Source organism: Vitis vinifera, chromosome 5 (assembly GCF_030704535.1).
Source record: "Vitis vinifera cultivar Pinot Noir 40024 chromosome 5, ASM3070453v1".
In the NCBI taxonomy this organism is placed as follows: domain Eukaryota; kingdom Viridiplantae; phylum Streptophyta; class Magnoliopsida; order Vitales; family Vitaceae; genus Vitis; species Vitis vinifera.
This window is the reverse complement of record NC_081809.1, coordinates 26,177,116-26,247,571: the sequence shown is the minus strand read 5'-3', so window position 1 is coordinate 26,247,571 and position 70,456 is coordinate 26,177,116. Positions and strand designations below refer to the sequence as shown.

At 33.0% G+C, this 70,456-nt stretch overlaps 7 protein-coding genes and 2 long non-coding RNA genes across 11 annotated transcripts; 5 read left to right on the top strand and 4 right to left on the bottom strand.

Annotated features, from left to right (window-relative positions):
• Nucleotides 1-1,224: 1,224 nt before the first annotated feature.
• On the bottom strand, nt 1,225-3,120 carry LOC109122547 (UDP-glycosyltransferase 74F2). Its single transcript, XM_019219701.2, has 2 exons — nt 2,396-3,120; nt 1,225-2,096 (listed from the first exon to the last, which is right to left on the bottom strand). Exons 1-2 carry the CDS (start codon nt 3,041-3,043, stop codon nt 1,368-1,370), a joined length of 1,377 nt encoding a protein of 458 aa, XP_019075246.1. The 5' UTR covers nt 3,044-3,120; the 3' UTR covers nt 1,225-1,367.
• Nucleotides 3,121-20,735: 17,615 nt separating this feature from the next.
• LOC104879495 (protein REDUCED CHLOROPLAST COVERAGE 1) lies at nt 20,736-21,927 on the top strand. The gene is made up of 3 exons (XM_019219705.2): nt 20,736-20,955; nt 21,090-21,247; nt 21,365-21,927. Exons 1-3 carry the CDS (start codon nt 20,863-20,865, stop codon nt 21,366-21,368), a joined length of 255 nt encoding a protein of 84 aa, XP_019075250.1. The 5' UTR covers nt 20,736-20,862; the 3' UTR covers nt 21,369-21,927.
• A 1,928-nt stretch (nt 21,928-23,855) lies between these two features.
• Nucleotides 23,856-25,215, top strand: LOC109122549 (uncharacterized). The gene is made up of 3 exons (XR_002030006.1): nt 23,856-24,294; nt 24,396-24,819; nt 24,940-25,215. It is a non-coding gene; the product is annotated as an uncharacterized LOC109122549 (long non-coding RNA).
• A 274-nt stretch (nt 25,216-25,489) lies between these two features.
• LOC104879494 (uncharacterized) lies at nt 25,490-26,368 on the top strand. Its single transcript, XR_785906.2, has 4 exons — nt 25,490-25,550; nt 25,648-25,695; nt 26,137-26,208; nt 26,308-26,368. It is a non-coding gene; the product is annotated as an uncharacterized LOC104879494 (long non-coding RNA).
• A 1,234-nt stretch (nt 26,369-27,602) lies between these two features.
• On the bottom strand, nt 27,603-29,617 carry LOC100249215 (UDP-glycosyltransferase 74F2). Its single transcript, XM_002278419.4, has 2 exons — nt 28,929-29,617; nt 27,603-28,426 (listed from the first exon to the last, which is right to left on the bottom strand). Exons 1-2 carry the CDS (start codon nt 29,571-29,573, stop codon nt 27,698-27,700), a joined length of 1,374 nt encoding a protein of 457 aa, XP_002278455.1. The 5' UTR covers nt 29,574-29,617; the 3' UTR covers nt 27,603-27,697.
• A 16,097-nt stretch (nt 29,618-45,714) lies between these two features.
• LOC100254312 (BTB/POZ and TAZ domain-containing protein 3) lies at nt 45,715-50,835 on the top strand. 3 transcript variants are annotated; one of them, XM_019220221.2, is made up of 7 exons: nt 45,715-45,833; nt 46,582-46,677; nt 47,957-48,337; nt 48,654-48,784; nt 49,620-49,926; nt 50,014-50,327; nt 50,585-50,835. In XM_019220221.2, the coding sequence occupies exons 3-7, from the start codon at nt 47,996-47,998 to the stop codon at nt 50,712-50,714; spliced, it is 1,224 nt and encodes a 407-aa protein (XP_019075766.1). In that variant the 5' UTR covers nt 45,715-45,833; nt 46,582-46,677; nt 47,957-47,995; the 3' UTR covers nt 50,715-50,835. The 3 variants fall into 3 exon arrangements, with proteins under 3 accessions (XP_019075766.1, XP_010650726.1, XP_010650727.1); XM_010652424.3 differs by having other exon boundaries at nt 47,952-48,337; XM_010652425.3 differs by having other exon boundaries at nt 45,745-45,982; nt 47,952-48,337.
• Nucleotides 50,836-51,133: 298 nt separating this feature from the next.
• Nucleotides 51,134-57,799, bottom strand: LOC100259432 (sm-like protein LSM36B). Its single transcript, XM_002278376.5, has 4 exons — nt 57,694-57,799; nt 56,581-56,726; nt 51,470-51,583; nt 51,134-51,374 (listed from the first exon to the last, which is right to left on the bottom strand). The coding sequence occupies exons 2-4, from the start codon at nt 56,693-56,695 to the stop codon at nt 51,328-51,330; spliced, it is 276 nt and encodes a 91-aa protein (XP_002278412.1). The 5' UTR covers nt 56,696-56,726; nt 57,694-57,799; the 3' UTR covers nt 51,134-51,327.
• Nucleotides 57,800-58,334: 535 nt separating this feature from the next.
• Nucleotides 58,335-61,494, top strand: LOC100267947 (acyl-coenzyme A thioesterase 2, chloroplastic). The gene is made up of 5 exons (XM_002274997.4): nt 58,335-59,039; nt 59,474-59,651; nt 60,053-60,522; nt 60,666-60,794; nt 61,143-61,494. The coding sequence occupies exons 1-5, from the start codon at nt 58,413-58,415 to the stop codon at nt 61,299-61,301; spliced, it is 1,563 nt and encodes a 520-aa protein (XP_002275033.1). The 5' UTR covers nt 58,335-58,412; the 3' UTR covers nt 61,302-61,494.
• Nucleotides 61,495-61,608: 114 nt separating this feature from the next.
• LOC100245626 (formin-like protein 1) lies at nt 61,609-66,793 on the bottom strand. The gene is made up of 4 exons (XM_002274965.5): nt 64,659-66,793; nt 64,324-64,523; nt 63,129-63,373; nt 61,609-62,721 (listed from the first exon to the last, which is right to left on the bottom strand). The coding sequence occupies exons 1-4, from the start codon at nt 66,185-66,187 to the stop codon at nt 61,897-61,899; spliced, it is 2,799 nt and encodes a 932-aa protein (XP_002275001.1). The 5' UTR covers nt 66,188-66,793; the 3' UTR covers nt 61,609-61,896.
• Nucleotides 66,794-70,456: the final 3,663 nt, after the last annotated feature.

The following is a 70,456-nucleotide window of genomic DNA, read 5'->3' as shown; positions in this document are numbered from 1 at the left end:
ACATGTTGAATAAGGTGAAAAAACATAGAATAATTAAAAAATTTATCATATATATATATATATATATCTCATATATCATATATAAAAAAAATTCTAACGTTATATAAATATAAACTTTTTTTAATCATATAAAAATGTTTTAAAACCATAAGAACTCCTTAAGCTAAAAGAGGACAACATCTACACATTTGAATATGGATTGCTATAAATGATATTAAAATCAATCTCTAACTCTGGTGTAGGGGTTTATTTTACACCGTGAGGGGTATTTATTTATTTAGTCTCATATTCTTATGGGTCTGTATGGAGGGTGATTGTGATGTCTCACACATTAGAAATAGGGAAAAGTTTTTAACACTATATAAGCATGAGTTCTTCAAAATCATATAAATACATTTTAAAGTCTTAAAAACTTATTGAGCTCAAAACAGACAATATCTACATGATTGATTTTTCACCATGTAAATACAATTTAAAGCCATGAAAATCTCTTGAACTCAAAACAGATAATATATATAATATTGGGTGTAAATCATCTCATTTGTCAAAAATAATTGGATTTTCAAGAGAACTATTGACATCACAGCATACGTAAGCAATGAAAACAATTGGTGGGGAAAAGGATAAGCAACATAACATCGTGATGATGGGCCTTACATACAAGCCAAATAACTTTATTTTCCATATCTTTACAATAATTAATTTCATAAATTCAACTTAATTTTTTTATAATTAAATTATATATATAACTAAACTTGAATGAATATTTCATTTTGAAACCCAAAATTCCATCCTTAAGAAAATATTCAAATTTTACTCTTCTATATTTTGATTCATCTTTTTTGCTCATCAATCCTCCTCATTCTCATTTTTATTTTGGAGTAATAAAATAGCTTAAAATATTAAAGTCATGTTTAGTTTTCGAAAAATACTGAGAAAAGAAAAAAAAAATATTAAGAAAAATAATTTTCTCATATTTAATTGTACCATGAAAAATACAAAAGAAAATCAAATATAATTAAAATAAAAACTTAAATATTTTCAATTCATTTAATCTTTATATTGAAAAATTAAAATAAATTAAATAAGTTTGAGGTAGTGTATGAAAATAATTTATTAATTTTATATTTATTTTTTTATTTTTCTTCATTTTTATTTTCTTTTACTTTTACTTGCTATTTTCTTTTCTTCGAATTTTCCTTCAAATTTCTTGAAAACCAAACATAGCCAATATATCAACTTTATTGAATGAGGAATAACATTACAAATTTAATGGGGTACATCATCAACTAAATCCCATTGAAATTGAGCTATAAAATAGAAACCCTAATTGGATGATGATTTAATTGAAGACATGAATGATCAACCTAGGAGCTAATTATGAGTTTAGCTACAAATTCATCAATGTTCTTATCAGAAGTCCCACCTTCACTGACTGCCTCCACAGCCGACTTCCTCCATTTCTTTGCATTCTCCTTCATTGCTTTCCCCCTCTCCCCCTCCATTACTTCTCTTATACAATCCTCCACCTCTTTTCTTCCCACAATCCCATTCTCATCGACCCTAACCCTAATTCCCACCTTCCAAACATCCTCCACAAACTTTGCATCCGTGGTTTGATCCGTCCACTGCGGCATCCCCACCATTGGCACCCCTAAACTCAAGGCCTCAACGGTCGAATTCCAACCACAGTGTGTGAAAAAACAACCGACGGCTTCGTTGGCCAACACTTCCAGCTGAGGGCTCCACTTCACAAACCAACCTTTTCCTGACGTTTCATGGATGAAATGTTTTGGGAGCTTTGCCTCCTCAGAATCCCTAACCACCCACAAGAAGTAGTGGCCACTTCCCTTTAAGCCCCAGGCAAGTTCCTCCATTTGAGCTTCACTCAAACAGGCCATGCTACCAAACGACACATAAATTACAGACCGTGTTGGCTTATTGTCTAGCCAATTGATTGTGTGTGCAGATGGCTCTGAGGAGAAGAGATCGAATCCATATTCTGCTTCATTTTCGAGTCGATTGTCTAAGTACTTGGATGGGATTGTTGGTCCAATTGTAATCAAGGGAGAGAGCTTTGCCATTGCATCCACCACCTATTATTAAAAGCCCAAAATAGAATTAGACCATATTCGAACAATAGAACAAGAAAGTAAGAAAATGTATTTAGTAATAAAAAAAAAACTATTTTTATTCTTAAAAATAGAAAATATAATGCTTTCAAAATATATTTTTTTTAGTTATTTTCAAAATGAAAAAGAGATTTTTTTTTTCTTTATAACATATCTTGTGACGTAGCCTAAAGCAGCTGAGCATCAAAACTTGCCTATTTTTAAAGTGTTTTCATCAGAGATATTATAAATAGAAAATTGCAAGATCAAGACAATTAACCTACCTCTTCCTCCAATTTGTAGAAGGTGTTGACAAGAACCCAATCAGCTTTATGGACATTGCAGAACTGATTCAATACCAGCTGAAAGTAGGCAGGATAAGACCCTGCAACATAGATGAAAGAAGGCATGTCCCTGAGCTCAAGCAAAGGCAACCCAGGAATCGATACAGGCGTGGACTTAACTGGAAGTGGTAGCAGCCCATGATATGCATGATAGTATATGTAATTAACAGCACAAGTTTGAGTGAAGAAAGCAGCTCCAACCAGGCCAAACTGCTTAGCAACATCCAAAACCCAAGGCAAGAAGGCATCATAAACTATACAATCAAAAGGGTGTCCCAAGTCTCTATGTTTCTGGATGAGTTGAGCTAGGGTTCTTGAGCCTGCAGCTTCTAATTGGGTGAGATACTCATGGATGCTCTCGGCCTGCATGAACCCGCCTTCATCGAAGCCATCTGAGATTGTGTCTAGCTGAACTGAGCCTGCTTGTGGCTTGAAGGTTTTGGAGATGAAGATGGGGGTTGCAAGAGTGGCCTTGACGCCTTTGGAGACCAAGCGCCTGGAGAATTGGAGCATAGGATTTATGTGGCCTTGGCTTGGATAAGGAAGGACAAGGATATGGACTCCATAGCTTTTCTTCTCCTTCTCCATTGTCTGCAGAACTTTGTGGTCACTTTCTCTCCCCAATTTACCAGGAGATTGGTAGCTCAGATGTCATTTTTCCTGTAAGCCAAGATATTTTTATATACGACAAGGAGGGATTTTTGTGAAAAAATATGTTACTCGAAAAGAATATTTATTAAAATATGACATGTTAAAATCTATTTTTGGTATTTTTGGTATTTTTTTACATCAATTAAAAGTTGTCGAAAAGATAATTTTTAAAAATTATATTTTAAAAAATAATTTTAAAATTCAACTGAAGTACAAAAAATGGGAACATGGAAGAAAATTGGAACACCTTTCCACTAAACACTCCACCTATGGGGACACGTGACTAGAAAATTGAGGGTACTTTGAAGAAGGCTCTAATATTATATCAGGCAATCAACTTTTCTAAATATTTAAGTGTTGTGTTGGGCTCCTTGGATGTGAGGGAGTGGTCCCCATATGCTTGGGACCAAGTTGGTTGCATTGGAAAAGAAAAAAGGGGAATATATATATAGGGAAAAATACAAAGAAGAGAAAAAAAAAAACGCATCTTACTGTTCAGATTTCATCAACGAGTCGATCTCACTGCATCTATGGTCCAATCAAGTTGAAATTTGGAGGATATGTTTGAAACTCAAGTAGCTACAATCTGAACGATGGAAATCAGATTTTGAGCTCAGGAACTTATGTTACTACCCGTGAACAGTAATGACACTTTTGGTATACTTTCTCCATTTTTCTTTGTTTTTGCCAAGAAAGATTGTAAAATTTAAGGCTATATGTGTTCTTGATGTATTTGTGTGGAAATCCGGTATAATTTGAGGGATGATTTGTAGGTTATTGTGATTGAGGCCCCAATTGTAGCAGATATTGTGGTGATTTGTGTGATTTTATTATTTTCCATTTTTTTTTCCATATTTTGATCTCTGTGTATTGGTTAAATAAGGACCCGATTATGTAAAAAACATACGATTGAATATACAATTTAATGATTCTTAGTTTTTTCATGGTATCAGAGCTCGAATTGCTTTAAAACCCTAATCAATCCATGGCTACCTAAAAATGAGACAACCATGAGTCCAATCAATCGGCAACCCATGAAAGAGAGTTAGAGATAAACTCCTCAATGGGCTCGACCGGTGCATTCGACAACTCCCCACTCCATTTTACCGTTGAAAAATTGAACAGAAAGAATTATAGAGAGTGGGCATAGGCAATCAAACTTGTTATTGACGAAAAGGGAAATCTAAGGTTTCTTACCGGTGAGACTCGGCAACCACCTCCGACCGATGCAGCAACATCCCAGAAATGGCGGTCTGAAAACTCCTTCATCACCTCATGCTTGATTAACTCTATGAAGTCAGCCATTGGCAAAACGTATATGTTTCTCTCGATGGCAAAGGATGTGTGGGATGCGATATGGGAAACATACTCTGATGCCGAGAATGCTTCCCAAATCTTTGAACTCAAGATGCGGCTCTGGCAGATAAAGCAAGAAAATCGGGAAGTCACATAATACTACACCGACATGTTGAGTTTGTGGCAAGATCTCAATTTCAACTGCGAAAAGGAATGGGAGTGCATGGGCGACAGTGTGCGCTTCAAGAAGAAGATGGAGAACGAGAGAGTCTTCGAGTTTCTAGCGGGGTTGAACTGCAAGCTTGACGACGTCAAGAGCAGAGTTATTAGTCGTCGGCTGCTACCCTCCATCAGAGAGGTCTTCTCTGAAGTGCGACTAGAGGAAAGCATAAGGAGAGTGATGTTGAGGGAATATCTCATGACTGGGCCCGAGGCTTCAGCTCTTGTAACCCGTGGGCCTCACGTTGGATCTGGTGGGTCTCATGCTAGATCAAGCCCAAGACAATCTAAAAGGGCTTATTGTGAGCATTGTAAGAAAATGGGCCACACTAAAGACACTTGCTGGACGTTACATGGCAAACCCGCTTATTGGAAGCCCAATAAAGTCCATAGTCATCAGGCCTCCACCGAAACCCAGGCAGACAAAACACCCACAGAAATTCATCAGTCAACTTCTAGTGTGAGGTTTAATTTTGACCAGCTTGCGAAATTATATGAGTTTTTTTTCTAATTTTCAAGCCTCTGGTCAGTCTTTTACTACTTTGTCATTTAGTTCTTTAGCCCACAAAAGTACATTTTTTACAGCACTTAGCACAATGTCTCATATTATTCCTTAGATTATGAACTCTGGTGCATCTGATCATATGACTGATGCTCATTATTTATTTTCTACATACCCTCCCTGTGCCAGTAATTTAAAAGTAAAAATTATAGATGGTACTTCCTAGTTGCTGGTAAAGAGAGTATTCGTATTTCTGAGTCTATTACTCTCAACCCTGTCCTACATGTTCCTAATTTATCTTGTAATTTGTTGTCTATTAGCCAGTTAACCAAACAGTCTAATTGCTCAACTAAATCTCTACCCTTTCATTGTGTTTTTCAGGATCTATCATTGGGGAAGACAATTGGCAGTTCTAAGGAACGTGAGAGTCTATATTACTTCGATGAAACTGATATGTGTGGACAATGTTCTCCTACTGTTTGTAATTCTGCATCTCGTCCTAGGGAAAATGAACTTTTGTTATGGCACAAAATGATGGGTCATCCTAGTTTTCAATACTTGCAACATTTATTTCCTTCACTATGTTCAAATAAAACTTCATGGGATTTTCAGTGTGAAGTGTATGAACTTGTCAAACACCATCGTGCGTCTTTTCCTAAATCTAAGTATAAACCATCCATACCATTTACTCTAATTCATAGTGATCTATGGGGACCCTCACGTACCCCTAATAAGACCCATAAAAAATGGTTTATTACTTTTATTGATGATCACACTCGTCTGTGTTGGGTATATTTGTTGACTGATAAAACTGAGGTTCAATCAGTCTTCGTGAATTTTCACTCTATGATACAAACTCGATTTCACACCAAAATTCAAATTTTTCGTATTGATAATGGTATTGAGTATTACAATCACTCATTGAGCACTTATCTACAAGAAAATGGTATTATCCATCAAAGTTCTTGCGTTGACACCTCTCAGCAAAATGGGGTTGTAGAATGGAAAAATAAACATATTCTTAAGTTGTTTGTGCCTTGTTGTTTACCTCTCACATGCCCTCATAATTTTGGGGTGACTCCATTTTGACAACCACATACCTTATTAATCGAATGCCTAGTCGGGTCCTATATTTTGTCACATCCCTCCAGAAATTCCAAGATTTTTTTCCCCATTCTAGACTCGGTGCATATTTTCCACTTCGTGTCTTTGGGTCTACTATGTTTGTCCACACTCACGCTCTTAAGCAGAATAAATTGGATCCTAGATCACTTAAATGGGTCTTCTTGGCTACTCTTCCACACAAAAGGGCTACAAATGCTATGACCCAATTTCACAAAAGTTATATGTTAGCCTAGATGTCACATTCTTTGAGCATACTCCCTACTACTCACTTCAGGGGGAGTCCATGAGTGAAGCTAGACCACTCTTAACCATAGACTACCTCAATGTTGCTATGTTCGAATCCACTTCGTACCTTATATCTACCATTTCACCTAATATAGAAGGACACTTGAACTCAAGGAGGGATACGAAAATATAGACAAATAGAGAAACATATGTCTATTCAAGGAGGCCAAAATCGAAATCCAATGAGATACTCACCTCTGAAACACTAAAAGAGTCAGAATTGGGGATAGTTCCAACCCCTCGGGAGTCTGGCTCCAATCCTAATCAGGTAACAGATGACTTACCTATTGCTCTTAGGAAGCAACCTCGTTCATGTACTCTGCATCCTATCTCGAAATTTGTGTCTTATAATGCTCTTTCTACAAAGTGTCGTGCTTTTACGACTAACCTTGATAGAATCTAGATTCCTAAAAACATTCAAGAAGCCTTGGAGGTTCTAGAATGTAAATAGGCAGTGATAAAAGAAATAAGGGCATTGGAAAAAAAATGGGGACTTGGAAAGTGATAACTTTGCCAAGATGGAAGAAACCAGTGGGCTGTAAATGGGTATTCACAGTGAAATATAAGGTGGATGGTACAGTAGAATGATACAAAACCCGCTTGGTTGCAAAGGGGTTCACTCAGACCTACGACATCGACTATACCGAGACATTTGCACCAGTGGCAAAGTTGAACACTATACGAGTTCTCTTATCCTTTGTAGAAAACCTAGACTGGCCACTCCATCAATTTGATATCAAGAATGTCTTTCTAAATGGTGAGCTGGAAGAAGTGTTTATGACGCTATCACCAGGGTTTTGTAAGGAAGAAGAAAAATTCAGGGTATGAAAATTGAAGAAATCTCTGTATGGTCTCAAGCAATCACCAAGAGCATGATTCGATAGATTTGCAAAGGTGATTAAGAACCAAGGATACCAATAGGGATAGTCGGATCATACTATGTTCTTCAAACAGTCCAACGATGGAAGGATGACCATCCTAATCGTGTATGTTGATGACATCATTCTCACTGGAGATAACATAAGAGAAGTGGAAACGTTGAAGAAGGTCTTAACCACAGAGTTTGAGGTAAAAGATCTGTGTCAAATGGGGTATTTCCTAGGAATGGAGGTCGCTAGATCAATAAGGGGAATTAGTATTTCTCAGAGAAAGTATGTACTTGACTTATTGACTAAGACTGGCATGCTTGGTTGCAAGCCAAGCGATACCCCTATCAAGGCAAGAAAAATGACAGAAAGTGACAGAAAACCCGTGGATAGAGATATATATCAATGACTAGTAGGTAGACTGATCTACCTTTCCCACACTAGACCATACATTGTTTTCTTTGTAAGCGTGGTTAGCCAATACATGCATTCACCAAAGGAAAGTCACCTGGAAGCAGTGTATAAGATCATCAAATATCTAAAGGGTTCTTCAAGGATAAGACTATTCTTTAAGAAGGGTGACAGTAAGAAGGTAAAGATCTATACAAATGAAGATTGGGCAGTATCAGCAGAAGACAGAAAGTCTACTACCGGCTACTATACCTATGTTTGGGGGAATCTAGTAACATGGAGAAGTAAGAAGCAGAGTGTAATAGTCAGAAGTGGTGCTAAGGCTAAATTCAAAGCAGTTGCACAAGGTATGTGTGAAGGATTATGGTTGCAGAAATTGTTGGAAGAACTACACATTACAGTAGAGCTCTCCATCAAACTCTATTGCGACAATAAAGCTGCCATTATTATTTCTCATAATCCTGTTCAACACGACAAGACCAAACATATAGAAGTGGATAGACACTTTATAAATGAGAAAATTGAGAAGTGGACTATTTGCATGACTTTTATCCCTACAAGGGAACAATTGACAGATATATTCACCAAGGGGTTATAGAAATCAAGCTTTGAAGATTTTATTTGCAAGTTGGACATGATTAATATCTATTATCCAACTTGAGGAGAAGTGGGGAAATCCGATATAATTTGAGGGGTGATTTGTAGGTTATTATGATTGAGGCCCCAATTGTGGTAGATATTGTGGTGATTTGTGTGATTTTATTTTTTTCTATATTTTTTATTTTTTTCCATATTTTGTTATTTGTGTATTTGTTAAATAAGGACCCGATTATGTAAAAAACATACGAATGAATATACAATTTAATGATTCTCAATTTCTTCAATTTGGCATCATCTAGAGATTATTCTAGAAAAGACAGGTGTAACTCATTATTGTTGATAGTGGAAGTTTGAATTGAACTAGGTACCGTGGTTTTTCCTTTTGCATTGGGAGTTTTCCACATAAAAATTCTATTGTCTGATTTATTTTTCTATTGCATGAGTTTATTTATTTATTGCTGCTAGTTGATATTGCCTATTTAGTTTTGCACAAAAAAATGGTAGAAAAATTATGGTGTTTGTTGGAATATTGTGAATTCACCCTAACAAGTGGTATCAAAGCCAGGTTGATTATCAATGGGATCTCTTGTATGAATTAATAGAGGAGACTGATAGTGGAATGATTAAACTCACAGCTTCCAATTATTCAATTTGGAATACTAGAATGGAGGATATTCTATATTGCAAAGAGTTGTTTAAGCTCATTGAACGTAGGGGTTATAAGACAACATGTTTAATAAAAAGGCAATAAGAAAAGAGTTAGGTATTTCCTCTAATACAAAAGCACTTGTTACAAAGAGACAGAGGAGAAGTAAAAATAGAAAACCTTCTAGTGATTATAACCGTGACAAGTCAAGAGGAAAGTCAAAGTCCAGAAAAGAGATGAAGTGTTTTATTATGGCAAGTCAAGGCACATTAAAAGAAAGTGTGGAAAATTCAAAAAAAGAACAGTTTAAAGGAAAAGATGAAGAACAAAAACAGGACAAAGACATCACAGTAGTTGCATCTAATGGTGATACGATCATTGTTTGTGATGATGTGTGCGTAAACCTTGCATGTCAAGATTCCACTTAGGTGGCTGATACTACAGTGTTGTCTCATATCACTGCACGTAGAGATTTCTTCTCTTCTTACACCAGTGGCACTTTTGGTTGGGTTAAGATGAGAAATAAAGCAAAATGTGAAATTGTTGACATGAGAGATGTAGAGCTAGAAACTAGCATTGGGTGCAAATTGGTTCTGAAATATGTCAAACATGTTCTTGAAATGCATTTTAGTTTGATCTCTATTAGGAAACTTGATGATAAGGGTTACCATAGTCACCTTGGAGAGGGTAAGTGGAAGCTTACTAAGGGTTCTTTTGTTTTAGCTAAGAGGAAGAAAAACAATACTCTCTACAAGACAGAAGCGAGACTAGTCAAATGAGGGGTGAACATTGTTGAGAATGAAGTCTCTATTGAGCTATGGCATAAGCGTCTTGGTCACATAAGTGAAAAGAGACTTCAGGTTCATGCCAGAAAAAAGCTTCTACCAGTTAAAGGTATGTCACTATTACCTTGTACACTTGTATGTCTGGAAAGCAAAGTAGAGTTGCATTTCGTAGATTTCCTTCACGTAGAAAACCGAGTATTCTTGATTTAGTTCACACTGATGTTTGTACTATGCAAAGTAATACTCTTGGTGGTGCACTGTATTATGTGACTTTTATTGATGACCATTCAAGAAAGGTATGGTCATATACTTTGAAATCCAAAGACTAGGTACTTGATGTATTCAAAGATTTTCATGTGAAGATTGAGAGACAAATTGGCAAGTAGTTAAAATCTGTTAGAGCATACAATGGTGGTGAATTTAGGGGGCCATTTGAGCAATACTGCAGAAATCATGGCATTAAGCTTGAGAAGATGGTTCCTAAGACCCCACAACAAAATGGTATAGTTGAGAGAATGAATAGAACCATCTGTGATAGAATTAGGTGTATGCTCTCTCATGCAAAATTGCCTAAGTCTTTTTGGGGTGAGGCCATGAGAACAACTGTTGATTTGATTAATCTGTCTCCATCATATCCTTTAGAAGGTGACATTACAGAGAGGGTTTGGACAGGAAAATTTGTTTCCTTTAAGCACTTTAGAGTGTTTTGTTGCAAGACATTTGTTCATGTTCTTAGAGACGAGTGGTCCAAGCTTGACAACAAGACTAAACAGTGTATCTTCTTGGGTTATTCAAATGAAGAATTTGGGTATAGGTTATGAGTTTCAGCTACCAAAAAAATTATAAAAAACAGAAATGTTGTCTTCTTTGATGATCAAACCATTGAAGATTTGGATCAGGTTAAGAAGCCAAAGCCTTTTAGTGAAGAATAAGTTGATTTGGGTCCAGTCTCTCCTAACTTTGTGGGACATAATGAACATAGGGAAATTGTGCAAGAAGAACAAGTTGATACAGTTAACAAAAATGATGAGTCTGTAGTTGATGATATAGAAGAAAATCCTATAATTGAGAATGATGGCCTAGAACAACAACAAGAACAAACTACTTCAAAGTTGTCTACTGAAACATAATTAAGAAAATCTACTAGAGAACGTCAACCTTCCATAAGGTATACTAGTGATGAGTATTTGTTGTTTTCTAATGGGAGAGAGCCAGAAAATTATCAAGAGGTTATGCTGCATGATAAGAAAAAAAAGGGTTGAGATATATGCATGAAGAGATGAAATCTTTGGATAAGAACAACACTTATGAATTGATAGAGTTGCCTAAGGGTAAGAGAGCATTGAAGAATAAAGGGTACTGAAAAGGAAACCTGAACCAAACAGATCCCAGCCAAGGTATAAGGCAAGATTGGTTGTGAAGGGTTTTAGTCAGAAGAAATACATTGACTTTGAAGAGATTTTCTTGCCCATGGTTAAGATGTCTTCTATCCGAGTTGTGTTAAGCTTGGCTGCCAGTATGAATCTAAAGATTGAACAGCTTGATGTGAAAATTGTTTTCCTCCATGGTGACTTAGAAAATGAATATATATGGAGTAACTAGAAGGGTTTACAATCAAATGCAAGAAACACTTAGTGTGTTGATTGAAGAAGAGCTTGTATGTTCTCAAGATGGCACCGAGACAGTGGTACAAGAAGTTTGATTCCTTCATGGTTGAGCATGGGTATGATAGAACTGCTTCTGACCATTGTGTGTTTGTGAATAAATTCTCTGATGGGGAATTTATTATTCTCTTACTATATGTGGATGACATGCTGATTGTTGGTTGTGATACTAGTAAAATTGATAAGCTGAAAAATGAGTTAAGCAAGTCCTTTGAGATGAAGGACTTGGGGTCTGCAAGTCAAATTCTTAGTATAAAGATTTCTCAAGATAGAACTTATAGAAAATTGTGGCTATCTCAAGAAAGCTATATTGAGAAGGTTTTAGACAAATTCAACATGGGCAAGGCAAAACTAGTGAGTTCTCCACTTGGAAGTCATCTAAAGCTAAGTTCTAAACAAAGTCTTTCAAGTGAGAAAGAAAAGGAAGAAATGAGAAAAGTGCCCTATGCATCAGTTACGGGTATCTTAATGTATACCATATGCACGGGGCCTGATATTGCTAATGTTGTTGGAGTTGTCAGTAGGTTCATTTCTAATCCTGGCAAAGAACACTGGGTTATAGTGAAATGGATTCTCAGGTATCTGAGGAATACTTCTAAGACATGTTTATGTTTTGGGACTGACAAACTTGTGCTTGTAGGATGCACAGATGCAAATATGGTTGGGGACATTGATTCCAGAAAGTCTACTTTTGGTTATTTGATCACTTTTTCAAGGAGAATAGTGTCATGGCAATCAAGGTTACAGAAATATGTTGCTTTGTCGACCATAAAAGTTGAATATATTGTTATCACTGAAGCTAGCAATGAGTTACTGTGGATGAAGATGTTCTTACAAGAATTGGGTCTACAGCAAAAAAAAAGTATCTATTCTACTGTGATAGTCAAAGTGTTATTCATCTCAGTAAGAATCCAACTTTTCACTCTAAATCCAAGCATATTGATGTGAGATATCATTGGATTCGTGATATACTAGAGATGAAATTGTTTTGCCTTGAGAAAATCCATACTGATGAGAATGAATCAGATATGATGACAAAACCAATACCTATAGAGAAGCTACAATTCTGTAAAAAGCAAGAAACTTGGTAGAGTCCCTCACATAGTCGAGAATGAGAGATTTGTTGGGTTTCCTCGTATGTGAAGGAGTGGTCCTCATATGTTTGGGGACCAAGTTGGTTGCATTGGAAAAAACAAAAATGAACAAATATATATATAGATATATAAACAAAGAAAAGATAAGAGAGAAAAAAAAAACGCATCTCACTACCTAGATTTCATCAACGAGTTGATCCTACTTCATCTATGGTCCGATCGAGTTGAAATTTGGAGAAGATATTTGAAATTCAAGTAGCTGCAATTTGAATAGTGGAAATCAGATTTTAAGCTCGGGAACTGAAGTTACTACACATGAACCGTAACGACACTTTTGGTATACTTTATCCAATTTTCTTTGTTTTTGCCAAGAGAGATTGTATAATCCAAGGTTATATGTGTTCCTAATGTATTTGACAGCCTCTAGAGATTATTCTATAAAAGACAGGTGCAACCCATTATTGTTGATAGTGGAAGTTTGAATTGGACTAGGTCCCATGGTTTTTTCCTTTGCATTGGGAGTTTTTCACGTAAAAATTTTGGTGTCTAATTTATTTTTATGTTGCATGAGTTTATTTATTTATTGCTTCTAATTGATATTGCCTATTTAGTTTTGCACAAAGAAATGGTAGAAAAATTATGGTGTTTGTTGGAATATTGTGAATTCACCCTAACATTAAGTTATTAGGATTGAGGACCACAATATAATATATGCTCTCTAGGAATAACAATTTTGATGACATATCAAACTTGTCATGAAAGAAGCGGTTGCCAAAAGCTAAATTGGTCAAATTAGGCAATGGACCTAGCTAAAATGGTCCACCCCCAATAGTTGAGATCATTCTATTTGCCATATTTACATTGCATCCTCCATGTAGAGCTGCTAGTTCTACCTCAACCATTGATTAGTTCACATATCACTTACAAGTTCAAATGATCCCACGAAAATTATTTGGGTGAATTGTCAGTAATTTTTACTCAAATTATTATTATTATTTTGAAAAGTTAATATTAATTATAGAGTTAAGATTTTGGTAATTGATTAGGATTTAAAAAATTGCTTATTGCTTATTGTAATCTAGAAAACTTTATAAATATATGATTTTACATGAAATTTTAATGGAAATAAAAAATAAAAAAAAAAAAAACGAATCATAAGAAGAAAAGAGAAAAGTTTGATTGTTCAGCTAAATTGGTAATTTCAGACAAAATTTCTAAGTATCTCCTAATTTGATTGTTCAAATCTTACTCCAACTACTTGTCTAATAAAAATCAAGATGTTAAAATAGTATAAAAGTCAAGACATTTAATTAAAGTTGTAGATGGATGAAATTGAATCAATCAAGTTTTTCAAATTACTATTTCTTTTGAATTATTTCTTAAAAGTGTAGAGGATGTTAGAGTAGCAGTTTTTTTAACTAAATATTTTGTGCCTTATTTTGGGATTAATCTAGATTTTAGTAAGATTGATCCAATTTTTGTTGGATTTTTACCAAGTCATTGGATAAGGGTTTCATTTCCTTTTAAATATTTCATGTTTATGGTAGAGAGACACTAATAACCATTTTCTTGTCAAGAAAATCTCCTTTCACCCCTTGATTTCCAAATCATTTTTCATAGGATTTTCTTAAAAATAGGTTGATTCTTGTACTTCATTCATTTGTCATTTTCTCATCTATTTGGGTTGGGGTGAAAATTCATTTTCTTCTTGATTAAGCTTTAAAAAGAGGTTGAGATCAAGCTTAGTGTGGACTTCAAATATATTCTGAAAGATGAAGACATACAGTTAAAATGAGAAGACGTTAGTCAAGTAATCCATGAAAGATTAATGGACTGAAGTTAGGTAAACCTTTATATATATTGTTATTCTTCATAATGAAATTTTTTATCGTTAATAGGCCTATGTTTTTTACCTCTTAAGAGATTTTCCACGTAAAATCTAATGTAATTGTCTCTCTTTCTTTGATTCTACTTTTTGATTTATTTTTTATTATTGATATCATTTGTTACTTAAGCATGTATATTAAATGAATAAAATATGAGCTAAAATTGCTATGATTATCTTTTGCATCTTCTTAAATGAGTTTTCATTCAATGTACCACTCATTATTTTTAATATGATCCAAAATAATAACAAATTTATTATTATTTTCTTCTTAGAATAAAAAGGATTACCATTTGGTAATTTTGTAATTAATTAGTTGAGTGCTTAGAAGAGTAGGGCCTTTTTCTTTTCCTTTTTCTTTTTTTTATTGAGAAGAATTATGATTTAATTAGTGGAGCTACTTGCATACATGTTAGGTTAACTTAAGAATTAAAAGAGAGAAATGATCTTGAGAAGATTTGTCTCATTTACTCATAGGCACTCTCTTTTCCGAATCCACTTAAAAATTCTCTTGAAGTTTGATTTGACTTATTACAAAGCTTTTTAAAACCTAAATCCCACCATTTTGGTGATTTGATCTTCATATGCTTTTACAACCCCATTAAAGGCTGTCAAGCACACAAAAAGCAGAAAGACAACTTTGAGGCCCACATGGGGATTTTGCATACAAAAAGACCAGGCTCTCAAGTTTAATTGATGACCAACTCATGGATTTTTATATGGCATCATGATACACTATGAGATTCGTATCTCTTCCTTTTTTTTTTATAAAAAATAAATTTAAAATTAATAAATTATTTTTATATATAATTTAAAATTTATTTCATTTATTTTAACTAATCAATATAAAAATTAAATAATTTAAAAATATACAAGTTTCTTAGTAAATTCAATTATATTTAATTTTTTTAATATTTTTTATAAGATAATCAAATATAAAGAAAATAATTTTTTTAGATTCTTTAATACTTTCCAAAAACCAAATAAAAGTAGTGTTTATTTTTTTACTTAATTTTAAATAGAACTTTAATGTTTAATAGCATTAAATATTAGATTGTGTGTTTTTATAATATTTTATTTCTATTAAGTATTAAAAAGCAAAAAAAAATCAATATAGAAAAAATTATATATTTTGATTTTTTTTACTTAATAAAAATTTAATAATATATAATAAAAAAATAAATAACCTAAATTTTAAAAATAAATTACTTTCAATAAAAAGTCAAAAAAATAAACATCACCACGATATCAGTGTTGAGTGTTATATAAATTACAGTACTAACATCCCTCCAAAACTAAAGAGAAGATAGAGAGGTGAATACCTTTAATTTTGGTTACGGGGAGCTTGAAAATCCAAAGTGAGAGGTCAATTATTGTTGTTGTAAAAAATCTATGGCCTTTTATAGCCTTTTGGTTATGGCCTTTCATCTCTTAGTAGTTAGGACCAAAAAAGGAAGGGAAAAGGACAGAGAAAAATTGGCCACACTATTGCCACAAAGTACCAGCAGACACGAAGCTTTTTCATTCAATGCAAATTTGTAGATAAGGACACGAGCCTTTCAGCACCTACAAGTAGGAATGGCAAATTCGCGGGTTTCCCGGGTCACCCGCCCCGACCCGCCCCTATTGGGACGGGTATAGGAACATGCCAATCGGGGATGGGCCGGGTTTGGGGTTTTTTAAAAAACCCGAATCGGGTTCGGGGCGGGGTCGGGTGTAGTTATAATGTGACCCGCCCCGCCCCGCCCCGAATAGGAAATTACCACTTTACCCCCCACTTATAAATATTAGTTTCCTATCCTCATTTTAGGTCTTCTTCTCTCCGTCTCAGTTCTCGTTCCTGTCGACGCTAGGGTTTTTCCTCCATCAGTCTCGATTCATCCTTGTTTATCCCATATTCACAAGAAATCAAGAATCACACCTGTTATCTTCACGTATCTACAAACCGGTAAGATTTTTTGTTGATTTTTTGGTTGAATGATACCTTGATTTGGTGTTGTATTCCGGTTCTAATTCGGGAATGAGATACGAGATTTAGGATTTTTCCATTTCCAGTTTCAGATTATTGAAGGATTTTTTTTTTCTATTAGTTTTCGAGTTGCTATTTAGGGTTTTGAATCCATTTCTTTGGTCTTGTGGGTTGGATTATTGTAAGGCAAATTGGGGCTGTGTTTGCACTTTTAGATTTAAGATCAGTGTTTGTAGAGGGGGAAGAGAGAGTATGTGTAGTTTCGGATTGGTGATGTAGGGAGGAGCATTTTAAAATTTTCCTCTATTTAGTTCCCAATTCTGCTTATAAAATGCTCTTTTCCTCCAATATTTCACCGGTTTTCTAGTTTATAGTCTTAAACCTGTTGCTTTAGTAGGGGTGTGATTAATTGGGAAATAATTGTGGGTTGATTTACTTTAGGTTCTCCATGGATTCCATGTGTGAGTTGCTGTCATCAGTCATCCACATGTAAGAGTGTTTCTATGCTAAACCTTTTTTTAGTTCAGTACCATTGGTAAATCAGTGTTTCCGAAACAAGTCTGAAACCATTTTTGTCCTAAAATTTCCTTAGTGTTAAGGTATTAATTAGGGGAGGTAGTTTTTTCTCTCTCTCCCTTCATTTTACTTAGGGATGGTGCCCTTTGTATACGATTTACCTACTTTGGTGTGCTTTTTGTTAGGCATTGTTAATAATATTTTTGTATTCCCATTAAAAAAAAAAAATCCTTAATATATATGCTTTTTCAAGATAGATTCCTCATAGAAGTTTAGTAAAAATGAAGTTGCTCAACCTTTTTGTTTAAAAAAAATATATTGTTCTTGGTAAGCCTCAGATTGGAGACAGCGGTTCTTTTCTCATTTGTTGCTCCTTGTTGTTGGGTGGTATGATCCTCATTATGTGCTTGATATGAAGTTCGGTATTTTGTTTGGTTTTCCCTTGACAACCTTTTGGTAGGATGAAATCTTAAGGCTTTCAATCCTCCAATTTCACTTTCCAAGAAGCTAACCCTTTCTCTCATCTGTTGAATCTTGATACTTTTTGAAGCACTTTCATCCTCAAGATTCTCACACACTCCAGTAAGCTCATGCACCTTATTTTCAAACAGAACTTCATGGACAGAGGAAGCCTGAAGATCAAAGTAGAATGTTGTAGCTTCAGCCTCCCATAGTTCAAAGTCATTGCTTCTTTCATGAAGCTCTGAATTCAACTTCTCTCCTCTGATTCTATATTCTTCAATTTCTTCATGTAACATATCCAATTCAGACTCCAAGTTCCGATTCATCTTGCGAAGACATTCAATTTCCCTGTTCTGACTTGTGTTTTCTTCAGATAGTTCAAGAATCTACTTCTCTGAATTTTCTCTTAGAACTTCTGATTTTTCACATTCCCTCTTCAATTCCTCAACAGTGCCAAATAATTCTGCAGTCAAGTCCTGTGCAGCTTTGAGCTTTTGTTTTGCCAAGGAAGAAATAATCCTGAAAAATTAGAATTTATTTGCATAGCCTCATGATAATTTGTATAATGATTCTTGGAATGTTTTGTTTTGTTTTCTGGTTATTACTTTTTAGAATATTCTTTGTTTGCTTTTGTTTGTTTTGTTTTCTGTTTTTTTTTATTTTCTTCTTATTTTCTTCTCACTTGCTGTGGGCTGTCCATATAAACTGCATGTGTCTTTCGGTTGCACTGCCCTCGATGCTTTTCTATTACATTTATTTTCCTATTAATGGAAACTATGTGAAAACTATGTTCACATCTTGCAATTCTTGGAGGTTAACCTAAATACCCTTGCTTCAAGCCTTATCCAAGCTTTAGGTTATTAATTTAGGTTTGAATGTTTTACTTATAGACTTTATTTTATATTAAGAAAAATGACATCAGAAGAAGGGGAAAACTTTTCCATGCCAAGTGCGGGTTCAACTCCAATTACAGGCAGTACTTCAACTACTGATGGAACCTTGATATCTAAAAGAAGAAAGTTGACTTCGGTTGTTTGGAATGATTTTGATAAAATCATAGAAGATGGACAAGATTATGCTATTTGTAAGCACTGTAAGGGAAAGCTTAAGGCCGATAGCAAGAATGGGACAAAACACTTACATGTACACATAGATAGGTGCATGAAACGAAGAAATGTTGATATTAGGCAACAATTATTGGCAGTAGAGAGAAAAGGTCATGGAAAAGTTCAAATTGGTGGTTTTACCTTTGATCAAGAAATCTCAAGAGAGAAGCTTGCACGTGCAATTATATTGCATGAGTACCCACTTTCAATCGTTGACCATCTGGGGTTTAGAGAATTTGCTACTAGTCTCCAACCCTTGTTTAAGATGGTTTCCCGCAATACGATTAAGGGTGATATAATGAAGATTTATGAGGTTGAGAAAGATAAGATGATTAGCTACTTAGAGAAACTTCAAAGTAGAGTTGCTATCACAACTGATATGTGGACATCAAATCAAAAGAAAGGCTACATGGCTATCACTGTACATTACATTGATGAGTCTTGGTTACTACACCATCATATTGTAAGGTTAGTTATGTTTTTTTTTTTTTTTAACTTGCAAAGTGTTTTGTTATTTGATCCTTTAATGATATTGTTTGTGTTAATGATATTTTTTATTCTTAATTTAGGTTTGTTTATGTGCCTCCTCCACACACAAAAGAAGTTCTTTCAGATGTATTAATGGATTTTTTGTTGGATTGGAATATGGATAGAAAAGTTTCTACAGTCACTGTGGATAATTGCTCAAGTAATGACGGAATGATCAATATCTTGGTGGAGAAATTATCTTTGAGCGATTCACTCTTATTGAATGGAAAAATTTTCCACATGCGATGTGCGGCACATGTGTTGAACTTAATTGTTAAGGAAGGTTTGGATGTCATTGAAGTAGAAATTGAAAAAATTCGTGAGAGTGTTGCATATTGGTCAGCAACCCCATCAAGAATGGAAAAGTTTGAAGATGCAGCTCGCCAATTGCGTATTCCATGCACTAAGAAGTTAAGTTTTGATTGTAAGACACGATGGAATTCCACATACTTGATGTTATCAATTGCTATAACATATAAAGATGTGTTCCCACGTTTGAAGCAACGTGAAAAATACTACATGGTTGTGCCATCAGAGGAAGAATGGAATATGGCAAAGGAAATATGTGGAAGATTGAAATTGTTTTACAACATAACAGAGTTGTTCTCAGGACGAAATTATCCCACTGCAAATACTTTCTTCATCAAAGTGTGTGAAATCAAAGAGGCATTGTATGATTGGTTGATATGCTCAAATGATGTTGTGAAAACGATGGCAGCAAGTATGTTGCAAAAGTTTGACAAGTATTGGAGTGGGTGTCATATTGTGATGGCAATAGCAGCTATATTTGACCCAAGATACAAGATAAAGATTTTAGAGTTTTACTTTCCACTAATGTATGGGTCTGAAGCTTCAAATGAGATAGAAAAAATCCGTGGAATGTGTTATGAGTTGCTGTCTGAGTATCAAGCAAAGTCTAATTTGGGGCAAAAAACTTCATCCTATGGTACTTCATCAGGTTCAACTCTTTTGGAGTTAAACTATGATGAACAAGATCCTCTTTCAAAGTTTGACTTATTTGTTCATAGTACCACTGGAGAAAGTCATACGAAGTCGGAGTTAGATTATTACTTAGAGGAGTCTATTCTGCCAAGGAATTCAAATTTTGATGTTTTAAGTTGGTGGAAGACAAATGGTATAAAGTATCCGACTTTGCAGATGATTGTTCGTGATATCTATGCTATTCCGGTATCTACAGTTGCATCTGAGTCAGCCTTTAGCACGGGTGGTAGGGTGGTATCAAAACATCGCAGTAGGCTTCATCCAGATACTTTGGAGGCCTTAATGTGTGCTCAAAGTTGGTTATGGAAGGAAAAAGAAGGTAACCGATTTACATAATTATCAATTTTATGAATTGTTTTTTATTAAAATATTTAGTAAAGTTTTCTAATATTTTTTTTGGTGTTTTTTTTTTTTATTAGGTGATTCATCAATTCATGACTCACAACCCCAACTGACAATGATGGATGAAAATGATGATTTACTTATGCTTTAGATTTTTTACTTAAGATGATGTTAGAGACATTTTTTCTTTCTTTTTTGCTAACAATTTCTTTGTAATGTCTTTTTTTTTTTTTTTTTTCAATGTTGTTAAGCTTATGGATATATTTTAATTTTGGATATTATATTTTGGCATGTCTTCTATGATGTTAATTACCATGGTTGTAACTAAGAACCACATTCTTTACAATCAAGTTCAAGACTTGCAAGGTAGAGTCCTTGTAAGGAAATGTGGGTGCAGGAACATATGCTAATTGAAGCCAACAATGCGTTGAAAAGGAAGGTACAAATTCTCAAATGAACCTGGTCTTTTATTTTAGATTGACATCCTGTGTTATAGAAAGAAACCTATTGAAAGGGATCATTGCTGATGAAAATACTGCTGCACATGTAAGATAATTTCTGAAAAAAAGGATCAATCAGTAGGACTGTTCCTTGAATCCGGAATATTTTCTTTTTGAATTAGTATATATGAAGTGGTTTCCGCTAAAATGGTTGAAGAAAATTTTGCATTTTGAGTGTAGGATTTTGCCACTCTTGGTGTTGTCAATGTCAGATACTGTGGGTATATAGCTGTGGTTAAACTTGAAGGGAAAGAAAGTAGCAAAATGGATACTCATTTTCAAAGCATTGAACTTCTTGATCAGCCTGAAGGTGGTGCCAATGCCCTTAATATTAACAGGTTTTTGTCAAACCCTACAACATGTCACTGAAGTATCTTGTGTAAGCTATGCTGTTCTCATGTTTTTACACTAGAAGTGGAGATATTCATTATGAACTTGTGAATATACTGTTACAGTTGAGGAAATCTTACCATTGGGTGGATTATTGGATTGCGTTGACAATTGAGAATTGCTTGGCGCCTTAGGAACTCATTATTCATGGATCTAGCCAAGGTTTTATTTTGTTTATTTATTTATTTTGTAGAGAATGAGGAAATTATGTTAGTCCAAAAAGAATTTGTAATATTTCTTTTTCTTTTGTTTGAAATTTTTGTGAGATGGGAACTTGGAGCGTGCTGGATACAGCATTTGCAGGATCAAAACAACACAGAGAAAGATAAGAAACCATCTACTGCAAAGACAAAAAATGAGATGAAGGTCGAGGGACTTGGTACTCCTCTTAGATCTCTTAAGAACAATAAGAAAAATTTAGATGGCAACAATCTGAAAATGCAGTCTGAGAAATCAAAAACCCCTGCAGAGTCTGTTATTGGGGAAGCTGAAAATTCTACACTGTCCTCAACAAAACCTCAGCTTGAAGCTAATGCAAATGAAAATGAACTTGCACTGAAGAGGATGTTGTCTGATGCAGCTTTTGCCCGGCTTAAACAATCTGAAACTGGACTCCACCGCAAGGTAATATTTTGTCAATACAATTGGAGGTATAAACTCCTTCTTTGTTCAGTTTCCTGTACTTATCCTCCCATGTCTTTGACAGTCTTTGCAGGAACTAGTTGATTTACGCCCGGCTTGATTGGATTACCAGATTGAAAATTGCAATAGGAGCTGCAGAAGGTCTATCTTATCTCCATCATGAGTGTTCCCCACCCCTTGTCCACAGGTATTGCAAAGCTTTCTTTCAACTATTTTTCTTCTGTCTGCTTTCTTATAGGTGGCATTTTGTTAATATCCATTATTTATGGTTAGCTAAAGTTGTTATGTTATGCTTTTAGCTGTTTGTTTTTCAGAATGCATATCCTTGTGTACAACAAGGCTGTGTTACATTATGCTCTTTCTTTTTTCTTTTTTTTAAAAGGATTGCATTTCCTTGTGTTGAACAAGAACTTTTTGGCTCATTAAGTATGTATGATCTGAGATGCCACCCCTACAAACCTTTTATATTTTCCAATCAAATAGAAGCTTCTTGCTGTTTTGAATTTCATGTGAGAATCCATAGAACCTTTTGGTGGTTGTAGACAGTTGAACTTAATACTGCATTGTCCTGCAGTGCTGAAATTGGGGGGTAAAGGATCCTTTATGGACGGTGGCCCCGATTTTTGTCCCACTGTTCTCAGTATTAAGTGACATGAAGATCCTATAAACTGGTAGCTAAGACAAAGTGATAAGTAGTCTTAGTGTGGGAAGTGTGTACTTGGAACATTTGATTTTAGGTTCTTTTTCCCTATATAATTACCACCTATACCTACTATGCACATGCATTGTATAATTATCAAAAATTTGGAAAGATCAGGAAATAAATGTGAGAACACTCTAGTCATGGTGAATGTGAAAATATAATGAGTCCTGCATTCTCTTTGAATCAGGAATTGAATTAAGTTTACTTTTATAATATGATTTTACATTTTAATGGAGATTTTATATGGTATCAATGCCCGATTAGTGTGTTTCCTTACATTTTTATTTGCTATTATCCTGTTCCATGGAGAATTGGCATTTCTTTTAGAATATCTCTATAACTTGAATATCTTACTTGCAGCATCAATATTGTTATCTTATATGCTGCATTCAGATATCAATAGTATTTGGGCAAATTAATAATGCTTTCTGGCATGCTGGGCCCTTTCAGTTCTCAGGAACATGCTGATTGTTTGGAGACTGTTTCTCCATCATGTGGGTGCATTGTTATGACTTGGGCAGTTCTATCCGGTTATCTGCAAGGCACTGAGTTAGGTGGTGCATCATACTGCTTTAGAATTGGTGTTTCTATTACACGGTCAGGTTTTTTTTGAAGTGATTACTCATCCAAACAAATATGTATAAATGTGCCACTTTAACATGTGGCAGCTGGGGTGGCAGCCAATTAGGCTATTAACCTTTCGACTCTGGAACATGTGGTCTTGTAGCTAAAAAGGGCATGTTTCCTGCATATGAGAGAAGTTAGATCTCTAGCTTTTAAATGGAAAGAGATGTGGGCATGCCTTGTTTTCCCATATGGCAGAGACTGGCATGTTTGAATTACCACATGGAGAGAGGTTGGGTGGTGAAAACATGGGCCTGTTTTGGTTCCTGGCTGCTGCATGTGACAAAGCTGGGAGGGGCTGATCCTGCTTGTAAGATCAAGGAGGTCCCTATAACAAACAACCTCAATAGGACCATGCAAACAAAATCCCTACAAAAGAGCCATTTCTGTTACTAAGGCTTCCTCCTGAATTCTCTCTTGACTGTGATCTATTATCTCTCATGTGCTAAACACTTTTTAGGCAGCTTGGAAGTACAAAGTTAGATATGTTGTTATTTGAAGAAATATTGTCTGAGGAATAACACAACTGTGATACTAATAAAAACAACACTAAAATTAATGTAATGCCATAGATTTAACTCATTTAAGTTCCCATTGAAAATAAAAAATAAAAAATAAACAACAAAAAAAATGACTGAAGTGCCAAGGATACAAATTTGAAAACCTAATGCTGATCCTGAATTTCACCAATATCAGAATTGAAAGAACCTTTGAAGCATTCTTGAATTTTGGATTTATTTGGGCTCAGATGTTATAGGTGGCATTGATCAGCTGTGCTGCATCATTGCAGTATCGTTTGCTTTACTATCTCACACAAAACCTTTCCTTAAGTTTTTCCCACCTTTATTATCAATTTCTTAGTTTCTGTGTAGTTGGGAAGATGCTGTCAAATTTTCTCTGGTATCAACTTTGATTCATTATTTTCTGTTTTGGTTGCAGGTTGTATGCAGAGATTACCCTCACTCACGGGACCAATGTGCTAAATTTCCTTTTAATTCTACCACACATGATAGGCACTGTGACCAGGTAAGATTACTCTCTTAGACTTTGGCCTCCATAAATATTAGCATTCTCTATGTTACTCCTATGGGAGAATTTTGCTGATCTCTGCTGGTGCTACAATGCAGTGCCATTGTTATGTCTGCGATTCGCTTGCCCCTTGTGGCCATTGGGGGACTGGTATGAACATTGTTGACCATTGTCATGCCACTAATAAAGATCAGTTTTGGGTAAATCAGATGAAAAGTTTCAGGCTAGGGAAAAGTCAGCAAGTACCTATTCAAAAACACGCCACAGCATTGCCCCAAGTTAGCCAAAATTCATCATTTGAACGTTGGTTTTGGATGATCATGAAAATCTGCGATTTCTGGTGCTTTGAAGCATCTGGGTTTCTTACTTTCAAGGAATCCCGATTGAATTATGATAACTGACCTTGGTTTTTTTGTTTTTTTTTTTATATTACGTGGTGCCTTTGATCAGTAGTTCGTGCACTTTTTGAAGAGAGCCATTACTTTTTGTACATGATAATTGGACTTTTCTTCCATCAATCAGGTAGCTTGCAAACCATTTCTGATTCAGTCTCAGGACTTGTCTAATCTGATCTCACCCATTTATCAATTCTTGTTCTTCTCAAACTGAATTATTGCCCTTTTTGGTTGATTTTGGGGTCAGGTACAGCGAGTGGGATGTACAAAGCTTCAGTGTGTCTTTTGGTATTGAATTGGGTGGTTTAAGTCTGTAATCATCAAGCCCTGCTTTGGATCCATTACCCTGGTTTTACAAACGGTACAAGGATCTGGCCTTTTCCAAGGTTTGAATAGTTTGTGGTGGTGTTCTTGACTGGTATCATGGCTAGCTTGTCGCATCCTATTTCTAGACGCAAGTATTCTTGGTGGTGGGACAGCCACATAAGTCCCAAAAATTCCAAATGGCTTCAGGAAAATCTTACAGGTAGATATATTTTTCTTCCACACAGGGCTGGTTTGCTTCTTTGTTTGAGTCACAATTATGAGGATTATTTCATCCCTTTAACCAATTAATTCTTTATTCAATATGAACAACTCAGTCTACATGTAGAAGTTTGCCAAATGAAAACAATTCTTTTAGGCCATTTCTGATTAAGCGTGCTTCAATTGTTTGTGTTGTATTCATGTGATTGCTTCATTGGTTTGGGGTTTCCTTAGGTGAATTCTTCTCTTTCCTAACCATGCTTTTTTTTTTATTTTCTAATCCAGGATGATTCATATCTCGAGAGTTACATAAGCACCATTGGGGTTGACTTTGTAAGAAATCATTTTCCCCCCCTTTGGTTTTGACTTCAATTTTTTATTTTTTGGTAATTGTATAGAACTGATCTTATGCTTATTTTCTGTGATATAGAAAATTCGCACTGTGGAACAGGATGGAAAGACCATCAAACTGCAAATTGTAAGTTTTTGAATTGCCTATAATTTGCTTTGTCTATTGAGGTTATAGATTGCATTTCCAGTGTTAATGTTGCTTTCAATCATAAGCAAACTGAAATATCAAGATATGTATGTAATTCTCTTGCTATTTCTTGGGCATTTTGAAAGTTTTCTATGAAAAAAGGTTGAAATTGGTAGGAGTCTTTATTCTTCTTCCTCTTTTATACATACTACATGCACACATACATAGCTATTTATTTATTTATGTAATTTTTTTGGTCAGTTGCATCTTTTAGCAATGTCACGTCTCTTTTTTTGTTTAATTTTTTTTTTCTAGAATATTGTAATTTACACGTTGTGGACATTGAAAATGTTAGGCAGTTCTGGAATCAGTGTCAACTGCTTTAAACCATTGTTCTGTTAACAAATTTGATAAGCCTTCTGCTTTTCTCTGGACATACAGTGGGACACTGCTGGGCAAGAACGTTTTAGGACGATCACTAGCAGCTACTATCGTGGAGCACATGGAATTATTGTGAGTTAATCATTTTGAGTTCTTTCTTTGCATTTATTGTTCCATTTCTGAGTTTCCTTTGTGCAAGCAAGTAGTTTCATATGGTTGCTTTTCTGGTAGGTGGTTTATGATGTGACGGATCAAGAAAGCTTGTATGCAGTCAGAGACAAGGAAGCTTGGCATTAAGAATTGCTACAATCAGCCCTGTGTCTTGTATGCAGTCAGGCTCTATTTTGTGAATCAAAAGCCAACGAACTTAGTCCAAGTGGGTTACTTGCTTTGATTGATATGTTATGATTTGTCTATCTTTCTACTCATCAACACTCATTGTGTGTTGAAGACTATGTAAACAAACTTCAACTTTGATGTAATTTTTACTTTCTTAATACATTCCAGCAGCAATGTAAATGAAGATTCAATTGTGGTTAATCTAACTCAAAAGCATTAGTAGTGCTTTCTTTCCAAGGTTCAGCCCAGCCCAACCCAGGCAAGCACAGCCCCGCCCCGCCCCGCCCCGCCCCGACAACACATACCCGGGTCGGGACGGGCCGGGGATGGGAAACATAATTTTAACTCTATCCGGGGATGGGAATGCCCCGCCCCGCCCCGTCCCGGGTTTGGGACGGGTTGGGAAATAACTAAATCTTTTTGGGACGGGAATGGGATAGGGGTGACCCGTCCCAAACCCGCCCGTTGCCATTCCTACCTACAAGCACTTCCTCACGCGATCATTCAATTTTCAGTACGTTAAGCTCCTGTACATAAGGACACGGTCATTTCAGCACCCTCCTCATGTGATGTTTAAAGAAGAAAGAAAAACAGTTGGTATCTTTGAGATTTGAGTGAGTGAAACACTTGATCTTGTCTTCTCCCCAAATTATTCTTAATAATTTAGTGTTTCTAGTTTAGATGGGTGTCCAAGTTACAAAACCATAACCCATAACCACAATTTTGAATTATTTTTAAAATTGTTAAAATCATAGTTATCGAATTTATACTCAAAATTATCGTCACCAAGTATAGTTTTATGTTTAAAAAATAAAATCAAAATTATAGTTATTAACTATAATTTTACAATAAATTTAAAAATTATTTATTAGAATAAGAGGTAGAAATTCATTGATGACATATTCGGATTGATTTTATGTAGAAATTTATATAAAATCTTTGAAAAATGCTTTCCTAAAAAAAAAAAAAGAAACTTAGTATCTTTGGAATTGATGTTTTTCAATCACATGATTAGATACAAATTAGGGATATCAATCTTATTTTTTAAAATACTTTATTAAAAATGAGAATAAATTTCACTTCTTAAAAATTTAATTAAATAAAAAATATATTTCTCCAATTCCATTAATGGGAATTGAGTTAAATGAAGAAGAAGAATATGATGGAAATTGAGAAACTTCTTTGAATGAAAAAACCAAGTATTTATTAATTCACTAATTCCATTCTTCATTGAATTACATCAATAAGTAGTGAAATAAAGAATGGCAACAAGCACGCATAATTATTTAGAAACCTTTAATTTGGAGACAAATTCGTCAATGTTCCTGTCAGATGTGCCACCTTCCCCAACTGCCTCCCTAGTGAAACCACTCCATTTCATAGCATTTTCCTTCATTTCCTTCCCCCTTTCCCCCTCCATCACTTCCCTTATACAAGCCTCTATCTCTTCTCTTCTCACAACCCCATCCTCACCTTCCCTAACCCTAACCCCCACCTTCCAAACATCCTTTATAAACTTAGCATTCGTAGTCTGGTCTGTCCACTGCGGCATTCCCACCATTGGCACCCCTAAGGTCAAGGCCTCAGAGGTGGAATTCCACCCACAATGTGTGAAGAAACACCCGATTGCATTGCTGGCCAGCACTTCCAACTGGGGGCACCATCTCACCAAAAAGCCCTTCTCCAACTCCTCATTGATAAACCCCTTTGGGAGCTTTGCCTCCTCAGAAGCCCTAACCACCCATAAGAAGTAGTGGCTGCTTCCCTTTAAGCCCCAAGCAAGCTCCCCCATTTGCTCTTCGCTCAAAGAGGCCATGCTGCCAAATGAGACATAGACGACAGACCCTTTTGGCTTGCTGCTCAGCCATTCAATGCAGGTTTCAGACTGGTGTGCCTTGAAGAAATTGAGCCCATAAGCCATGTCATCATTGACTCGCTTGTCCGAAAAAAATGAGGGAATTGTTGGTCCAATTGTGAGTAGTGTACAGACTTTGGACATTGCATCAACCACCTATAAACAAAACACAAAAATATATACTAATTAAGATGTTAGTGTTCCATGATCAAATCCGGAAAAAAGTTTCTATAGTTATGTATATATGTATTCCTCTTCATCTTGTATTTACTTGGGAGAGAGTCATGAGGACCATTAAAGTTCAGAATAGATGACATCTACACGGGAAAGAGACGTGAAGACCCTTTGGGTTCAGGACAAGTAAAATCCACATAAAGGAAACCTAATAGACAGCTTAAAACCGTGAAAGCAGTTTGGTCAAAACAGTGCCAACAATGTCTACCTCGTCTGGGAATCCATTTGATCTTATAGAAGGTGTGATAATTTGGCCTCCCAATTTTTTAGGATACAATAATGAGGATACTGTAGTTCTATATATGTACACGCTCCTATTTAAATTTGTGAGGGCTCTTTGAACCTAAAACGAATAATATGACTAAGCTTGTAGACAGCTTTTAAATCTGTCAAGGCCCTTAATACCCAGAACGGAACTACTCACCGAATCCTCTAACTTGTAGAATGAGTTAACAAGAATACAATCAGCTTTGTCCACATTACAGAACTGATCCAATACCATCTTCAAGTAAGCTGGATACGAATCCGGAGCACTAATGAAGGACGGCATGTCCTCAAGATCAAGCAGGGGCAGTCCAGGAATCGAGACAGGCGGTGATGAAACCGGCAGGGTCAAGAGTCCATGATGCACATAGTAGAATATGTAAGTCACAGCACAGGTTTGAGTGAAAAAAGCAGCTCCAACCAAGCCAAACTCCTTAGCCACATCCAAGGCCCAGGGCAAGAAGGCATCATAGATTATGCAATCAATAGGAACTTGTCCAGATCTTTTGTGCTTCCTAATTAGCTCAGCTAGGGTTTGTGAGCCAACAGCTTGGAATCGCTGGAGATAGGCCTCGACGCTTTCGGCTTGGGCGAAACCGCCGTCATCGTAGCCATCAGAAATGGCGTCAATTTGGACTGAACTGCAGTCTAGTTGCATGGACTTGGTGATGGATAGGGTGGTGGCAAGGGTGGCTTTGAGGCCTTTGGATACCAGGCGCTTGGAGAATTGGAGCATAGGGTTGATGTGGCCTTGAGTTGGGTAAGAAAGCAGTAGGGCATGAGCTCCATAGGCTTTCTTCTCCATCTCTGATCTCTCAGATCACCTAACTCTCATCTCTCAGCCATTCATATGTCTATAAATAAACTTAATAATAGGAAGTTGGGTGCGGCCACATTACATAAATGCACTTTTTCGGTGCCCACTAAATCGGTATTTGAGGTGTTTTCTTGCATATATTTTTAAGTCTTATCTGTTTCTACTATTATCACATGATACAATCCAAATGTTTTGTCCTATAAAATACCACTATAATTCCTTAGAATTTTCCTAAAAAATAAGGTTCAAAGTATTGGTATTGACCTCAACCCTTTTTGCATCGAGTTCTATATTTAATGTCATCTTAAACACAAACTCAACTATGGTTAAGAAAATCTTTCGTGACGGTTTTTAAAATTCATATATATAATTAAGAAGTGGCCATACTTATATATCGCTAATAACTTTTTCATTTATCTAATATGAAATATCATAAAAACTTTTCATACAAACATAATATCATTATTATGTCTCATGGGATTAAAAGGTCAAACAGATAAACACCCCTCACGGGGTTAAACAAATGCTCACATGGAGATCGGAGATCAATTATTATATCATTTATAACGACTTATACTTAACTATGTAGATATTATCCGTTTTAAACCCAAAAGAACTCTCACGATTTTAAAATATGTTTATATTATTAAGAGAAGTTTATACTCGTATAACATAAAAAACTTTCTCCCCTTTTTAATATAAGATTTCATACTAAGTTATTTTTAAAATGTGATTCTTGATAACTATTTCAAAAAAAAAAAAAAAATTGTTGTCTAAATTCATTGTTCCCTCATCATTAGCAGGGATTCAAGATCAGCCACATTTTTTTAGCAGAGGAGGGCAACCACGGTAAAATGCATTTACAAAAGTAGGCTATATTCTTTTGAGAGGCCTGCAATGGCATTATTAATGTCATTAATGCGATAGAGGCATTGGGCCCAACCTTCGTCCTAAAAGCCATTCTTTATTAAGCACCCATCTCTTCAACTGTCCCACAAAAATATTACAGGATTGCAGTGACAAAGGACCATTATTATATATTTTTGTGGTCAAGCTAGCTAGGAGTTCAATAATTTATCTGTTAAAATGTGGATCACGTGGAGAAGTAAATAATAAATTATGGGTTTAAATAAATAAATATGGGTAAATGATGTGAATTAAGAGATAATAATATAAAATTTAAACAAAACACCCAAGTTATAAAAACAACGTTATTACAAGAACTAAGGATGGGATGGGCAGCTTCTTCCATATACATACAAGGATTTGAGATAAAAATAAATAAGTTTAGAACAGATTTAAAAAAATTTTTAAAATCTAAAAAGAGTTTAGGTATGAATTTATCTCATTCCACCACCACTATGATTATATATAATTTTAAATAAAAAATTATTTTACTTGAATTTTTTTTTTCATTTTTCAACTTTTTAACATAAATAAAGTATTATTTTTCATAAAAATAAATTATAAATATTTTTAATATTTTTTATTTATAAATTATATTTTTTTAATAAAATTTTAAAATAAATATAAATATAAATAAATAAATAAAACAAAAAGGTAAAAAAGACATGTCCCACCTCATATCATTAATTATTTATTATTATTATTATTATTATTATTAAAGGATATGATAATAGATATAAATAAGTAAGATAAGATTGTGACGGAGATGACTCATCTTAAATCCACTTTGTTGTCATCCAGATTAGAACATCTTAACTATTACCATGCGACAAATATCCTTATAATCGAGAAATTGTTATTAAAAATTATCAAAAATTAAGGTTTATTTTGACGTGATTTTTTAAAGCAATTTTAATTTAAAGAACTATTACCAACTCTTCCTCCATAAATTGAAAACACTTTTTAAAAAATAATTGTCAATTATTTTTTATCAATAAAGAAATTTTGTCTAAAAACTTAAAAATGATTGCCTTTGTTTGTTCTACTAGAAAATATAATCCATTTTTACATGATACAAAAGTTTCTAAAGTACTTTTTATATTTTCTATTATTATTTAGAATATCATACTAAAACAATCCAAAATATTTAAAATTTGTTTAAAAAATAACCTACTTTAAAAATAAATTCTCAAATAGGACTGTACTTTCTAGATGTAAATTAAAAAGATATTTTGAAATTTATTTTGGTAGTAGAATGTATGACAAAATTATTTATCAAATATTAATCCAAAAATCATTTAAAATGAGTTGTAAATATTTTCCAAATACTTATTTTTAACTTATTATGGCTCATCTATTAGTGGAAAGATGCTTTGCTTCACATTTTCTTTCCAAAAAAAAATGATCAAATTTCAACCTGTCTATTTCTACTATTTTAATTTTTAACACCAATTTTCATGCAAAGTCAAACTTTGATACAAAAAAGTTTAATAATAGCTAAATTTTGGAATTAACACTGATGGGAAAAGGACAATAAAGTAATATATACTTTGAAAAAAACATAATGAGAAAAAAAGTTTCCTTGTCTAAGTCATTTCATCCTGACAAGGTTTCACCTCAATCATCATCACATGGAAAAAAAAAGCCATGGTTCTGGAAAAAGTTGCTTTCTTTTCAATAGAAATGGTTGGAAAAAGAAAAAGTTTTTTTGGGATGACTTTTTTTTAAATTTTTACCGTTTTATATATTTATCATATTTTCTTTATGGAGAAAAAATGGATATCATAAAAGAGGAAAGGAAAGGAGAGGAAAGGAAAGTCATTTACATACCATCCTCTTGGGGATTTTTCACCAATGGCACCCATCTTGCCTTTGGATGTTTGGAAGAAGAGAAAATCATTTTAAAGTAAAATGAATAAAACCCACCATAATGGATAAGAAGTTGATTTTTCTTTTTAGGAGACATGAAGGATCATGTATTCTCATCCTTCACATATATAACATTGGAGAAAAGTATGAGGAAAGGAAAGAAATTAAGAAAAATAATTTTTTTTGTATTTAATTGTATTAAAATTTTATGGAAGGAAATTAAATATAATTAAATTAGTTAAAATTTTACATATTTTTAAATCATTTAATTTTTATATCAAAAGTTAAAATAAATTAAATGAGTTTAAAAAAAATTCTTTTTTTCCGTTTTTTTTTCTTACACTTTCCCTCAAATTTTTCGGAATTGAAAATAGTTTTCGATTTTATTATAAATTTTGGATGATCCAAATGGAGATTACGACATATACATAATGCAATCAAGTTATTATTTTTTTAATGATATGACCTAAATCTTTTTGGAAAAAAATATTTCTAATCTGCCCTGTATGTACATATACAACCCAAGGGAGGCCCGCTTGTTGTTGTTTTTTGGGCCACAATAAGCTGCTAGAGGACTTTTAGCATTCTCATGTGGGCTCCTAAAGCCCATACGGGTTCCAAATAATGGAGCCCATTCCAAACCGGACAAAGCCCAAAACAAATAATCCTCGTTTGATTTGTTTATTGTTTTCGACGAATGATCAAATAGTGAATTATACAATATTATAAATATATAATTTATATTTAATAAAACTAAATAAAATTTTAACGAATTCAAATATACATAAATAATTAAGATTTTAATTATTTTCTAATTTCATTTATCGAGAAAAATTTATTAAATATACAATCGACAGTTTTTCCATGCATCACAACTTCACATTTAAAATGTGCATGATTTCAATTCTTAATTTCAAATATAGCATAAAGCAAAATGTTGTCTTTTATGATTAAAACAAGATTTTGAAATAAAAATAATAATAAATGAACAAAGATTAATGCATCAATAGGTTTCTCCAAAACCGATTAGTTCATGGTTCGTCTAGTTTGATAGTCCAACCATCTCGATGGCTGATTCATAGCCAATCCAATCTTAAAGCAAGTTCAAGATCTAAATCAAAATAAAAAATAAATAAATAAAACTCCATCAATAGTCTTATCGGTTTGAATGAACAATCTCATCTGAATATGTAAGCGTTGGTTATAATTATTATATTTATCGCAGTTTGTAACCATTTTAACAGAAAAATGGGCTCCAATCACCATTATAGTCATACGATAATTATTTCTTCTTATAGATCAACTAACAACCATTCTAAATTGCTTGAATTGTATATTGGAAGTTGGGTTCATGTTCAATAATGAAATGATTTTCTCCATCTCTCATGGGTTGCAACTTGCAAGTTAAGACACTAGATGAAATGATTTATTGAGGTATGTTTTGGAGATGTTAATTTTTTCCAAGTGTCTTTTTGAGGTGACTCAATACCTCGAATCCGTGTTATAAAGATGAATTTGAAGTTAATGAATTATATTTTCAAAAGAAAAAAAATGAACCCTTTAAATGCTTTAAGGTGTACCAAGTAATATTCTTAAAAACATTTTTTAATTATTTTTAAAATAAATTTTTATTTAATAATTTAAATATAAGAAATAAAATAATTTTCTTGACTTATTCTTCACAAAGACTATAGTATAAGAGTTCTCAAATATTTTTTATTCTTCTAATTATTTTTCAAAATATTCTACAAAACATAACTAACAACACTTCAATATTTTCGTGAAAAATCTCAAAAAATTGCTACCAAACCGGTTTTATAAATTAAAATTTTCTTTTGTTTTTAGACTAATTTGAAACATGCCCTTAATTTTTTTTTCCTCTTTTTTTTTCTTTCTTTTTTAGTAATTGAAATTTTTGGTAAAATGTTTCTTTCAAAAGATGTGTAAAATAAAATTTATTATTTAAATAGAAAAATTATATTCTTCCTGTATTTTCTTGATGTGGCAAACGATCAAAGTATTGACTTCCTTCCCTTTCTTGAGTTGCTTCAAGTAATTACTAACACTAATAAATCAATTCAAAGAAACCCTATAAAAACATTTTCCTTATTTATTAACTAAATGTTTGAATTTTGATTAACATAATTATGACATGAACATGATATTAATAAAAAAAATTAAGATACCAATAGTATATTGAACTTTCAATTCAAACCATTCAAATGTATGATGAAATCTAAATGTTAAATATGGTTATCGATCAATGAGATCAAAATATAAATTTTATGGGATATGATGTAAAGCAAGGAGATCATTGTACAAAATAATAAAACAAAGTAAGAATGTCGAATGATGGGTCAACTCCTCCCGATTCCACTCCAATCATTGGGTTGGTAAGCAAATTTCTCGTATTTACCCCTCTTTATCCCGTTTATATACATGTCTGACTTTGTGTTCGGGTTGGTGTGAGTAAGGTTTTTATAGGTTATTGTTAAGTTTGGTTAGAAAAATATCAACTCAAAAATATTAGGGTTGGCTTGGGATGAAGGTCTCGCAACTTGTTAAAACTTAAACATGTATATTATTATTTATTTTTAATTATATTATATATTATTTTATTAAAATGTAAATAATAAATCTAACCTACCGTAGTTTTTAATATTAAACTAATGAGTTTGTCATTTGTCTTTAATTGTTAAACTATTTTGTTCAAGCTTGAGTTTACTAATAATTATTTATGTTAAAGTATTAACTAAGAAATTTATTTTTTTAACATCTTATTTCATGATCTTTTATTTTATACACTTTAACGCTTTGTTTGTTTTCTGAAAATTTTGAGGGAAAATGGAAGAGAAAGAAAATAAAGAGGAAAAGTAAAAGAAAATGAAAAATAAAGTTAAAATCAATAAATTATTTATATACATTTTCAAATGTATTTTACTTATTTTTTCTTTTTTAAGTAAAGATTAAATAATTTTAAAAAAATATAAATTTTTAATTAATTTTAATTATATTTTATTTTTTTAATATTTTTTATATTGAAACTAAACGTAAGAAAATTATTTTCTTTAATATATTTTTTTCGTTAATACTTTTCGGAACCAAACGTCACCTAAATAATTGTTTTGTTGAACCTAATCCCATGATAACTTATGGGAACTTGAAAATTTAGTGCAAGTTAAACATGTTGATGACAAGTTTAGCATGAATTAACACTCATTCAACCCATCCACTGTAATGACTCACTCCCTCCATTGTAAATACTGTTCATTTTGGGCTCAATGGAAACCCTCATAATGGGAGCTACAAGGCCAAACAATCAAACAAATTCTCACATGAAGGTTGAAGATCGGTTTTCATATCACTATTTATAATTATTCGTTCTCTCTCATGTAAATATTATCTATTTTCATGGTTTTATAACACCCTCACTCCTTCCCGTATAAATATTATTTGTTTTCATAGTTCTATAACATTTGATATGGGATATCACAATATTTGTAAAGATTGGATCTTCAAGACTTTAAGACATCTCTACTTAATTAAATGAACCCATAAATATATAATGCTAAAAATTGTTTTCTATATAGGATATCATAATTATACTCAAGGCAAATATGAAATCTTTGTCATGTCTAATTATGAGACCAAATAGATAAACATCCTTTATAGGATCAAACAAACTATCAGAAAATTACGTCATTTAAGATTGTAAGATTAAATAAATAAATATTTTTTATGATGTTAAACAAAACTCCACCTCAAATCAAAAACCAACTTTAATATCATTCATAACGACTCGTCTCCTTCTATATAAATATTATCTTATTGTAAGTTCATTATCATATAACGATTCGTCTCCTTCTATATAGATATTATTATCCTGTCGTAAGCCTATTTTCCTATACTCATTATGTTATGAACAATTCTTGAAAAAACTAAAGTATAGAATAATGTGAAAATTAAAAATAATAATAATAATAACAAGTAATAAAATCTCAAATAGAAAGCAATGGGACGGAGTATACACGTGACGATCTTTGATTGATAATATTTTTTTCAGTATAACACCAAAATGGAAGAGAGACCATTCGAATACTACACCCAAGCCGCAACAAAAATATTATTAATTTGTTTTCCAATTTTATCCTTTCGATCGCGTTCAAAATAGTGACTAACAAGAACCGTCACCTTCATCATCCCATACGTTATCCTACAATTTCTCATAAATATGCGAGCCAATCTCAACCCAGTCACACGTCATAGGCTCAAACTGGTCCCACATCGGAATCTCATGAAAATCTCGCTTTCCGACAACCGCCCTTCCCAGTTAGCTACCTCTGTTTTTTTGGCCTCCTAGTGGCCGCCCCACTTTCTTTTTTCTCTTCTCGGCCCATCACTTGTCCACGTGTCATCATCTCATTGTTCGGTTGAGGTATGCTCCACGAGTTGGTCATATTGGGAGTACACAGGTGGTCCCCAACCCCTGCGCCGTCCAAGACCCACTCATCACACGACACCACCGCTCTTTTCCTCTCCTCCATTTTATCGTCTCTTGATAAATTGAAAATAACTTTTAAATAAAAAATATTTTTTTTAAATGCTTCGTCTACACACTATGATATATCACATAATTATTTATAAATTATAAATACGTTTTCTTAGATACTTGTGTTAGAAGCAATTTTACAAAGATATCATATAATTAACAATAATTTTTTTGGAAATTATTTTTTTATAATACCCTTTTTGTTATTAATTTCATATAATATAATTTTGAACAAATTAAAGGCCAAAAAAAAAATAGAATTATTAATTTGTAATAAATTTAAGATATCTATTCATTTTTTTTAATTTATTGCCATTAATTTGGTCAAGTTACTTGAAAATGTTATTAAATTTTTTATAATTCATTCAATTAATTATAAACCATTGAAATTTTTTGTTGGTAGTTAATTAAGATTTTTTTCCTTTTTTTTAGGATTTTTCATAATTTGACTAAACCAGAAATTTCCTAGAAGGTTCACCCTACATTTTTAACACTTGTCTCCATGACCCCATAATGCAAACATTGACTTTATTAAATTCATTCTAAATGGTCAATAAGAATTCAACAAAGTCATCATCCACCTCATTAAATAATTGGATTTATTGGATTAAATTATTAATAATTTAAATATTTAATTTATAAGAGAAAAAGTTCCCATGGACCCACATTGGATTCTTCAATGCATAGTCCTCATGATATTATCATTTAATTAACTTGAATTTATTATATAATATTTAGATTCAAAGACTTTCAGCTGAGAGACAAAAGCTATGACTCATCTCTTATCCCATTTTATGGCCATACATTAATTTTTTTTTTTTAACTTACCATTAATTTTACATCAAGAATAGAGTTTTTTTCACACTCCTCTTTGATAACATAATTACTAAAATGACCTTGTCGTATTTTTTTTATTTTTTATTGAAAGCTTCCACTTGTTTGTCGTTTTTTTAGATTTGATTGTACAATGTATAGAGAGAAAGGAAGATTGAGGTTGCGTGAGGTCTTGCACCATCCCTCTCTACCTCAAATGGGTAATGATTTTGTCATGCCTATGTATTAACAATGATACCATGGTCCTCCAAATGGGCTTCCTTGTTTATATCAATAATTTTTGCTTTAGTTTCACCTAATCTGTCATTGTCTTCTTTCTTATTCTATATCTAGGTTTTAATGTCTCTTTATATCTAAGAGCTCGAAATTTGTTTAGTTCAAACCTATGAGAATTTTCCTTTCCTTTATTTCCTACCACTTTTTTGTTCTTAATTTCTTATCATCGGCTTCGGCTCGCACATTTAGTTTTTTTTTTTTCTTGTCATTTTTCTTTAGAAATTTAATATAACTTTCATCATATGATGATTACTAGTTATTTTTGTATGCTCTCAATTCACATTTTTAATCATTGCTTCTCTCTCTTTAAAAGCTTCCACAAAGATAAGTTGAAAACCTTAGTTCTCTTGATTTTCATTCACTTTTCTTATATATTTAATTTGTTTTATTAACGCTCGTTATAAGTTCTTAAAAACCTTTTTTTATTGTTATTTTATAAACAAAAGGTTTTTTTCCAAATATTTTGTTCTCTTTTTCAAGATTTTCTTTTCTTATTGTTTTCATGAGTTTTCTCGACAATTAAATAGCTACTCTTGTATACTTTTTCCTTGATTTCTCTATCTTTTTTAGATTTAATTACTTTCTTGAATATCTTCGGAAAACAAACATGCTCATATTTATTTACTTAAGATTTACCTTTTACTCAGCTTTCCTCTTTGCCTCTTGTGTCATAATTTGCATTAGTTTCTGAAGTTCGATACCAAATAAGGCGAAAACACAACTCAAGAAAATTCCACTACACTTAGCACTTGGACCCAAATAGACTACTCTCTACAAATTTTGAATTCATTTTCTTTCTATCAACACCAATATGGAGAAAATATGACATGACATTCGCATTGATGATTAACTTCTATTCTAATTCAAACTCTTTCTCATACTCTAATTCAAATTAATAATAGTCTTCTAATTTAATTCAAACTCAATATCTTCCTCTAGTCCAAATTAATAATAATTATATTCTATTTTAAGTTAACTAATAATAGATAAATATTAATATTTAAATTAAGGATAAACTTTAACTTTTACTAGCATGCCCCCTTAAAATAGAACTCCTATTAGAGATTTCAATCAATTGCAATGTATTCAACTTCCCCCTCCCTTAGGGTCTAGGTGCTAATTGAATTTGACTTGGAGGCTAAGAGGTTTCCAAAATCTTTGAGGAGCTAATGGAAAAAAAGTTTGTTGAAGGAAGAGTAAGATTAAGAACCTTATTCGATATCAAACTAGATAATATTTCAAAACTTAATGTAACAAATGGCATAAAAGGCAAAATCGAAAGCAGAGTAAAAGACAAATCTCAAGCATAAGAATATAAACAATTTTTTTTTCCCTAAAATATGCCAGAAACCAATTAAATCTAAAGAAGACAAAGTAATCAAGGAGAAAACTAAGTAAAAATAAAAAAAGTAAATTCAATTTATCTTTTAGATGTGGCTACCAACGGTTAAATCAATTTTATTTATATTAGTTTCTAAGAAATTAAAAGCTCTATTTTAAATTTAATAAAAATTATTTTATTTATTTAAAAAATCTTATAATTATTTGTGTTCATAAAATTTTTATTTTTATTTATATAAAAAAATATATTTAATAAAAAATTTATAATACTTATGTCATCCATCAATAATTATGATTTTAGTCGACTTTATCTTAACTTGCAAAAAAAACAGCCTAAACCGGACTTGAGAGAATAACCCCATGTTGATCTATAAATAAAAGGGGAATCTTTTCTAAGTCAAAAGAGGTATAATTTTTGCTTTTGGAGAAGCCACCAAACGTTTGACGCATGAAAGTTTAGTGGTCTCTCAAACTTGTGGCTTGTGCACCACTAATCTTTTGGTGACTTTTCTAGGTGCTCCATTAGTGCTTGTTTGAAAGAAATGTTTGGAGAGAAAAAAAAAAGTGAAAGACACCTTTTCCAAAACAATTTTAAAAAAATAGTATTTTAAAAAAATTATTAAAAATACTTGTCAATTATTTTTTTTAAATGAAATTTTATTTTAGAATTGAAATATAAAAAATAATTTTTTCAACTTATTCGATGTACAAAAGTTTTCATATTATTCTTATATTTTTAATTATTGTTTAGAACACCCTAAAAAAATTAAAATCAAGACTAGTTTAAGTTAAAAAGAAGAAATCCATGTTAAAGTAGTGGAAAATTTTAAATATTTTGCCTTTAGTTTCTCTAAAGTTAGGCAATAAAGTAATTTGATTCTTTCTAAAAATAAAATAAACAAGAGAAAAGGTGGTGTTTATTTTTTTTATTTAATTCTAAATAGAACTTAAAACTAAATAGTATTTAATAATATTAAGTATTAGGTTGTTTGTTTCTTTAATAGTTTATTTTTATTAAATATTAAAAAATAAAGAAAAAATCAACATGTTATTTTTGTTTTTTCTATTCATTCAAAACCTTATAATAAGTTACGGAAAAAAATGGAAAAACAAACAATTTAAAATCCGTAAGCAAATTATTTTCAACAAAAAGTTAAAAAAATGAATATCTTTTAAGTAAGAGTTGTTTTTTCTATGGGGTTTTTAAAACTATTTTCAACAATATTATTTTTCAAAATCTCAATTTCTATCCCTTCATTTTTTTTTCACGTTATAATAAAGGGTAAAGTTCATATCAAATATTTGGATTATGTTTGGTTTCAAGAAAATTTTAAAGAAAAAAATGATAATTTTTTAATCTTATATATCGATTGTACTATGAAAAATATTAAAGAAAATAAAATATAATTAAAAGTAGTAAAAATATACATTTTTTAATCTTCGTATAATAAATTAAAATAAATTTAAAGTAACATATATAAATAATTTATTGATTTTAAATATATTTTTTATTTTCTTTTACTTTTTCTTTTCTACTCATTTTCCTCTTTATTTATTTATTTTTTCTCTTAGTAACCAAACATAGACCTGAGTCACTTTCTTTCTTCACGTAGCTTGAAAGGGGTTACACATTGCTATCAAATAATTCGTCAAAACTATGATTAAGAGTAAAACTATAATCATGGACTATGTACACTCAAACAACTCCTTGAATTGGAATGTGTGTTATTTCCTCGTGAAGCTATCACTATTATTTTTTAATTGAATGCTTAAATATTTTGCTTCATATATATTGCCTAATATTTTTTTTAGTGTGTTTGGTAATGGTTTTAAGAAGGTTTTTAGTATTTCTAATATATAAATTTTTTTTATATTTTAAATATTAGAAATGTTATAAAACGCTTCTTAGAATCACTATCAGACGGACTCTTCATCAATTATGATTTTTTTTTTGTTATGAAAAACGTCTAGGTCATAATTAAAACCTGTTTGATAGTAGTTCTAGAAAACATTTCTAATATTTTTAATGCTTGAAAATTTTTATCATTAAAGTGTTAAAAAAGTTAAAAACATTTATTAGAATCGCTACCAAACACACTCTTAATTTCTAAAAAATAATTAAAAAAAAAAAAGAGAAATGATTTTCTTATGTTCTAATATCATGAAAAAACACTAATTTTATATTTGGTTCTTGAAAAATGTAAAAAAAAATATATTTAAAATTAATAAATTATTATTACTTCCTTCTTCAAACTTGTTTAGCTTATTGTTCTCATTTGTATAAAAATTAAATAATTTAAAAATACAAAGGTTTCTAACTAATTTTAATTATATTTATTTTCTTTCTTAACTTTTAAGGTAAACCAAATAAAATAAAATAAGTTTTCTTCGTATATATTTTTTTATTTAATACTTCACTGAAACCAAGCATGGCATAAAAAGGGAGAAAATGCTTTGGTTCTTGAAAATTTGAAGAAACCAAAAAAAAAAAATTAACTCTATGTTTGGTTCTTGGAAAAGTTGAGGGAAAATGTGAAAGAAAAAATAAATAAATAAATAAAAGTGAAGAATTTTTTTTTTAAATTTAATAAATTATTTTTATATGTTTCTTCAAACTCATTTTACTTGTTTATTTCTATTATAACAAGATTAAATAATTTAAAAATATATAAATTTTAAATTAATTTTAATTATATTTGATTTTCTTTTATATTTTTTAGAAATCAAATACGAGAAAATCATTTTTTTAAAATTTTTTTTTCCTTTTATGATATTTTTTGAGAACCAAACATGACCTAAAAAAAGTCAAAGTTAATAAATTATTTTTACTTACTTCTTCAATCCCATTTCATGTATTTTTATTCTTCTATCTAAAAATGTATAAATTTTTAACTAATTTAAAATATATTGTATTTTCTTATATATTTTGTATTATAAACCAACTTTGGGAAAATTATTTTCCTTAACAATTTTTTTCTTCCTTAATCTAGACATATAGCATAAGGTAAAAAGGAGAGAAAATGCCAACCCTTTGTTTAGTTGTTATAAAACTTGAAGGAAAATAGTAGAAAAAAATACAAAGTAAAAATATAAGAAAAAAATGAAAAATACATTTAAAGTTAATAAATTATTTTTACACACTTTGTCATGCCCCAAGACCCACTCCAAGGGCGTGACGGTCATTTCACACCTCAAACCCGAAGGCTTAAAGTATAATCTGACCCAAACAATTATATTGTAACTAGATGTTACCAATTACCAAATACCTATTAAGAGTAGCGGAACAAAATCTAAAATCCTTAAAATTCAATTTCCAAACTAAAACATCTACTATCCAAAATCCATTGTCCGAATATTTGCAAACTTAAACAATTCAAGTACTAGAACAAATTTCAAAATCTCCAAAACTCAACTTTGATCTAACATAAAATTTGAAAGATCAACATCCAAATAACTTCCAAATACCAAAGGATCCAAATAAACATAACTAACAGTTAAACAAAATCCAACATAAAATCCTAAGTCAAATCCTAATGATGACCATTCCTCAGCCTAGCCATCACTCCTCACCTGAACTAAGAGTACCTGAAAAATTTTCAACAATTGGGAATGAGCTCACAGCCCAATAAAGAATATTAATGCAATTCATGGATCAAATATTTTCATTTCAAATAGGAGATATCATTTTTTTTTCTCATCAAATATCAAAGTTTTAAAAATACCAATACATTCAAATTTCAACCAACCATTTTCATATCAAATTCAAATACTTTCACATAAAATTCAATCAAATCCATTTAAGTTTCATTACTCTGGTTATCAAATATCAAATGTCCAGTTAGGTGGGACTTTTCAAATGGGTGGCTAGCCTCAAATTATTCCTAGTGGACGGAACCAAACACTACTAGTACTAGTAACCTCTAACCAAACCCCTGAGGTTGGGGTCCAAATCAATTACATTCCCACCATGAAATGTAAAGGTCGACTATTATATCCCGTTGACAGGGCCAAATAGTCAACTATTATATCCCGTTGACAAGGGCCAAATAAACCAGAGTGATGTTTTTGTTCAAATATTCAAATTTACACAACATAATATTTCCATATTTTGTGTCATAAATAAAACAAAATATTCCAACATAATATTTAGTGCAAAACAGTTTGATCCATGCATGGTAACAAAATATCATTTTCTTTTCCACAATTCAAAATAACATATAAAATAATTTAATTTTATAAATATTGCATTAACTTCCCTTACCTTAAAAGAAGTCCTCAAAAACTTTGGAGAAAAATAATCCTGAAAATCTACTCTTCACCTAACAAATATAAGAGAAATAATCATTACTATTTATCTAAAATTACAGGTTTGTCAATCCTAAATTAATTTAATATCATTATTAAGAATTTCCTAAATTACCCTTTAAAAAGAAAACTTGGGCGTTACACACTTTTTAATATTCATTTAACTTATTTTTCTTCTTTTATACAAAGATTAAATAATTTTAAAATATATAAGTTTCTTACTAATTTTAATTTTTTTTCATGGTAAACTAAATAAGAAAAAAAATAATTTTATAATTTTTTTTAATGTTTAGGTGTCATGAAAACATATTTAAAAAATATTAAGAAAAAATAGAAAGATATTAAAATATTTTCTTCCTCGTCTTCCCTGCACAAAAGTAAGAAAAGAAAAGAAAAAAAATTTCTTCTCAATTATTTAATTTTCTTCCTTTCAATTTTTTCATAAACCAAACAAGAGAAAAAATTTGTAAACTTTATATTTTTCTCTTCTTTTTCCCCCAAAATTTTTAAAAAGAAAATATAACGGTAAAGATTAATTGGTAAATGTTAAGATATGTTCGACTTGATTAATTGATTGTTATTATGTAAGTAAAAAAATAATAATTTTTGTATGATTTTGAAACGGTTTTGGTTTTCTACCTTAAAAATAAAAAATTGTTTGTAAAAATTCTTAACACTGTTTTATTAGTGTTTTCCATAAACAATTTTTAAAAATAAAGTGGAATAAATAACAATTTTTAGATAACAAGTAAGGGTTTTTTTTACCAATTTTTAAAAATTAAAGAAAAACATAGCCAATGATTTGACTACCATTCTTGCCAATTAATATTAAAAATAAGAAGTTATTTCAAATAAATGATCATAATAATCATATTTAAATTAATTTTGAATCTTTTCATAATATTATTAATCAATAAAAAATTATTAAAATATTTAATTTAAAAAACAATAATTAAGTGCTAATATTATTTCCGGAAATGCACAAAATATAATTTATTTTGAAAAAAAAAATTCATACCTTTTGGATTGAGCCATTAAATATAGCAGATTCTTTCATATATGATATTAGTCAACTCTTCGAAGCAGTGTTTAGAGTACGACATTAAATATAGCACAAAAATGTGGCATTTAATTATAGATACGAAAATTTCTAGTACTAAATTTTCCAAATTAATTGTTGGATATTATTTTTATTAGTATATATTTTTCTTTTTTTATACTTAAAAAATAGATTAGAATGAAAATTAAATATTTAAATCTGTTAAAATAAATAAATAAACCCATTACCAAATAATATAAAAAAAAAATGAATCTTTTCATATATCTGTTTTTTCCCTATATTTTTAAGGCTTGGAAAAGCTTTTAAAAATCAAACACAATTTTCAGATATATTTGCTCGTATTTCAAATGTGTTCAAGAAATAATTTTTTATTTAATTATATTTTTTAAAAAGTCATTAAAAACCTAATTTTAAAAACTTAACCACTCATTATTTTTTTTGACATCATTTAGATAAAAAAAAATATTCTCGTTATTTTTTAAAAAAGAAAATAGTTTTTTTTTTAAAAAAAAAAAATTTACATGTAAATGCTTGAAATAATAAATAACATTTATGTAAAATAAATAAATTATTTTTCAAATAAAAGAATGGGAAGGGTTGGATTTATAAATTCAGAATTATTTCATCATTTTTAATCGAGTAATTCTTTTTAAATTATCAAAATTATTTTTATTTTTTATAAAATATTTTCAAAATATAATTCAAACACAAAATACCACAACAATAATTTTTTGTATAAGTTAAAGCTAAAATTGAATTATGATTTCAAATGGAAAAATTAAACAAATTTTCATAAAAATAAAATAATTTTATTCTCATTTTTGTATAAGGCTTTTTAAAATTAGAAGCAATTTTATGGATAATTAATCCATAAAAAAGTTTAATCCAAACATGCCCTGGGATGAGTTGCGGTCATTTCAATTTATCGCGATACAATAAACAAGAGATGAGACGTTGAGTTTGGGAGTTCAGAGTCTCTATAAATTTCAGAGTCGCGCTTTACTTCTCTCTCTTATTTCTCCTCCCTCTAGAAAGTGCTTGTACGGATATCACCTGAATTTATACCATTCTGATGATCTTGTTGTGCGAATCAACGGCTCTGGTCGAGGTAACTCTAGTCGTCTCATCTCTCTCTCTCTCTCCTGCTTTTACAGTGTTCGATTCGGTTCGGCGATCCATGCGAGCTCCGCTTCTGTTTTGCTTCCGTTTGTTTCGGTGGAAAGTGAAAAATTTTCCCGGGAAAAAGGCTATATATAGGTTTTTCTACTTAGACTCTGTAAATTATGGACTTTTTTTTTCTTTCTGGAAAACGCTTTTCGTGAGTCTAGGATGTCTGCGTTAATGCGATTTCAGTGTTAGTTTTGAAGGTGATTGATCGGAGTTTGATTTTGTTTGGCCGTGAAAAATGTTTTCTCGGAAAAGATGTTATTCAACTTTGCGTCTGAAATTTGTGGTCTTTTTTCTTTTATTGGAAAACGTTTTTCGTGAGTTTAGGATGTTTACTTCAATGTGATTTCAGTGTTGAGTTTTGACGGTGATTGGTAGGAATTTATTTTGTTTTGCCTCCGTTTGGTTCAGAGGAAAACGAATAAAAAAAATTAAAAAAAAAAAATATTGGGATTTTTTTCCCACTTTGCGTCTGAAACTTTCTTTCTCTCTCTCTCTCTCTTTTTTTTTTTTTTTGGTAGAAAAGGTTTTTCATGAGTTGATGTTCAATTCAATCTGATTCAATGTTGATCAGAGTTCTTTTTTTTGTTTTTTAGGATTTTATTGGAGTAGTGATTTCTTTGAAATTACTGGCCTAAACCGTGTGATATTTTATTTATGTTTTATTTAATTAAACTTTTTTGTTTCAGGTTGTTTAGCTCGGTTGGTGTATATCTGCCTTTGCAATCTGTGGAAGATCGGGCAAATCTCGAATTTTTTGGGGAGATTTGCAGCTTCATTCAAAGGTATCTATATTTCCTTTGTGTATATGTTGCGTATTAGTCATTTGCTTTTCGAAAAAGTGTAGTAAAAGAGAAAAGAAAACTTGGAATGATATATCGAATTCAATTTCGGACACTCTTTAGATTTGGTTATTTTCCTATGTTTTCTCAGCAACCAAACAGAATTGTAATCAGTTTTGGGTAATACCTGCAAAATGCATTGGTATTTGCATGGATCCGAATATGTTTGTTAGTTTGTTTTTTATTTTTATTTTTAATAAATGGGGAAAAAAATCTGTTTATTTTTTATATTTAATTAACTACTGTGCTCTTTTCCAGTAATGTGAATATGGGATGGCATCAGTATTTGCCATCTTATATGAAAAGCTTGCTATTCTTTCTATTTTCTTTTTCATTTTTTACTGAAAAGTTGGAGTATTTGGAAAGTACCGTCAGGCTTTCATTGTGCTTCAGTGCTTTGAACATATTTAAAAAAGTTGATCCTTTGTTTGTTTAATGGAGATGGCACATTTAAGAATGGGTTTAGTCTAGATTCTGTCCTTTTATTCACTTTTGGCCTATGATCTGTTTGTTATGCTATTTCTTAATTGTAATTTAAAGACCAGGTCTTTTTTAATATCAAACTGAATCTAGTAAAGAAAAATTCTGTAATGTAAACACATGGTATATCCATCCATTGACATATAAAGTTATGTGCACGGCCGCGTGATCTATCAATCCATTTGTTATCTTTGTGGATCTCTTTTATGATATGACGGGTCTAGGGCCTCTTGCATATTCCTTGTAGAATGTTTGAGGTTGTGAAAATTGATTCCATTGGACATGGAAGAAATTTTATACCCGTAAGAATCCATTTAGTTCTTTTAAGGAAACAAGTGGGGAAGACGTGATTAAAAAGGAGTAAATGACTTCCTTTATGAAATACTTGTAGAACTTCTGTTTCTGATTCCGTCATATCTTCCAAGAACCAAACAGAAAGAAAAGTAAGGAATTTTTCCTCTGACCCAACATGAGTGGCTAGGTCTATGGGTTATTGAGAAGGATTATTCTTCAGATTCTTTTCCTGTTTGAAAACATTAAGTTTTCTTGTCTGATTCTCTGTTATTTGTCCAAAGTACCTTGGGAAAGGAGGTTTTAGTTTTTGATGCAACCATGAGATACCTGTATCAGATTATCTATATATCTAGTTTCTGGCACATGCACAGCAGATTACTAATGCCCAATATTTTCTTTATATTGATTATTAACTTTTAACTTTCTTTTTCTTTTCTGTGCAGTTCAGCAATAATTTATTTCAAATTGACATCAATAGCTACAGTTGATGGCTTCACCAGATCTTGTTTCTTCCTTACCATGCTCAACTGGTGAATCCTTCAGTGGATCATTCAATATAGCCATAGAAGAAACAAGTCCAGCCAATTTTTTACCAGTGCTGGAAGTTTCCAACTCGTCTGTGTGCAATAACAGTAACATCCCCAAACCACCTCCACTCCCTGGTAAAACCTATACGAAAACAAGTTATCCCAAAAGGCTTGCGAACTGTAGTTCTGTCCCAAGAGAAACAAAAGATACATGGGACAAGCTCTTTAAGGACGGATATGGAGCAGATATTCATATTATCACAGAAGATGGCCCTATTATTCCAGCTCATTCTTGTGTTCTGGTGGGTAAATCAAAGTTTCGGTTATAAGCTTTTTGTCTAATTTGAGTTGACTATGTTGATTATAGGATGCAGCTTCTATATTGTTTTAAATCTTCGTTTTAAACTACCTGGTAGGACAAACTAAATGGTTGCATGCTTTTACAGGTTTATGTATTAAAACAAATTTTTAAACAAAGACTGATGAAATCATAACATGACAACATGAAAATCCCATTGCTTTTTAACAAATCTATTTGGAATTGTTGTCTTTGAAGTTAAACAACAATGAAATTTGTGGTTCTGAAAAGATTATCAGCTATAACTTTCATTTATGTAGGGTGTAGCATCACCAGTACTGGGGAATTTTCTACAGCTATCAAAAGTTAAGAAGGGAATAAGATACATTAAGATTCCTGGGGTACCTTGTGAAGCTGCATATGCTTTTATTCGGTTCCTTTACTCATCCAGGTATGTTGGAAGTCTCTTTTTCCATATATTCAACCCTCTTAAATTGCTTAGTGAGGTGAGTATGGCCCAGTGGCAAATTAGATCATTACTTTGATTGTTTTGAAGCACATATATGATTTAATGATGGCAATAAACTTCAAGGTAATCCCATCCAGACACAGTACATACAGATTGTTCTTTCAATCAGCTAGATCTTGGAAACCTTGGGGAAAAACTGTTAAAAGAGTGTTGGAGGCTTCACATGCAACATGCCATTTTTATATTGATATGACCCTTTAGAGTTAGATAATACTAGAAATACTTGTAAGCTTAGGACCAGTTTGGGAATGTTTTCAAAAATAGTTCTTAATTGTTTTTTGGAATAAAATTCTGTTTGGGAAATCAAACATGAAAAACAGTTTTTTCATCTGTTTCTCCATGAAGGCATTACATATTTATGAACAGTGCAAAAGTTTTCAAAAAATTCTTCATATTTTTAATTGTTGGTTAGAACACTCTACAAAAAAACAACTAAAAACACTTAAAATTTGTTCTAAAAAACAAACATATTTTTAGAATAAGTTGTCACAAAATCAAAAGTTCGCTGAACGTGTTTTCTGAGTTGGAAATTTTTTTTCAAGAACAATTTCCGAGGAGGTCTTAACCTTAACATAAACAGGGTCAAACTCTATCCTGTTATAAGAAAACCATATCCTGCTGAAAAGAGGATTGATTTTATCTTCCTGTACTGATGTAGCCTTGTGTGTCATTGTTCCCAGGTTCCTAGTCAGTTTTCTGTTTATCCATCCTAGTATTAGAGTCCTAAAATTTGTATCCTTTTGATGCTGTGATGCAGCTTTGAAGAGGAAGAAATGAAGAAATTTGTTCTCCACTTGTTGGTTTTATCACACTCCTATTCAGTTCCATCTCTGAAAAGGCTTTGTGCACACCATCTGGAGCAAGGATGGATGACACCTGAAAACCTCATAGATGTGCTTCAGTTAGCTAGGAAGTGTGATGCACCCCGTCTTTCCCTCATCTGCACCCGCATGATTGTGAAGGATTTCAAAACTATATCTTCAACCCAAGGATGGAAAGTAATGAAGCGTGTAGATCCTGCACTTGAACAAGAGCTGCTGGAGGCAGTTGTTGAAGCTGATTCCGTAAGGCGGTTCCTCTTCTTTATTTGGAATTGGTTCAAAATTTTGAAACTGGGGTCTTAGTATGATAATATCAGCTCTTCATTTCAGAGGAAAGAGGAGAGATTGAAGAAGATAGAAGAGAAAAAGGTGTACTTGCAACTGCACGAGGCCATGGAGGCCCTCCTTCACATATGCAGAGACGGATGCAGGACGATTGGGCCTCGTGACAAGGTACTGAAAGGAAGCCAGGTTGCTTGTGGCTTCCCAGCCTGCAAAGGGCTTGAGACTTTAGTCCGCCATTTCTCCAGCTGCAAGACCCGAGTCCCCGGCGGATGTGTTCACTGCAAGCGCATGTGGCAGCTTCTTGAACTGCACTCCCGGATGTGCAGTGAACCTGATTGTTGCAAGGTCCCTCTCTGTAGGTAAGCTACAGATTAGCGCCATCATATTGAATTCCGATTATTTACACATTCTTATCCTCTTCCCAAAAAAATTTTAACATATTTTTTATTTTATTTTATTTTTAACTATGTTACAATGAATATAATGTATAAATAAATAAATGTTATAAACTTTTATTGTTCATTTTTATAAAAAGTAATTTTTAACATTATGAGTATCCAAAAAAAAAAATGTCTCATTACCATCCTAACATTATAAACTGTGTCTCAAATTGTAGGCATTTCAAGGAAAAGATGCAGCAACAGAGTAAGAAAGACGAGACAAAATGGAAACTATTGGTTAGCAAAGTGATAGCAGTGAAGAATTCACTGGGGCCATTCCCAGCTCGCAGCTCAGGTTTACTATGACACCCTCAATTCACTTCATTACGTTCATAACAATCTGCCTGTATCGCTGCACCGGCTCCTATTAGAAAATGGATATTGTAACAAAAATAAAGAATCAAATAAAGACCTTTTTCTTTGGATAGAGGCAGCTGAATAGTGGCAACTTTGAGCTGTTGGGCTCCTTACTAACATGCTCACCGTTGGTGCCCAAAAACTGAAAACTCAGTTTTGGAAGCTTCTTTTTTTATATACTGGTTTTTCGCACCGTGTGTCTTATTCTAGGAGGGGCTTTGTCTAACATTATAGGCAAAAGAGATCCTTTTCATCGAGCACATGGATTCTCATTTTGTCACGCACATGGGCACCCGAGTAGAAGGGTACTCGACAGTGCTGCTCAAGCGCTAATTTCGTCCACTTCACTAACAATATCATAATAACGGTTCCAGTTAAAAATTAATGCATTAATCTTCAAATCAAGTACTCGTTTTAATGGCTCATTACATGACTCAGTTCTCGGATAGATTGAAATTGTATTAACCCAGTACTCAGAGGCTAAACCCCTCTTAATCTACATGAAGTTATACTCATAAATAGCATGATAGCAGATGATCTTGTTTCTGGGAAGAATTGAAAGCTAAGCGCCCTCAGCCAGGGTCCTCTTGGATGTACTAATGTACAGAACTGCATCAAAGGAAAAGAATTAAACCTGTCAATGTCAGTCCATTTTCATTGTTAAGTAGAATATCGAATAAATAGAGGTGTCATTTGATATTTACCATTATTTCCACGGATAAAAGCATCGCCATATTTGTTTTTTAGCTGCCCATTGACGTACTCTTCTGTTTGCTCCATTGCTATGTTCATATATCCGTCAAGACAAGCTAGAATACCTGTATAAGAAGAATGAAACTAGCTTAGCCAGTATATTATATACCATTATGAAACAAGGGTTTTGTGGGTCAAAGCAAAGCTACAACGAACTTTCTTTTCCCGAAAGACACCAAAATTGTAAACATAGTGCACATTTAGCTACATGTAGTAGGTAGACTAGATTCCTCAGTTAATGATTAGTAGTGGAAGTACAACCATTTTCACACAGCCATACCTGGACTCTCCAACTTCACCCAGCATTTAAGTGTCAAGCTACATAGCTGATAAAAGGAAAAAAAAAAACATAAAAGGTTTTATCGAATATAACTTTTTTAAATTGATTTCTAATAGGGTTCTTTTTAAATCTTGTCATTTCCTTGTATCCGTACCTAAATTTTGGATCTTATTTTATCTATTTCCTTGTATCCTAAATTTCATATTTTTAAGGATCTAACTCTTAAAATATGTACCCATATCCAAGTCCAAGCAACATTGATGATTACCATCTTCATCAGGAATACTCCATAATCCTCCTGCACTTCTAAGTGCTATAGGAATATTCTCCCTTTGTCATACCCTGATTTTACACTGAAAACCATGTTTGCCTAAATTTAAAAAATCGCCAAATTCTCCAAAACCTGAGGTCCCTAGACCAGTTACATTGAACAACTTTTAGGGTAGCACTCCAACCTTGCTGTTATGTCCTCATCACTCAATAAAACAAATTTCAAGGAACACCCTACATTTCGATTGCAAAATTTTAGGAATCAGGCTTATAAAGATTTTTCTAAAGAGAGATAGACTACTTTTTAAAGAGAGAGTCTATACTAGCATGAATACAAAACACAAGACATGGTGCTCTGTGTTCATACAACATCAATACACCAACAGGACAATTACTGATATGGCAAGAGACAGACATGACAAGGATCTGGCTAGATATCAATACAGATTTTTATAATATAACACTTTCTCTTTTTCTTTTACTCTTTTTTTTTTTTTTTTCCTTTTATAGGTAAAGAAATATATAAGCACACACAGAATCCATTGATCACATGATTCACATACTTTTCATTCCACCAAGACAAGGGTCATTTAGCAGTTGCTTTTCACCGGTTGGTGTTTCTTGGGTGCAATCTCCGACGATCAAAGAGACTCATTTAGGGTGGTATGGAGCAAAAGACTTAAGAAAGTTTGGAGAGTGGTTTCCTCATGCATTTTTTGTACTATGTCAAAACAAAGGGATTGAAGGTCATTGAATAATGAGGAGCAACTAGATCATGCCCTAAAAAGTTCTTTTCTTAGTTATTATTTTTGTAAGTGAAGCTGTACATGGATATAGATTATATATATTATCAGAAGCAAAAGTATTTTCATTGACAAAGTAAAACTGAGAAGGATGAGAAATCCTTCCCTAATTACAAACCTGGATAAATACAAAGGAAAAGAAAAAAGAAAAAAGAACCAAAAGACATCAAAATGTCTCAACATTACTATTTTGACACTTCTAAAATATGTATCAAAATCCAATCAAGTTGAATAAAGTTGAGAGAAATTCCCTTGATAGTTATAGTAGTAGATGCCTAAAAAAAGAAGAAATAGATGAGGTCCCATAAAGTTTCAATTATCCTCCACTCATCCTTAAAAATCCTTGCTTTTCTTTTCCACCATACTATCCAAATCAAAATATGACAAGTGATTTTCCATAGGATGTTGCCCTTATTTGTGCTCCCTAACCCCCTAAAAGAAATGGTCAACATGTCACATTCACTTCTAAAAGGAACCCAAACCAAGTTGATCAATCTAAAAAGCTTATTTCATAACTCCATAGTCACCAAACAGTGATAAAAAGTGACACATCACTTCTTTACCACCCATACATAGAGTGCAACAATCTGGACCAAGGGTTTTAAAAGGTCTTCTCATTTAGAGCATGTCATTGGTATTAACCTTCTTGTTGGCCATTAACCAAGGAAAGGTCTTAACCTTTGATGAGGATTTTGATTTCCAAATGAAATTAGCAGGAGAGAAGAGAACTGAAGTTGATTGGCTTGATAAGGCTAGGAAAAAAGATATGACTGAAGATAAGCTAGAAGATACCCTTGATTGATTTTGTTGATTGGTTGTCTCTCGCTAAAGGAGGGAAGTTGTTTTTCTGTCTCCCCTCTTTTTGAATGTGCCTTTTTGGCACCTATTGTATAGGCCCTATATACTTTGGTGTGTTGTTCCTTTGGCTTATGATTTGTCTATCAAAAAATATATATACACACATAGATATAATATTATACTACACATACTAGTAGAACTCTTGTAGAACCCTTTCCTTTATCACTATAATTGTTAATTAAATAAAAATGGCTCATCATTCGTGTGCTTTATATGAGACTATGAGGGGAATCAACATATACAGTTAATAATTGCAACAATTCAACATTTCCAAATTTTCATGCTATGAGGAAATTATAAAATCATATCCTATACATTACAACAGCAACAAGAAAATTACAAACCAATAATTAATCAACATTTGGGCAACACATTATTGAGTAATTTATATCAAGGCAATCAATTATACTTCCCTTTAGAGGAGATTTATCAGCTGCACAAACCAAGTGGTTAATGTGATGGGAAAATGAGCTTCTGAAAGAAACTCATATCTTATATGAGAATTCATAAAAATGGTGCACAAAATGTTTGACCCCAATTAGAATTATCAATACTATTTCCTAAGAGAGGACCCTTTCAAAATAGAAAGTAAGAGCATGTTTTACAATATTTTCAAGTACAATTCTCAAAAAAAATAACTTTTGAAAAAAAATTTCAATTGTTTTCAAAAACAAGCTTCTCTTTAAAAATTCAAATATGAAAAATTGTTTTTCTCAACTTATTCTTCGTGAAGGTACTGTGCACTAATATACAAAACAAAAGTTTTCAAAATATTCCTTATATTTTCAAGACCAAATTTTCAAAAATTGTTCTCGGACAAATATTGGCAAATGTATTTTTTTAAGTTAGAAAATCATTTATGTTCTTTATGTTTTCAAGAATAGTTCCCAAACAAGCCTTAATCCTTTTGTTTTTTTTTTTTGGATTGGAAACTAGAAACTAGATACTACTAAATTAGCAATTACACCAACTTGGAGAAGATATTTAGCAACAGAAAAAAAAAACAAAAAAAACAGCATGATGAAGCTGTTTTTTTTTTTTTTTTGATAGGCTAAGATAGATATGTCTATAATAGTAATAGAAAAAGGCACATAAGAATACATAGGACGTATACAAGGAGCACCAAAAGGAGCATGATGAAGCAATATAAAAGAACTTCAACATTTCTGTATACTTCCTATGTATGTAGGCAGCACCCCTTTTTTGATAGGCGCTTTATTAATACAACACTAAATTTGCCTATCAAAATAAATAAATAACAGGACTCCAACAGCTCATGCAGAGCCATCCAATTAAGGGGAGAAAAATGAGAAGGCCCCTTAAAACAAAAGACAAAAATATCCCATCTAAAACCTTGATACCACCATATATTATGCAAACTAACTAGGATTATGTGAAAATTTTCTCTATGACTATGAAGCGTTAAGAAAGAAAAAATGATGTAGACGAGGCACACTTCTCCAACAAGGTGCTATATAATTAGGGAGTAGTTGAGCCTTAAGCCTAGGCGTGCTTTAAGCATGCCTTTTACAGAATATGGATACTAAAAATTCCCCTATCCAACCAAACATGAAAAAGAACCTTAAGCACGTTCCATTATAACTAATTTCTTCCATGAACCATAACAATATGGATGTAGAAACCACAAAGAGACACTAAATCTTCACAACTAATTTATTACATGGATCATAGCAATATGGGTGCGAAAACATAAAGAGTCACTAAGCCTCACAGAAAAATAAGGCAAATCCTCCTCTTAAGGCACAAAAACAAGAAGAAGAAAAATTGGGTTTGAAGATACTTAAGCAAAGGATATTATGAATTTTGTAAAAAATGGTACAAAAGCTCTAAAACACATAACATGTCACTAGTCCTAAGTACCAGAGAGAAGATTTTTCTTATGGGGCCTCAAAGGAAAACAAAAGGTCATTTTTAGAATCTTCGTTTCCCACCAAATTACATTCAATCAACAATACAACAATATTTTTAACCAAAAGTTGAATTAAATTTTCTTAAGATTCCAACAGCTACCATTAAAAGAATCAAAGTATGTGTTATATTGTTATTGTAAGATACCGTCTTGAGACAGTTTCAACAGAAAAGAATAGCAGCTTAAAAATATTTTATGAATTCTTTGTTACAGTAGCCAGCTGGGTCGGTACAAAATGAAAGACCATCCTTCAGATATTTCATGGTTGTTGCATATGGGCTGCCCCCACTTTTGGGGCTCATTCTATTATTCACCCATCACAACCGACATAGTTGATATGTGATCCAGATCATTGAAATGAATCATTTACGTATAAAACGTATCATATCAAATATTTCATTCTACATTTTATATGATGTCCACACTGAACTTTCACGAACAAACACACAAAATTCACATTTATTCTCTAGTTTTTGGAGGGTTGCCACATCCAGCAGCCCCAATTCCATTAGAATCTTTTTCCTTTTGATAAGCAAGCAAAAAGACATTATAGATAACGACAGAGAAACTATACACTAAGGTACACAGGAAGCCCATCTCCATTTGAAATGTGACAACCACATCCATAACGTATGAGAAAATTGTCAGATTGAAATCAAAATTTTTGATAAAATATAGAATGCAACTCAAGGCAACTCAAAAAATCTTCATTCCCAGTTCTATGTACCAACTCCATTTGAAATGTGACAACCACATCCATAATGTATGAGAAAATTATTAGATTGAAATCAAAATTTTCAATAAAATATAGAATGCAAATCAAGCCAACTTGAAAAATCTTCATTCACAATTCCAACTATTACCAAAGTTATTGAAACATACAATTAAAAGCAATGCAAAAGAAAGAACAAAAACTCTTACCACGATAATCCACACCAGAGTTAAGCTTAACAACAACAGGTCGCCCACGAATTGACTTGAGGAAATCTGCTGGAGTTTTTGTGGTTGCAGACCCTTTCTCTCCTCCTGTACTCATATCTTCCTTTCAAACTATGTACCCCCTTTACCTGATCGAAAAAATGTGTCACTTTTATTGGAATATTAAAACTCGATAAATGTAAGCATCAATGAACAAATATACAAACAGAGTACCAATATGTTTCAGCAATCCCATTTTTGTAAAAATCGTGCATTTCATGTAATCAACAAACAAAAAGAAATCGCTATTCATGATAGGCCAGGGGAAAAAAATCAAAATACTTATGGATGATCATGTAAACTTTATTTCATGATATTGATATTAGTATACATTTCTTTTATCATCTAATATCACCATATCATACATACATTCATTTCTTCTTCTTTTTCTAAATAATAATAATTTAATATATGTATTATCAATGTTTTATCCTTTGTCAAAAAGAAAAAAAAATCTGTCCCACCAAATATTTTTCCAAAATTTGATATTTCCAATATTTCCCTAAAATCCAAAATTCAAAATTTCTGATGTTTTCATACTTGCATAAACCCTAAAAAAGTAATTCAATTTAAACCCTAAAGGCCCAATACCCAATTGTGTATGAAGAATAATAACAGCGGTTCAAACACTTCATCAGTTTCAAACATCCAAGCCAAATGCCAAATAAAAACTTGAACCCATTAGAGATAATCCACAATGAACTAACTTTTCAGCAAACTCTAATCACATCAGCTCTTTCTCAAGAAATAACTCCATAAGACTACAGACCCAGAAAAAAAAAATTTGAACCTAGAAATTAAACAAGAATTGTAGAAATAATAGAAAAGATTAAATTTATACCCAAAACCCAATTCTGGATTAATAAGACTAACAAAAACAGCTGAATGCATCATCCAAAACCATTAAAAAGAAGAAGAAGAAGAAGAAGAAGAAGAAGAAAGGTCGAAACAAACATAAAAGGAAAGGGAAGAAAATCCCCAGATCAGTGCGGAAGAGAAGAGATCTTTGGCAAGAATTAGAGACTATTAGTATACAAGAAATTAAGCGGGAAATACCTGAAGAAGAACCGATGTGAAGTTCCTTCTCTTGCGTTCTCCAAATTGAACCCTACAAGGCTTAAGCCACAACACCTCCCTCTTAGTTAAAGTCTAAATGACGTATTTAACCCCTGCTTGTAAGGCAAAAGGTACCACCAATTAGATTCTGCCACGTCCACCGACAGCTTTTTTATTATTTTGTATCCATGTCTCAACACCTCGTATATTTCTACTTCTGTTTAATACTATAAATTTTATTGTATGCTAATAGCTTAAATAAAAATATTCTCATTTATTATAATTCAAATTAAAAATAATGGTATAATTAATATTTTTTTTAAATTTTATTTATATTTGTATTCTTTGTTTAATGCTCTAATCCCTTATCACATTGTATTATATATCATTATTATAAAATGATATATAATACAATTTAATGAATATATGTTTATAAAATTTATAGTTTTTATGGATGTAGAAATTATTATTATTAAATAAGATAAATTATATATATATATATTTTTGAAAGAAGTAGCTTTAAAATATTTATTTTTATTTTTTATATAATTTTAAATATATATATATATATATATATATATATATATTTTTAAGTGTTTTCATTAATTTTTTACGTCATTAATATTTTGTATCAAAATATGTAAAATTGGACCTTGTAGCTGGTAGCAAACCAGAGCTTTTTCATCTTCTTCCCTCAAGACTCAAGATTCAGTTGAATCATGAAACCAATCATCAGAGGACCTTTGTCCCACCATCTCTTCTTCAGACTCACCACCTCCTCCTCCATTTTTTTCTCCACTTCAAACCTCTCCATCAACACTCCATCACTCCACACACTTTCTTCCTTCCACCTCCTCACCCTATCTCCTTCCAATACCCACTTCCCCATTTCTCCAAATCAACCAACCCCACATCATCAGTTCACTCACAGAAGGCCTTTCTCATCTGTAAGATCAGACCCCTCTTCCATTGAACCACCTCCTCCCAATGCAATTCCTGTTGTTTCCACTGTTGCTTCCCCATTTGAGAGCTCTCCATCCATCGATGCTGGTTCTTTGATCCGAAAACCCATTAGTTTGTGGCCTGGGATGTATCATTCACCTGTGACCAATGCTTTATGGGAAGCAAGATCCAGCATCTTTGAGAAATCTCAAGAGCTTCCAAGTGATGCCGCTTCAGAGAGTGAATTAGTGCCCAAAACCCCAGCGCAGAGCCGGACCAGTATTATATATAAATTTTCATCTGATTACATACTCAGAGAGCAATACAGGAACCCTTGGAATGAGATCAGGTCTGGGAAGTTGCTTGAAGATCTTGATGCTCTTGCTGGAACAATCTCCTTTAAGGTCCTCTCTCTATTGGTTTTCTTGTGCTTTATTGAATTTACACTTCCTGGATTTCCTGAATTATAGAATCAGGATTGATGTGGGAAGGAATTGAACTGGGGTTTGAGAGATGGGGTTTGATTTTGGCGGATATCAATCTCCTATAAGGCTACAAGAAGGTTGTGTTGTTTCTCTTCAGGAGCTCTCACTTTACTCCAGCCATGGTGGCCAAATTGAGCCTTCACTCAATGCGATTTTGTTAAGATTAGGTTAATGTAGATAAGATATTTTGTGTTAGAAAAATATGAACCCGAAAATATTTTGATTAATGGGAGTTGAAGGTATAAGCATTGTCTTACTTCAATGCTTGTGTCCCAACTTGAATCGACCTCAAAGCGTTCATTGTTGACTGGAAAATTTTCCATCTCATAATTCATTTGTACGCTTTGCACCAGCACTGCAGCAACGACAAGGGCGCAGCAATGCCCTTCTTACTGGTCACAGCTTCTGTCGACAGGATGGTGCTCAAGAAACCCATCCGGGTTGACACTGATCTGAAAATAGTTGGTGCTGTAACATGGGTTGGAAGGTCATCCATGGAGATAAGATTAGAGGTGATTCAACCAACACCAGGTAATTTGACATACTTGGTTGAACTTCAGTTGTTTTTCTTTCAAAATGTCAATAATTTGAATGGGAGTTCTGTTGCTTCTACATCGTCTTTAATAAGAAACCAAAACGCTAATTAACACGCTGCATATTTGTTAGGACGTGACATACATCATGAACTCAAATCTTAATACCTTAAGCTTTCAAAAAAGTAACTCTCGGGTTTTTAAGTGTTTTTCACATAATGTGGATGCATATGAGCTCAAATCTTAATAATCCTAAACTTTTAGAAGAATTCATTACTCAATATAGAATCAAAACTCTGATTAGTGGGAGGTCTCAGGTAAATCTATCCTTTAAAATGTCAATTTATGTTCATTTTCTCCACATGCCTGATGATTGATTGGTATAAACTTCATTTGCAGAGGCCTCTGATCCCTCAGACTCACTAGCCTTAACAGCAAACTTCACATTTGTGGCTCGTGACTCCAAGACAGGAAAATCAGCTCCCATTAACCAGATCTCCCCAGAAACCCAACAAGAAAAACTGCTCTGGAGAGAAGCAGAAGACCGGAATCAGATGAGGAAAAAGAAGAGAGGAGAAAACATGAGGGGACTCGAGGATAGGGAGGCTGACCGGCTCGAAGCATTACTGGCTGAAGGACGGGTCTTCTGCGACATGCCCGCTTTGGCTGATAGAGACAGCATTCTTATCAGGGATACTCGCCTCGAGTACACCATCATTTGCCAGCCACAGCAGAGGAACATCCATGGTCGGATTTTTGGTGGATTTTTGATGAGAAAAGCATTAGAGCTGGCTTTCTCAACAACTTATGCCTTCGCAGGTGCTGCGCCGCTCTTCGTAGAAGCTGATCATGTTGATTTCTTGAAGCCTGTGAGTACCCACCCTAAAACTGGTATCAAATTCTCCTAAAAATGGAGTAACCGTATCGATTGCTTAATCCTTGAGCTGAGCCTAAATTTTTCTAGGTAAAGGTAACTACACTTCAATTGGTTTGCTATTTCTTGTTGGCGCAGGTGGATGTTGGAAATTTCCTTCGTCTCAAGTCTTGTGTTCTGTATACTGAACTCGAGAACCCAACTCGACCATTGATCAATGTAGAAGTTGTAGCTCATGTTACAAGGCCCGAGCTCAGGTCAAGTGAGGTGAGTATCAGGGAAAGAACACAATACAATCAACAGTTAAAACAAAGGATATTCATACCCAGCATGTCAAATGGAAAGTGAGATAAGATTATTCTGTTTTTCGAAGCTTTATTTCATCCTGTTTTTATACATTGTGTATTCTAGGATGCATTTACACCTTAGGATATACAGAACCAAACAAGGCAAAGACTAGAAATCAGAGCTTCAACTCTAGCGATCTTGAGTTACCTTAAACTACCAACTTTTTTCTAAAAGCTTAAACCGCAAAGACTAGAGATTAGAGACTTGAATGCCAGAGTACCTGAGTTTGCTTATTCGCCTTTGTTATGTTTCTGCAATTTTGAATAGGTATCAAACACTTTCTACTTCACATTCACTGCCCGGCCAGAGGCAATGAAGGATGGATTGAAAATTAGGAGTGTTGTTCCTGCTACAGAAGAGGAGGCACGGCGGGTGCTCAAACGTATGGATGCTGAGAACCCAGAACTAGTTCAGACCAGGAACTGAGTCATCATATAATAAAAGATAAGCGGAAGAGAAGCCTAGACCTACAGAGTTCCATTGAAGAACCCAGAAAAAGTAAACTTCCAGCTCCAGTATGGAACATCTTTACGACTATCTTCTAGAAATCCTGGCAAATTGTTATGCACAAAGCAGAAACTGATATATATTTTATACTGAAAATGCATATTATGACTCATCTATAATTGGGAATGAATATTACAACAAGATCACTCTTCTGCAACAAAGACCATGTCTGAGGAAAATGTTGAATTCCAGAGACATGTTGCAGGCTTTGTAGATAGAGGACAAGTTGGAGCATAAACTCAAAAGATTCTATTACTGAATAACAATCCTTAGATTCAGTTCCTAAGAGATTTACAAGATAGTTCCAACTATTCCAGTAATACTTCGTTATTGTTTCCTGACAATTCTGATTCCCTCCCTTCGTATATTACAGATGTAAGATGAAACAATACCAAAATCTTCTACGTGGATTTATATATAAGTACAAGAGAAACAAAAAATGGCAAATGCAAGCACATTACCAAAAAGTCCCTTTGTTGCCAGCACCAGCTTCTGTTCCTGAAAGCATCAAGTGCTAAGACGAGGATGAGCTTTCATCATCAGACGAACCATATTGCGGCCTCTGGTTGAACCCAGGAAAAATTGGTGGCGTGCTTGGATTTAGAGGCATAGGAAATTGGCGAGCTGAACTGACTATGGTTCGCTCGTTGATTTTCCCAACTTCCTTGCAAACCTGATCAAGAATAGAAAGAAAATCCCTTACCACCATGAAAATTCTGAATGGGTGAGCTTCTTCCTTAGCTGAGTTCCCATGGAAATATTCAGTTATTTCTTTGACAAGGGTGAGTGCAGCACTCTCTTGGGCTTGAATCTTTATAATCTCCTCCTCTGCCTTCTTTAAGAACCCATTCATTGACTCACAGAATTTCCGGCTACTCTCTTTCAGTGCTATCTCTTCATTTAATCTTGCAACTTCCCCGATTTTTGTGATCCCTCTAGCAAGTTTTGCAACTTCATTACTAAGCACATCTGAATCCATGGCAGCAGCCTTCTTTACGCTGGTGAGCTCACCACTCAACCCAGCAACAACTTGCAGGCCAAGCTTCCTAAATTCAACATCATCCCGGAAAGCAGATTGCTGGGTCACTTCATCCATTGTTTTCTGGTTGGCACCAGCCAGCCGAGAACCTTCAGCCCTGATGATTTCCTGTACAACAAAATGCAGAAGGGTGGTTTTCCCATCAGTGCCCTTAATATCAACAAGCTTGAGGAGCGTGTCGAGCTTGAAGGCATGTGCATCGCCACGGTTGGTCCCAACATTCATTCGGTTCCCAGTCTTGAGTACAGCTTCAAGAAGCTTCAAGAACATTCTGCTGTTCCTCAGTTCTTCGCAAGCAGCCTGCAAGAATGAAGAAAATTTAAATGGCTATCAACACTTTATATCATTTATCCATCTCTCAATCATGTTCATAAACACCAATTATAACCAACACACAACATATTGGTGCCTACAAGAACTATTTAAACAATTTTAATCCCTCCCTTTTATGTTGGATTATTTTGTAAGAAGCACAACAATAGCACCTCAGGTTACTTGGGCATGCAGAATGTATTAACTACCAGTATTCAGTTAAGAAACGGTTAAGTCTGTATGCGAGGTAGGTGAAAGGATGAGCAGAAAAGAACCAGAGAAGATAGAATGGTGATGCGCAGAGGCTCAAGAGATGTTTAAACGAATAGAAAATCCTAAAAGCACAGATAGTATAAGCAAAAATAAAAAAGAAATGCAGGGGTGAAAAGTTTTACCTCTAGAGTGTCAAAAGACCTTTTGAGATACTCGACTTCTGAATCAAAATTGGCTATGTAAAGCATTGCATCAACCCTTTTAAATGCAAAGGGTATGTCAAGCACAGCCCTTAGAAATCTTTCAGCAGGACCTAACTTGAACGGTGACTCATCTTTAAATTCTTTCAGTTTACATTCTTCCTCTTTTGTTGGAGCCATCTTTAGCAGACTTTCAAGAAGCTCTGTTCCCAGTGTGTCTGTATTGCCTGTTTGCAGGTAGAAAATGGAAAATTTTCAGGGATAGTAATGGTTTGGTAAAACTCGTAACAAGCAAGGGCTCTGTGTGTGTGTGTGTGTGTGTGTGTGTGTGTGTGAGAGAGAGAGAGAGAGAGAGAGATTATTATCACTTGTAAAAGCCCCGGAAAATCAACACAAATGCTGAATTAAGTATGGTATAGAGCATATACTAATGGCATTGGAACATGCAAAATATACTGTCAAGCAAATTCAAGTAAAACTTTCAATTTCTTGCCAACAAGTAGAAATTCTAACCATCCCAATCACATAAAACCCAAACAACAAAACCCTGACAAAAAACACAGTTGCTCCAAATCTAAAGCAATGCCATTGTTTGGGTGCTGTGTAACTGGCATTAGGACGCCCAATTCCATATGATGATCACAGGAGAGCTGATGGCAGTGGAAGGCGTTTTCGGGTATCACCCACCTTCATCGCATCACACCATGGAATCATCAGCACTGCCCTTATTTTTAGCCAAGTTTATCTCATCCCAATTCTTACAATCAAGAGGAGAAGAATAAAAGAGCATAAAAAAACATATCGACTTCTTTCCTATCTTCTGCCCTTGGAAATCATAATACCAGGACTAAGTCATATGTCAAACCTAGTCAAGGCAAAGATACAAATTCTAGAAAAAACATATATGACCAATCATAACCTTAACCCGAGTTCGTAATGTCTGGAACCTCGTGACGGTTTTCAAACATTTTACGGCAAACAATACTACAGTGTGTGTCAGCTCATCGTGCCCTAGTGAGCCAGCTTGAAGGCACAAATAATATATATGCTAACAAACAAACTTGAAATAATGCATGCAGCTCATCCACCGAAAGCAAGATTCATTGTCGATGAATACGGAGCACAGAATAAACATTATTGGAACTACTTTTTACAAGCTTACAAAAAGATTAGTTACCTTCCAAAAGGGCTTCACAGACTTCATCAATGGTCACATTAAGTGCCCTCAACAAAATTGCGATGTTCTGAGACTTTTTTGGATCAAGAACCCGATTCTCCTGATTCGGGGTTGGAAGAATCTGTCGCCGCAAATTATCCTTTGGAGTCAAATTTGAAGCATTCACCATAAACAATGTCTCGATCATTTCCTCATTCAATCTGCAAACAGAACAAGACTCCATAATTGACTACACCAAGCATATAAAATATGAGAATCATTTTTCAGTCTATGACAAAAAGCTAATTATTGAACCTTAAAACACACAAAAACCCAAATCCAGATAAATGGCTTACTGAAAAGAGCTTGATTTCATCTGATCCCACACCATTGCTCGATCTGAGCTCGCTCTGACCTTGTCCCAATGCAAGGGTTTCAGCTTCGGTTTCGGGGTTTCGCCATTCCTTTCAAGAGCTTCAATGCCCTGAGGCTGTTCAGATGGGGCTTCCAGTCCCGGGTTTTGGAACACCACTGGCCTTGAAGGCGGTACAAGAGCCGGTGGCCCGAAATTCGGTTCGTGAATAGGCGTTGGGTCCGCCGGAATTTCCCAAAATCGCGGTGGGGGAGGTGGAGGCGGCGGTGGTGGTGGCTTGGCAATGGGAATTTCAGTGGATACAGCCTCAAATTTTTGTGGAGATCCTCCAGAAACATCCGAAATTCTTTGCCCCAATTCTTCTGTCTCTGATGGCGGCGAGGGGGTCCTTGAACGCCGTGGCAGCGGCGGGGGAGGTCGCAGCGGTGGAGGAGCAGGGAAGTTGATGGTGGCAGTGGGGGATTTTGGTTTCGAGACTTCGGGACTCGAATTCAATGGAGGGGAAGCACTGTTGGAAACGGGCAATTTCGATTTTGAGATTTCGGGACTTGAATTCAATGGCGGAGAAGGGCTATTGGAAGTAGAGCTCGTCGGAGAAGCTGAGTTAGAAGATGGGTACGATGGAGTTCTAGAATCCACGCTTCTGCTTCGATAATTCTCGGCTTCTACCATCGGGAACGTTCTTCGGGAACTCGATCCGGCGCCCACTGGACTGGAAGACCCTCTCGGAGAAAAGAACTCTTCGTCCTCGTCGTCGTCACCAAAGGAGCCCACGTCGGCGTTTCTGAAGCTATGCCGGAAGTTCTGCCGTGGAAGCGGCGGAAGAGGGCGGAGTTCCGGCGAACTGAGCTTCTGGTACGGCGGCGAGGCCGACGCGCTCCGTTTTGTTCCGGCATTGCTGGAGTTTGCTGCGGCATCGTCGTCGACGCCGCGAGAGTTTACCAGCGTACCAAGGTAGAGGAACTCGGAGCTCGTGCCTGAGATGCTGCTGCGCGGCTGTTTGTGGTGCTGGATGCCGTCGGAGACGGCGGTGTTAGCCGGGTATAGGCGGAGGCTGTCGGATCTCGGGTCTTTTCTTTTAGGCTGGCGACGGTGGTAGAGCAATACGGCAGCGATGGCGATGAGCGCGACGGCGGCAAGCGACACCCCCACCGCTATAGCCACTAGCTTCGGCGAAACCCCCTTCCGGGAAGACGACTGCGGGAAAATAAGGGAGGAAATATTCGCTGGAAATGTGGCCAAAGCCGTCGAAGACGGAGGCGGGGGCGGAGATGCGTACGCGGGAAAAAATGGCTGCTTATTCGAAGATGAGGATGAGAACGGAAACTTAGGTTGCTGCTGAGGATGTGCTTGAGGGGAAGACGCTGGCGACGGAGTTGGGGGAAACGAATTGAGAGGAAACAAGGGTTGATGAAGAATCCGCCGCGTCTGCAGGTGATAGTCAGCCGCGGCAGCTGGACGTAAATCGGTTGACAAACAAAACAGAAAAACAAAGAAAAAAATTGTAGGCATGGTAGAACTGTGTTCGACTCCAGTGTTTTCAAGCAACTTCAAGTGTCTTGAGTTGTCTGAAGTGTAAGCAAGAGAGACATAGCAACCACTGAAACTCTCCTTTGATTGTCACTCAACACCAAAGAGAATTATTGAGCTTTGAGTTAGTTGAAGACCAGATCAAATCCCAAACCCAAAACCCAAACAGAATGTTATCGCAGTGACACTACATTACAGCCACAGGGTAGTTGAGGCTGAGACCAAATGGAATGGTAGTTCACACCTCCAACAGCAACAAACCATTAACCCAACCATTACACTATCACTGCTTCAGGAAAGTGAGGTGAAAAAGATGGGATTGATGATGGAGTCTTGGCGATGTGTGGAGTACGGAGAGGATGAAAGGGAGGAAGACGGAAGGGCATCAGTCCAAAACAAGTCAAAAAAAAACTTCTGACAGACAACACAGACAGGCATTTTTTCTGGCCATTGGGATTTGGAAAAAGAAATTTATTCTTGCATCCACAGGTAAAGATGAGCTGTTTCCATTATTTACTTGTACTCTTGCAGTGGTGATGTGGCCATGAAGATGAAAGAATAAAAATGAAACAAAATCTAATAAGAGAGAAAAGAATTAAAGAAAGGGTATTTTTCACATCTTCACTGTGTTGAAAAGTGGTGATTTTGGCTTGTCATCACTCAAAATCTCTGAAAGCCACTGATTGAACTTTTGGCTTGGAGATTCATGGGGTTTTTTTTAGTCTCACGCCCCATGGGAGCGCGTTGTGGCGCCCTAATCGACACTGTGCAATAGATTTTGGTATCTACTTTTAATGCCCAATTATTTTTATTTTTTTTCTTCTTGTCGTTTTGCATAGAAAAGTATGTTTTCATTCCTCCCTTACCTTTTGTTTTCATGCATCATAATATTTTTCTCTTAATTTTTTGTAAATACATATAATCCCATTCCTTTGGAATTTCATTTTTCCTTTGGCATTTTCACTTATTACTCTCATGGGTATATTTGAAAATAATCTTAAATTAATAAAATCAAATGTATTTAATCGAAATCTAAAAAAAATTAATAAAATTAATTCAAAAATTATGCATAAACATTTGTTATTATAATCTAAATGAAATTAGAAAATAGAGTAACAATTAAAAATGTATTTGGTAATATTTTTATTCTGTTTTTAATAAAAGTGTTTTATTTATAAGTGTTTTTAGAAATATTATTTATTAAATGTTTTCCTAAAAAGCATTATAAGTATTTTTTTTCAAAACTATGTGTGATTTTTTATATTTTTAAAAATAATTTTAAAATTTTTTCAAATAATCAAACTATATTTAGTAACTGTTTTCGAAAACAATTCTAAAAATTAGTTTTTTAAAATTGTTTTTGATTTCTATTGAACAAAAGTCTATTTGAAAACTTAAAATATTTTTAATATTTTTAAAATAAATTTTATATCTAATATTTTATTTTTAATCATTTTATATGTTTATATAATTATTTATTAAAACAATTCTCACAAAACAAATGAAAATAATTAAAAGATATTCTCTCAAAAATCGAAAATAGAAAACAAATTTTTATTGCCAAACATATTTTTTGTTATAGAGGGCAAAAAAATATTCTAAAATAACCATTCTCAAACAAGCTCCTAATTTTTTTCAAAAGCATCTGTTTAGGTTAAAAATACTTTCTAAAATTACAATGAATGAGATTATAAATAAGGTGACAACTAAATGTAAAAATAAAATTATATAATAATAAAATTTTGAATTTATAGGTTTTTATATCTAAGAAAAAATAGAACATGGTCAAAATCTTTGGTTCCATCTTCATGGTTTCATAGAAGACATTTATTACAAGTTTTATGCGAAACCCCACAAATAATAAAGTCACAACGGCAATATCGTCCATAATGGTAGAAATAGAAATGGTACATAGATGACTTTGGACTTTTCTTTTTTCCTTTGATAGAAAGTTCCAAGAATAATTTGTACACAAGCAAGCATACCAATTTAGTATGATTTTAGGGAAATATTGAATTTGAGTTAACTTCCGTTGTCGTTCTAATTAATACAATCTTGAATTGAGACCTTACTAAGTAATAAAACTTGAAACTTAAGTTATATCATTTCATACATTTTGTTTTTTTCCACCATTTCATTGTACCAAAAGTCATGTCGTTTGCAACATGCATGCATGATGGTCTTTTTTTGTTATTTTTAGTCATTTTATTACGTGATCTTAACTTATTTTAGTGATTTATACTTTTTATGACATAAGTTTACGAGAATCATTTCAACTTTAGCTTTGATTTTTATGAGATGTTGAAAATGATATCACTCGCTTAGATTTTGTTAAACGAAATGTTAAAACGAAGAAAGTCATGCTTTTAAAAAATAATTTGAACATTATGAAAATTTATTTAAATGAGAATACTTTTCAAGTTTTTTTTCTTTTTTTTTTTAAAAAAAAAGGTTAGCCACGTTATCATAATAATAATAAATTATTAAAATATTTAAAAATTATACAAATACATAAAAGTTTTAGTTCGCATAATTTGAGTATGATATGAATGTCATACTCTTAACACCCATAGAAAGACACATAGAAAGACTGGTAATATTAAGATTATACTTTAAAAACATGGCTTAAACCTTAAATTTGATTTGAGTTTTGAACTATTATAAGATAATAATAATAAAAAATTATTATTATTATTATTAAAATATTTAAAAATTATACAAATATATAGAGGTTATTGTTTGGGTTCAATATGAACAAGTGCTTAAATTTTAAATTACATGAACATTAAAATATGTTTAACATGTAGAATATTTTGACTTTGGCATTGGGACGTTCGAGTAAAGTAATATAAAAATGCAGCAAGTATTAATGGATTCAACCAAGTTTGGTATGAGTATAACTCACAGGGAATGTTTGGAATGGCATATGGACCCCATTTATGATTTAATTTTAATTTTGGAAAAAGACATTTTGAGTAAATTTTTGCCATCAATGCACAAATCTTTATTAGAGAATCTCATTTAATTTCTTCATGGTCACACCTAATTTTAACACACTTCTTTTAGTGATTATATTTTTTAATGCTACAACCATTAAATGGAGACTCAATTGGAAGAACAAAAAAAAATCTATATTTTTAATCACTATGAAAATTTAGTATAGAAAGTTAATAAAATAATTATGGAATTTGTCAAAATATAGAAATTGTAAATGAAACTATTGTGGAACGGTCCATAATTTGAAAGCAAAACATTATTTAAGCAATATTATCACTTCCTTTACCTCTTTTAATAAAAAATGTTGTTTAATGCCAAATATATAGTCTTTGATAATCTATTTATTTATTTATTTTAAATTTAGTCAAAATTTTATCCGGCTTCTATAGACAAAGTCTCTTCTAATTTCAGGTTTTGATCTTTATTTGAGAATTGTTTTTAAAAACGGTTTTCCATTATTTAGAACGAAATTTATTTTCTAAATTAAAAATATATATATTTGGCAAAATTTTAAAGTATTTTTTTGAAAGTTTATTTTTAAAAATAGTTTAAGATAGTTTCAAGTGTTTTTCAATACAATGTTTGGATAAATAATTAAAAATATGAAGAATATTTTGAAAACTTTCATATTAAAAAAATATACTAATTTTATGGGAATGGGTGGAGAAATTTTTTATATTTTAATTCACAAATAAAATCTTATTTATAAAAATAAATAAAAATTATCCTCTCTTTTTTAAAAAAAAAACTATTGTAGATTAAAATATTGATAAATTAACATATTTATGTTATTAATTATGATTATTTTATTTTAGAAATTTTTGAAGACAAAACCATAGGCAAATTGTTTGGTGTGAAGTGTTGAGCCATCAAGCAAAGCAACCTTTCCCTAATGTAACAAGATAAAAATTAGGTACACCATTGACAATGGCTTGTTATTTGAAGTCTTAAGGAGTTTATAGTATTAAACCAATTGATTTAACCATAAGAAATTTCAATGGGTGTATGGTGAAGAGTCATCAATCAATTATGAACCTACAATTAGATTCTCAAGAGTGACCCACCTAAAGGCTAAAGCAACCATATGTGATTGAATAGTACCATGTTGAAAATTCAAAATTTGAAAATTTAGTGATCAATGGTTGACCTATCACAAAATGATGTGAAAAGCAAGTCAAAAAAAAATTCATAAAAATAATTGAATTATCATACTCAATACTAGTCATGCAATATATGTCGGAATTCATATAGATG

Coding starts and splice junctions, on each gene's coding strand:
- LOC100245626 (XM_002274965.5), bottom strand. CDS start 66,187: ATGCCTACAATTTTTTTCTTTGTTTTTCTGTTTTGTTTGTCAACCGAT. Junction 64,524..64,658: donor ATGAAATCAAGCTCTTTTCA/GTAAGCCATTTA, acceptor TTCTGTTTGCAG/ATTGAATGAGGAAATGATCG. Junction 62,722..63,128: donor GGTCTTTTGACACTCTAGAG/GTAAAACTTTTC, acceptor TCATTCTTGCAG/GCTGCTTGCGAAGAACTGAG.
- LOC100254312 (XM_019220221.2), top strand. CDS start 47,996: ATGGCTTCACCAGATCTTGTTTCTTCCTTACCATGCTCAACTGGTGAA. Junction 48,338..48,653: donor CAGCTCATTCTTGTGTTCTG/GTGGGTAAATCA, acceptor TCATTTATGTAG/GGTGTAGCATCACCAGTACT. Junction 49,927..50,013: donor CAGTTGTTGAAGCTGATTCC/GTAAGGCGGTTC, acceptor TCTTCATTTCAG/AGGAAAGAGGAGAGATTGAA.
- LOC104879495 (XM_019219705.2), top strand. CDS start 20,863: ATGAACCTGGTCTTTTATTTTAGATTGACATCCTGTGTTATAGAAAGA. Junction 20,956..21,089: donor ATGAAAATACTGCTGCACAT/GTAAGATAATTT, acceptor TTTTGAGTGTAG/GATTTTGCCACTCTTGGTGT.
- LOC100267947 (XM_002274997.4), top strand. CDS start 58,413: ATGAAACCAATCATCAGAGGACCTTTGTCCCACCATCTCTTCTTCAGA. Junction 59,040..59,473: donor CTGGAACAATCTCCTTTAAG/GTCCTCTCTCTA, acceptor GCTTTGCACCAG/CACTGCAGCAACGACAAGGG. Junction 59,652..60,052: donor GGTGATTCAACCAACACCAG/GTAATTTGACAT, acceptor CTTCATTTGCAG/AGGCCTCTGATCCCTCAGAC.
- LOC100249215 (XM_002278419.4), bottom strand. CDS start 29,573: ATGGAGAAGAAAGCCTATGGAGCTCATGCCCTACTGCTTTCTTACCCA. Junction 28,427..28,928: donor TCTACAAGTTAGAGGATTCG/GTGAGTAGTTCC, acceptor TTTTGTTTATAG/GTGGTTGATGCAATGTCCAA.
- LOC100259432 (XM_002278376.5), bottom strand. CDS start 56,695: ATGAGTACAGGAGGAGAGAAAGGGTCTGCAACCACAAAAACTCCAGCA. Junction 51,584..56,580: donor CTCTGGTGTGGATTATCGTG/GTAAGAGTTTTT, acceptor CTTCTTATACAG/GTATTCTAGCTTGTCTTGAC. Junction 51,375..51,469: donor TTTTATCCGTGGAAATAATG/GTAAATATCAAA, acceptor CCTTTGATGCAG/TTCTGTACATTAGTACATCC.
- LOC109122547 (XM_019219701.2), bottom strand. CDS start 3,043: ATGGAGAAGGAGAAGAAAAGCTATGGAGTCCATATCCTTGTCCTTCCT. Junction 2,097..2,395: donor TCTACAAATTGGAGGAAGAG/GTAGGTTAATTG, acceptor TTTTAATAATAG/GTGGTGGATGCAATGGCAAA.